The 72,089-nt window shown below is 36.5% G+C and overlaps 1 protein-coding gene and 1 non-coding gene across 2 annotated transcripts; one reads left to right on the top strand and one right to left on the bottom strand.

The window, feature by feature from the left end:
- Window positions 1-26,815: 26,815 nt before the first annotated feature.
- Window positions 26,816-27,304, bottom strand: LOC128286810 (uncharacterized). Its single transcript, XM_053024529.1, has one exon. The coding sequence runs from the start codon at window positions 27,302-27,304 to the stop codon at window positions 26,816-26,818; it is 489 nt and encodes a 162-aa protein (XP_052880489.1).
- A 1,102-nt stretch (window positions 27,305-28,406) lies between these two features.
- LOC128287451 (small nucleolar RNA R71) lies at window positions 28,407-28,513 on the top strand. Its single transcript, XR_008278151.1, has one exon. It is a non-coding gene; the product is annotated as a small nucleolar RNA R71 (small nucleolar RNA).
- The last annotated feature ends 43,576 nt before the right edge of the window (window positions 28,514-72,089 follow it).

Genomic DNA, 72,089 nt, shown 5'->3' with positions numbered 1-72,089 from the left:
TGATAAGATGAACGGAATAAATAAAAAGTAGTAGAGGTATGAATAAAGGTCATAATATCATAATACTGAATGAAAATGTCCTTGTCTTGATTGGACATTGAATGTTGATGAATGTTAATGATATACAATTTTTTATGAGGTAAAGGATTATAATGAAATGAACTTATCTATGTTAAATTGTTGGACCTGAATTATATGATTGTAATGATATGTACATGATGATGCACGAAATGAAAGTTGTGATTGTGATGCAAATATCTATGTTTGTTTGGCCTTATATAATGTCATGAGCATGAATTAATTTAATTAATTGAATGGATAAGTAAAGCTGTCTAGAAAACATAGAATGTATGCATAAGTATATTGTCTAAATGGGACAATAGGAAAATTGGTGTAAGCCAACATGAATGAATGACATGATTTTGATGATGTTACTATGATGATGGAAGTTGTGTCATATGTGTATGTATAAGAAAGTCGAGTCGAGGTCCTACAACCTCCCCTTACCAAAGTGGTACTTATAATGGAATTTCATGAGATTTGTATTGAATAAGTTTTCGTTGAGAACCCAAAGAGTTCAAAGGATAGAATACTTATAAGTATGATCCGAGATTGAAAATGAGCTGATAAGTAAAGTCGAGCCGTAAAGTATCGGATTGACGTAAAAATTATTGGAGTTATGCATCGTCCTAGTTAGAAAAGGAATTCTCCTTGGTAAATCGAATTACTCAAGTGCAAGGTCGAGAAAAGTGTAAATCAAATTTATTCAAATTGGCCTTTTTTAGTGAATGGTTTAATATAAAATTTGTGACGGCAGAACTAGTTGGGGAAATGATATTTCAAATGTGAATTATCCGAGTGTGACAGCTTATGACCGGACAGATTTAGCGCCTCTTTTGAGATGTTCTATGTGTTCACCCGTTCTCGTAAATATTTCTATGGCTATTGATCTTCTCAAGAAATTCTTGTTATATGGGAATGTCTTCTAATTTGGTGTTGGATGAAAGCATTGGTAGTCTGACCGGTTTATAATTTATATTGCTCTATTTCATCGGTATTCTATTTCATTTCGTCGATAAGAATTGATGAGAGAATTCATATGATATTATGATTCTGCTTTCTTCTACTTGATGCTTCATCCGATATATATGTATGGGAAGATATATTGATCTTGTTATATTTGATTTCAAAGGGATTAAATGATGTTTTCTTTTGGACTTTCTTTCTTTGAAGAATTATCGTATATTCTGTATTTTCTCTATGAATTTGGTTTTCGATTCTCGGCATAGTATCGTATCTTGGGTTTCTTTATCCCGGATCTCTTTATTCGGATTTCTTTATTCCGGTTTCTCTATCTTGGATTTCTTTATTCGATTTTCTTGTTATCTTTGTTCCATAATTTGTCAATTACGACTCATGTTCAAGTACGTTCTTCACTCGTGATAATCATGTCAAATATGACTATACTTCTAATTTGATCTTGGTAATGTGGTGATTTTAGTATTGGGATTTTTCTAATTTCGTAAGGATTTGACATCAAGAAAGGCATAGGTGATAAAAGCGCGAGTTTTAGTCGGTATGGTAAATTATTTATTTGAAAGATTTCATGTGACAATTATGTCGATTATTTTTCCCAAGTTTGATAATAGAATTTCATTTTGTACAGATCAAAGAGTAAATAGTTTGAACGAGAAGTCTATATTTATTAGAAAGAGTTGAATATTAGTTTAAGTCACTACGAATGATAAGGTTTCCATCTTGTGAAAGCTGAAAAGTTTATTACATGTTGACGAGTTCGGATAGATGAGAATATTGGTAATCAAGCGCCCGAACTAGACTAGTCTACATTGAGCAAAGACTTCGACTTTCAAGAATGTATTGTTGTATGAATTGTGATGTGTTTCAAGACGGTGAGGTAATGTGATAGTTTAGAGCATCCGATGTTACATAAAATCGAGTCGTTAAAGGGGTTAAAGCCGAGCATTGGGATCTATCAAAATTATCCTTGTCAATGTTGATATTGGGATGGAAATGAGAAGGATTATTCTTGAGGCCATATCAGAATTATTTCTATGGCGGAAAGAGGAAAATGTGATGTATCTTATTGTTAAATGTTTGGCGAGATCTATAAATCACATCTGTATTGAATGAATTCCTACTCATCAGATTCATGGAATTTCGTGTCTCTTTAATTGTCGGATTTCTTGGAATTCGGTCTCCATTAAATCAAGTTGAGATCCGTGTTTTATGTCATGATATCATGGGAAATTGAGAAGGGTTGAAAATTTAAGAACAGTTGAGAGTTGAGACTGTAAGCTTTTAGATCATATGAGAAATTGAAGAGATGTATTGGAGGTACAGTCTAAGTGCAAGTTCTTCGACACCGAATATGAGATTAAAAGTGAAGACCACTTTTTCGGTAAGATTTTGGGACGAAAATCCTCAAGGGGGAGAGTTGTAATATCCTGATTTTGGGCCTAGTCGGAATAGTGGTTTCGTGACCACAAAATCCGAGATAGAAATAATTATTTTATGATTATTTTAAGGTCTATGATATGATTGCATGATTGTGTGAAAATTTCGTGAAGAAATTTTATGCATAAAGTACTTAATTTGAAATTTGGGACTAAATTGAATAAATTGCAAAACTTGTGTTCTAGAAGTATTTTGCATAAAATTGAATTAGATTATTAATTAGAGGTCCTTAAAGAGTAATTTTACCAATTTCTAAGTCTATGGACAAAAATTGGACATGGATGGAATTTTGGAAAGTTTAGTAGTAAGGGCATTTTGGTCATTTAGGGTAAAATGAATTAAAATACAAAATTAAAAGCCAATTTTGCTCATCTTCAACCCCATGGCCGAATATAGCAAGGAGAAACCATGGCTAGGGCTTTTCAAGCTTCCAAGCTCGATTGTAAGTCCGTTCTAGCCTCGTTTTTAATGATTTTTACGTTTTTGGAGTCCCGATAGCTCGATTTAGCTTATGCTAGCAATAATTTAACCTAGGGTTTATATTTGGAAAAATACCCATAGTTGAAATTTGTGTATTTTGGTGTTTTATGATATAATGTGAGGTTTTAAATTATGTTAGACAACTTGTGCTACTCGGTTTTAAGTGAAAACGAGCAAAAGGGCTTAATCGGTAAAAATACCTAATAGTCATAAGTACATGTTAGAGTGAGAATTTGATGTTGCCATAGAAGGAAAAATGATCAGCATGTCATAAAACATAAGAAAATAGGCTGAATTTTAATTTACGAGCTTTGGGGCAAAAGTGTAAATATGCAAAAGTTTAGGGGCAAAATTGTAATTTTTCCAAAATATGATTTTGGGTCAATTTGAATAATGTGAGTCCTAATTAGACTATATTTTAAATGATAGAGCAAGGAAAACTGAAATTCGGGCTAAAATGGGGAAAATACCAAGTTGTGGACTAAATGGTAAAATAGCCATTTTCGCATACGAGGTAAGTTCATATGTAAATGTTGGTAACATAGTTATTATTTTAAATGTTTTAATGTTTTTTAAATGATATGATAATTATTATGAAATATTATACTTGTGATAATTGTTTGATAATATGTCAAATTATGTGATATACTTGGAAAATGTGAAATACTACCGAGTATCAGATCGGCATTCCGTAGAAGATGGTTGAGACACATGATTGGGAAAAAGGTCCGTTGAACCTCGTGAATGGATTAGGATACAAGTGACATGTCACTGGGATATTTGGGCATCCGAACTCGTTGAGTTGAGTCCGAGTTCACTTATGGATGCGAATGTCCGAACTCGTTGAGTTGAGTCCGAGTTCGTGAGATGTAACTAGGCATCCGAACTCGTTGAGTTGAGTCCGAGTTCACTTATGGATGCGAACGCCCGAGCTCGTTGAGTTGAGTCCGAGTTCACTTATGGGCGGGTTACATGGTAGCTTGGCTACATATGTGGCACTTATGTGCAAGTTATCCATGTATCCGAATTATATTCCGATGTGTTCAACGGGTAAAGTTCTACTCAAATGGAGGAATACTCAAGATGAAAGGGACGATTGGTAAGTGTTGTGAAATGGATACTTTGAACAGGTATGTACTTAACCCTCGGGTTGAAAACTCGATATAACAACAATATGGTAAGATGATAAATGAAAAGGTGATATGAATGTCTTGGTGATGATTATGCAAATGATGTTTTATGTTTGCTTATATGGTTATGTTACTTGCTATTTGCATGTGAGCTTACTAAGCATTTATGCTTACTCCTCCTTTTCATTCCTTGTAGTGTTGACAAGCCAGCTCGAAATCGGAAACGGTCGGAGGCACGCCACACTATCCGTATACCATCTTGACATAATGGCTTGTATATTTTGAGTATGGCATGTATAGCATTATAATCATTTTATATGTATGGTCTTATGATATGGTTATTGAGTGGTATGGAAATAGAATGCTTATAATGATTAGCCATTGGAATGGCTAATCATGATCATATTTGGTATTATGTATGTCAAATTGCTAGCTAATCCATGGAAACCATGAAATAGGTAAAATTTACCATAAAATAGATTCAGACAGCAGCAGTGACGTGAGATTAAAAAAATCACTAAAAATAGTAGAAATGGAATTAAATAATGAATAAGTTATGGAATCGAAGTTTGATGAGTCTATTTTCATATGGAATAAGCGAAACAGGTATATGAGCTATATTTTATGAGATGTTTAAATTTTTGTGAAACAGGGCTAGAGCGATTTCTGGATCCCCTGTTCTGACTTTGGAAATTCACCATAAATTTTACAAATATAATTAGAAATCACACTTTATATTTACAGATTCCTTATTGAGTCTAGTTTTATTAGAGACAAACGGTATAGTCATTGAAGCTCTGTATAGGGAGATATCTGATTCGTAATACACAGAGGTCAGAGTAGTTGAACCCTGAAACAGGGGAGACTTTAACTAATAAACTGTACTAATTGGCCCAACCAAAAATTCTAGAAAAAAATTAGTAGATATATATATGAGTCTAGTTTCAGGAAAAATTTACGGAATTGGATTTCGAGTTTCGTAACTCGAGATATGATTTTTAAAGCGACTGTGATGCAGTTAGCCAGCTTGTCTGGAAATTTTAAAATGAATTGTATGAGCTGTTTAATTAATGAATTAAGTCCGTTAACACCTTGTGTTCGACTCCAGAAACGGTCTCGGGTACGGGGTGTTACACATTACATTATAATCCCTTGTCTCATTTAAAGATATCATTGAAATTCATCAACATTCAATGTCCAATCAGGACAATGACATTTGTATCCATAACATGATATTGTAAACCTTTATTCATACCTTTATAGATTTCTTTTTATCACATTCTCTTAATCAAACAAATCAAGTACACAATATCATATGAACATCAAACAAGCATAGGTACTCATCATAACATGAACTTTCATCTCACATGTTATCACGTACATATCATGAACTTTTATTCATACATTTATGAATTTAAACTCATCATAACTGTAATTTACACAAATACCTTAGCTTCACATTGAACATGGTCGGTGTAGCTCAGTTGGAGAGTACCTTTGTCTAAACAAGATAGTTCTTATTCGTGTCGGGAGACATCACACTATCATAGATTGGTGGCATGTATAGCTAGACTCTTATACATGCTAGGATAGTCTGAGAATCGACTAAACCATAGCTCTGATACCACTAAATCTAACACCCCTTACTCCTATTTGACGCTGGGAAAGGGTTTGAGGCGTTACCGGACTTAAACGTACACAATTTCGTAAAATCAGGCCATAAAATTTCATTTAAATTAAAAACATTTAATCACATGTATAAAGTCCCTTACATGAGCTACTGAGGCTCTAAACATGCATTAAAAGCGGTTTGGGACTAAAAATTTAGAACTTTGGAAAGTTTTGGAAAAACTTAGAAAACTTTTCATGAAATAGGGTCACACACTCGTGTAGACACAGGGACACGCCCATGTGTCTTCAACACGCCCATGTCCTCAGGCCGTCTAACTCTTTGTTTATGACGTCAGCAAAACAAATTGAACCACACGGCCAGGCCACATGCTCGTGTGCTAGGCTATGTCCTTCGCATGGCTGAGACACATGGCTATGTCTCTACCCTTTTGGCTAGCACTTAGGCTATTTTCCAAGCCTTTTTGTTGCCTTAACCCTTCACATGCTTAAAAACTTCATAAACATATGCTATAATACCGATTTAATGATTACACATCCTTTATTAAGACTTAAAAATAGAATTTGCATGGCTACATACATGTGAATCACATACTCGTATAATACCAAGTCTAAACACATCCATTCATATTATTTTGGCTTTACCATTTTAATCACTATTATACTCTCATACCATGTTCAATAGCATACACTTAATCTCAAAAAAATCAACAAGCATACATATTATTATATCATCTTATCATAGCAATCAAGCCAAATCATATAAGCACTTCACAGGGCAATATCACATAACTTGGATAATTAGGCTTACCAGCCATGACCATCATAAGCCACATCTCATGGCTATATACAATGTACTAATATAAGCCAACATCTTGGCCAAATCATAAGAACACATATCAATAACTAAGTCTCTATACATGCCACTCACATAAAGATGTTTAAGATTCATCAATACCCAAAAAGTGATAGCTTGATATTGTGACGCTACCTCCGACGATCTCCAACCCCAAGCTAACCTGACAACACTAAAAGAAATGGAAAGGAGAGGGGTAAGCTTTATAGCTTAGTAAGTCCATATGAAAATAATGAGAAATGTATTAACATGCTTTTACCAAATTCTTATGACATGTTCTCTTTGTAACACAATCGAATTTACACATAATTTCACTATTTGCTCATATTCTAGTCAAGATGTCTACTCGAGTCATAGTCTCTAAAATATTTATAACTTGAGATACGGAACTCTAAATTCAGATCCGCTAATTTTACCTAAAACTAGTCTCATATATATTCTTACCATAAAATTTTCAGAATTTTTGGTCTAGCAAATAAGTACATTTTATTCATCAAATTTACCCCTGTTCTGCTGTTAGACAGCTTCGACCTTTCTTTACTAAAATTCATTTATCTCTTAGTACGCAATTCGGATAATGTTCTCGTCTATTTCTCTTGAAACTATATTCATCAAGAATTTATTCATATAAATTATAACCAATAATTATTTTTGTACAATTTTAAGTGATTTTCCAAAGTTAAGACAGGGGAGCCCCAAATCACTCTGACTCTGTCTCATAAAAATTCAAATATCTCATAATATAAAATTCTTTTGCTTACATCGTTTCCTCTATGTGAAACTAGACTCAATAAGATTTAATTTTATATTTTATTTAGTCTCTAATATGATTTTCAAAATTTTTGGTGGATTTTCAAAATCAGACTACTGCTGCTGTCCAAATCTGTTTTAGTGCAATATAATGATAACTATCATAAGTTCATTTTCAACTAATCATGAACTCACCATTTCATGGATTCCATGTTCAAGTGCACAATGTAAGTTAGCATGATATTGCAACAAAATTCATAATCATAATTCAAACATCTTAACTCACCGATGTCTCAACATTTCAAAGTCTCAATAATCATAAGCGTAGTGTACATACCAGTACCACTCGTAGTATAGTATACAACCATACCTTCCGTAACATGTCCTCCTCGGGACTTTTCTTACATCAACCACTGTATTACCCGTTGAACACTTGGAATACTATTGGATACGTGAAAATTCACACAGAAGTGTCACATATACAAACGTAGCCAAAGCTACCACATAACATGTAACGCTCACGAATGAGCTACTCACGGACTTGCTCATATAAGCTATCAGTCAAGGTGTAATTACACGGGCTGCTCACACAAACTGACAAGTATCTGACCAACTCAAGGATTACCTAGCCACCGATAGGACACACAAGACTATTGCCCGGAACCCAATTACATGTATTGCATCCATTATGAACTCAGAACAACTCAACGAGCTTGGATGCTCGCATCCATAATGAACTCGAACCAACTCAACGAGCTCGGATGCTTTACATATACTACAAACTTGGACCAAATCAACAAGTTCGAATTTCTCACATATATCACAAACTCGAACCAACTCAACGAGCTTGGATTTCTTAATTCCTAGTGACATGTCACTTGTATCCTAAACTATTCCTAGGGTTCAAATGGGATTTTTCGATACCACACCTTTATCGAACTTACTCAAAGTGTCGATCTCACTATCCATAGTACCAATTGCTCAATTGGCATAACAAGGCATAACTCAAATAGCAAATAAGCTTTTATAAATTTACATGACATATGTCACATATTTCATATATCACTTGTCATATATCATCATTTTCTTGCATTTCATGTAATATTCTTCCATGTCATATTTCCACATCACGTACACCATTCCATCAACTTTTTTAATGTATTCAATCATACAATTTATGCAATAATAGTAAAGAATTATAATTCAAACATAACATTGCATTATTATTATCATACGAACTTACCTCGAATCCAAGCACGGCTAATTATTTCATTTTAGTCCATAATCTCGTACCTTCCCGATTTAAGCCTGAATCTCAGTTTTCTTGATCTAACATTTCAAATATAGCTTATTTAGGACTTAGATTATACATATAGACCCAAAAATCATATTATGGAAAAATTATGTTTTTGCCCTTAAACTTTGTTATATTTACACTTTTGCCCCAAGGCTCGTAAAATGATTTTCATTAAATTTCTTTGTTTTTTAAGCCTAGTCGAATCATTTTCATAATATAGCAGTCCACAATGTCCACTAAATCACACTTTTATGACAAATTTTATAACTTTTACAATTTAGTCCTTTCAAGCATTTTCATCGAAACTCACTTAGTAAAAGTCATTTATTTAACACCTGACATTCATTTTCTACCATTATACATCAAAATACATGCATATCACTCATGGGTATATTTTTAAACATGAACCCTAGCTCAAAATAATGGTAGAAATAGGTAAATCGAGTTACCGAGACTTCATAAATGTAAAGAACATTAAAACGGGGTTCAGGATCACTTACAAATGAGCTTGGAAGCTTGAACCAAGCCCTAGACATGGATTTCATGCTAGAATCGACTGGTACATAAAGAAGATGGACAAATTTGGCTTATTTTGGCTTTTTAATTCTTTTAATTATTAGATTACCAAAATGCCCACAACTTAAAAATATTCTATTTCACCCATTTCATGTCTAATTACCATTTAAGGACCTCAAATTTAAAATTTCAAAACAATTTGACACCTCTAACATGTAGTACTCAACTTTTGCACTTTTTACAATTTAGTCCTTTTAACTAAATTGAGTGCCCAAACGTCAACATTTTCGAATGAAATTTTCATGAAATCATCCTATGAAATTGTAGACCATAAAAATATAATAAAAACAATTTTTCTTACAATGAATTTCTAGTCCTGAAACGACTATTCTGACTAGGCCCTAATTCGGGATGTTATAGACACGGGTTTGAAGAGGCTACGTGGGAACCCAAGGAGGCTATGAGAAAAAAGTACCCAAACCTATTTTTCAGTAAGATTTTTGGGGACGAAAATCCCTAAAGGGGGGAGAATTGTAACAACCCGATTAAGGGCCTAGTCAGAATAGTGGTTTCGGGAACACGAATCTGACGTAGTAAAACTTTTTTTATTACATTTTTATGGTTGAAAGTTTTATGGAATGATTTCGTGAAAATTTCTTTAAAAATTTTGACGTTTGGGCACTCAATTTGGTCAAAAGGACTAAATTGTAAAAAGTTTAAAAGTTGAGTTCTACATGCTAGAGGTGTATAATTGTTATGAAATTTTAAATTGAAGGTCCTTAGAAGGTAATTAGACCATTTTACTGTAAGTTGGACAAAAATATACATGATTTAAGAGAATTTTAGTGTTTTGAGAAAAGGGCATTTTGGTCATTTGGTAATTAAATAAATTAAAAAGCAAAAATCAAGCCAAAATTTAGTCCATCTTCTTCATGCTTGGATGAAAATTAGAAGAGAATCCATAGTTAAGGTTTGGCCACTTTCAAGCTCGATTATAAGTCTGTTCTTGCCCCGTTGTTAATGCTCTTTACATTTTTGAAGTCGTTATCACTCTGTCTATCTATTTCTACCATTAATTTGAGATATGATTGAGGTCTAGGGTTTGACCCATGTTACGTATATTTTTATTTTGATGTCCAATAGTAGATTATGCAAGTTTAATGTTAGATAAATAACTTTTTCTAGGTGATTTTTGGTGAAAATGTCAAAAGGACCAATTTGTAAAAAGATTTCAAAATGTGTGTAAAAGTGTGATTAAATGGAAAATATGGGCTATTATAAGTATGAAAGAGGTTCGACCAGGCTTGGGTCTTGATGAAATTGATTAGATTTCATTTTACGAGCCTAGGGATTAAAATGTAAATATGTTAAAGTTTTAGGCAAAAATGTAATTTTTCCATAATGTAATTTTTAGACTGAATTGAGTAATTTGAATAATAAATGAGTTAAATTTTCTATTATAGATCAAGAGAAACGAGGTTCAGACCTAGATCGGGAGAAAACAAAGCGTTTGACGAATAGGTCCATTTTTACTATTTTTGTATTGACGTAAATTCTTTTGTAAATATTGCATTGGTTTAATTATTTTTTAAATGCGCTGTTATTGTATGAATTATGGTTGACTCATGGACATATTCGACAAAGTTACAACAAGAGTGAAATCCCGGTTGAACATTAGGAGTAGCTAGGATACAAATGTCATGACATTAGGGTTACTAAGACTATGTGTAAGACCATATCTGGGATATAGAATTGATGTGAGATTTCGTGTAAGACCATAGCTAGGTTATTGGCATCGATACAAGATTACATGTAAGACTATATGTGAGATATGGCATTGGTATGGTACCGTGTGCACGAAACTCCTAAGTATCCTTTAGTATTCCAAGTGGTTCAACGGGTAATTTAATGAGTATGTCAAAGATGAATTGTGTGTAACTCCAATTTGAGATGACTTAGGTATGTACGAAAAACTCATACGTGATGAGCTCATTATGTGATAAACCTTCGGTAAGGTTATGACTGACTACGTTATGACTATAAGATCTTAAAAATATTTATGCCAATTATCACCATGTTAATTGTATGTTAAATGTTGGTTTACGGTGCCTATTATTTTCGTGGGAACTTACTAAGCTATATAGCTTACCCCCCTTTCTTTTCTCTTGTCTTATACTGTCACCAAGCCAGCTCGAGGATCAGAGATTATCGGAGATCCAGTCACACTATCAACTTAATATTTTGGGGTACAAATGATTTCAATATTTTGAGTTATAGCACGTATAGGGGTGTAACGCCCTAAAAATCCCGAAATCCAAAAATCTCGAAATCTTAAATTTTTCTTTTTGTGCTTAATAATTCTAGCTCAGTGCTAATTACGCAAAGGTAGGTCTTGGTCAAGGTTTGAGTTTGAATTAAAGGGTAAAAGAACTTATAAGTTAATTATTAAAAGAAACAAGGTTGGAAAATAGTTGGGCTTTTAAATAAAGATAGGAGAAAATAACAACAAAGAGCCTAGTAGAGGAGTGGCTAAGTGACGCCACTTAGAGTGTAGGGAGGTGGCGTTAATAGCTAGCAAGGAGGTACAAGGTTTGAATCCTAGCTTACTATTTTTAGAAGTTTAATTTTGACCTTCTAGAAGGATGGAAGTGGCGTGAAAGTGGACTCCAAGGGAAGTGTTCAAGAGAGAAAATTAAGGAAAGAATCAAGGGGTTATCAGAGAGAAAAACGAGGAGATGATAAAGGACAAGTGATAGAGTCGAATGGGGAATTGGGCATGGGAAAATTCAACTATAAGGCTTATAAATTGGTGTCGAATGCTGGGATATGAAGCTAATGACTGAATTTCCTTCAACCTTTCTTTTCTTTTTCTTTTTCCTTGTGCCGAATTCTATTCTTCCTCTACCTCATTGCTGACTTTTCTTATTTTTTCTTTGGAGTCGAATAACCCTCTTTTGCCATACAAAATCATAAAGCGCCGAACCTCTTTGGCCGAATACCCTTGGTGCAATCACTACTCCTTCAACTTCTGTCAAATCTAGTGTAAGTGTTGTTCTCCCAATCGGTTTCTCTGCTAAGTATCAAATATTGTCCCTCACTCTTTCAAATCAACTGTGGTAGGGAATTAGTATCGGATCTCGGATCTTAGCTCATTGCCAAATTGCCCTTTAGGTGTTGCGATTTTGGTAAGTATTCCCCATCCATTGGCTAAGGTTGGCCGAATAGCCATAGTAAGGTAAGGGGACTTGTGTTGGATACGAGTCACCTATTATTCTGGTGTTAATAGTTACGATTGGTGCAGATCTAAGAGTTGGTCGTGGTTAGTGAAGGGGTTGTTATGCTTATCGCGCAAGGTAAGGTTAAGGTGAGATTCCGGCTTTTGGTAAAGTATTCGATAAGTATGTGAGATTAATATTTGAGTGATATCAATTATAGGTTTGGGCTAAGGAAAATGCAGCACACTTGCCTACCAGGTGTGTACATAAATTGCACACACACAATGAACTGGCAAAAGCCAAAATACCGAAAAGTCGAAAGTTGGGCTACGGTAGTCACACGAGTGCACCAACACACGTGGAGAGGAAACCGATAGGTTGCCTGAGGCCCACGGACGATTTCGTGGACTTGGGTTGAGAATTGGACAAATAGGCCAAAATGGGCTAAATGGGCTTGATGGGCTGTTAGGCCTATAATATGCAAGGATTGACAAGTGATGCTATGTGTTACGAAATTTGTATGTGAGCATGAATATAATATTATTTGGGCCTAATGGGCCGTATGAATGTGAATTGGGGTTAATGGGCCATAAGAATATGAATTGGGCCAGATGGGCCATTTGAATAAGATTGGGCCTAGTGGGCCATATGCATGTATGTAGGGGTATTGGGCCTAGTATATGATGACTACATAAAAATTAATTAATTAATTGAGACTGTGGATAAGTCATAGGGTTAAGGTGTAGTAACGGGTATATGCATGTCTAGGATTGGATCTAGGGAGAGCTTGGTACTTAAGCGGTCTTAAAGACCCACCTCCTCTTCTCTGGGATCCTACTTGGTGCATAATATTCGTTCATCTTAGCTCGCGAGACTTGTTCATGGGCCAAGGTAAGTGAAAACCATAATTAAGGGAAAATTACCAAAATGCCTCTAAGGGCGAGAATGACCAGAATACCCCTATGTGTTGAATGTAAGTTTTATGGATGTGACATGCATACATATGACATTCTGCTTAGGTTGCATATAGGGTGGGAATTATGGAACGGAGGAAGTATATAAGAATTCGCATGGTTACTTGACAATCATGGATCCACCGACGACTTTTAAAACCCAATATGTAAATGAAGGTAGTCCCGCAACCGGGCTTGTGACAGCCCAAAATTGACCCTAGTCGGAATGTGGTTTCGGGACCGCAAAATCGAGGCATAAAAATAATTTAATGCTCATTTTGATGCTTATGATATGTGTTAATTCGTATGTGACATTTTTGATGTTTGATTTAGAGTTATAAATGTGAATTTCACTAGAAAGGACCTAGTAGAAAACTTTGAAAGTATGATGGGGAAATGTGTGATGACTAATTAAAGCATGCATGCAAAACAATGGCCTTGCATGTCAAATATCCCTCTTTTATAGGAGGTGGCGGCCATGACAAGGAGTATGGGCTAAACATGTCATGAAACATGTTTTGTTGGTGCATTAGGGAGAAACAATAAACAAATAAGTATGGGTAATAAAGAAAGAAAAAAATGTGTGTGAGTGAACCCCCATTGCCGTGCATTGAAGAAAAGAAAAGAAAAAATTTTGCTCATCCATTTCATTCTCTCTTGACCGAAAATACCCAAGAGGAAGGAAGGAATTTTTGCTTCATGTTTGGTTTGGAAGGGGATTAGGAAGAGATTTGGCTATACTTGCATCAAGATTAAGGTATGTTTGAGGTTGTGCCATGAGATTCATGCATGTTTTTAGTTGCTAGCTTGATGTTCTTATTAGCCCATGGTTCAAATCTTTGTTATATCATGGGGATGGTATTTGGCCAAGGTAGATTTTGTGTTAATGCCATTGCATGTTAAATATGAAGCTTGCTAATGGTATATGTGATGGTGGATTGATGGCTCTTGGACTTTCTTTTTAGTATTTTTGAGTAAGACATTAAGTTCTTTGCTTAATCATGACCAAAGTTATGGTGTTGTGATGTATTCGGTCATGGTATATCCATAAGTATGATTCATGCATGTTGCATGGTAGGTAAGATTTGAGCTTTGGATATGTGTTTATATTTGGATATAAACAACTTGAGATTCAGCCCTTGCACCTACATGAATATATGTTTGCACATGATGTATTGGTATGACATATATACTATTTTAAGGTGTATATTTGCTTGTGATGTTGTTTCGGTTATAAAGTAAACGAGAGATGTGTATTGAGCTACAATATGTAATGCGTTAGTTAGTAAAATATATGCTGTTTTTTTTTGTGTAGTATTAAGTGTAAAATTGGCCTCAACATAGACATGCATATTCGGCCAAATGAAGTAGATTGGTGTGCATGTATTCGGTTAGAGGCAACCATATTGAAGCCTTATCTTGGCTTAGATTATTGACTAAATGGGTAATAAGTGAGGATGGTTGCCGAATATACAAACATACATATGCATGTGTAATTGAATTATGAATGTTTAGCAAGATGGTTAAACTAGTTGATTTATTGATTAAGCTCAAGGAGTTAAAGAAGGAGAATCAAGCAAGGGAAAGACGAAGGTCATCGAATAGCCGACTTGGACTATTTTACCCAACACAAGGTAAGTCACTAAGCATATATTTTGTATTGATTTGAATAGACATAATGTCTATATAATTATGCCGAAAGGAATGATGAATTTATATACATGTATGTATGTGGTGATGGAAGTATTGAATGAAAGGAAAAGAGGTGAGATGTATTGAGTTGTTGATTTGGCACTAAGTGTGCGGGTATAAACATTTGTGATCATGAGAATGGCACTAAGTGTGCGGGTTTAAAACTTGTACAGCACTAAGTGTGCGAGTTTGATCATATAGCACTAAGTGTGCGAGTTGATTATATAGCACTAAGTGTGCGGACCCACTATATGCTTTTGAATCACTATTGACACTGAGTGTGCGACACTATTGAATTGATCACGGACAGCGGATCGGGTAAGTACCCTGAGTTCATGGCTAATAGGCGCTATGTTTATATTTGGGGTTGAGCTTGGTAAGTCTGAACCTATGTGACAATGTAAATTGAAGTCACGTACATAAGAATTATCGTGGAATGAGTGAAAGGTCATGTAGATGTATGATTGTGACGAAAACAAAATGGTGTATAGAAATGCTTCAAATATCCTATTGATTAGTATATGGAATGTGAATGTGTAACTTGGTATGTGGTTGAATCGAATGGTCTAAGGAACTATGGTATAGTTCGGTTTGAATGGAGTAATTAGCCTCGCTCCATTTTGTTTCCTTTTGCGATAATGTTATTAATGGTTGGTAGTGCATTGCTTATGACTTACTGAGTTATATACTCATTCGGTGTTTGCTTGTCACCAATTTTAGGTTTCTTGGACTCGACTTTTTGCGTATTCGGGACCGTCATCGAAGTCATCACACCGACTAGCGACTTTTTGGTATCTTCTTCTTAGATGGTCTAAGAGAACATTTCGGCATGTATAGGCTATTATGTTTTGTTTGAACTTGGTATGTAAAATTTTGAATAGCCATGCGAAAATGGCTTATAAATGTTTTGAGCATAATGTTATAATCATTTGGTATGTATATGCTCATTAAGAGGCACGGAAATGTTTGGCAATGACCAGCCATTAGAATGGGTCATCATGATTATATTTTGGACTATATATGAAAAAGGGTGGTTGAATCATAGAAACTATGTGTTAGAGAAAGTCTACCCTAGAAATAGATGCTGGCAGCAACAGTGATGTGGATGTGAAAAATCACTAAAAATAGTAGGAATGGAATTAAATAGTGAATAAATTATGTAAATGAACCTTGATGAATCTATATTCATGTGGAAGAAACGAAATAGTCATATGAGTTGTATGTTAAGAGATATTTGGGTTTTCGTGAAACAGGGCCAAAACGGTTTCTGGATTCCCTGTTCCGACTTTGAAAATTCATTATAAATTAACCCGAGACATTTAGAAATCATGCCATATATGTATAGATTCCTTTGTGAGTCTAGTTTCTATAGAAACAAACGACATCAGTATTGAAGCCCTGCACAGCGAGTTATTCGAGTTGCAATGCACAAAGGTCAGTGTAGTCGACCCCTGTAACATGGGAGACTTTAACTAATAAACTGTACTAATTGGCTTGACCAGAAATTCTAGAAAAAAATCTGTAGAGGGACATATGAGTCTAGTTTCAGGGAAAAATTACGAAACTGATTTTTGAGTTGTAGAACTCAAGTTATGATTTTTGAAGCGACTAGTACATAGATTGGCAGCTTGTCTGGGAAATTATCAATAAGTGGTTTGAAGTTTGTTAACACCTCGTGTCTGACTCCGGCGACGGTCTCGGGTTAGGGGTGTGACAGGGCTACCATTGGTGTGTGGGTTGGGTGGGTCGATATTTATATCCCCACATGGTGTGATGGGGGATGGAGCTAGTGTGTAGCGGATGGATAATTTGGATGGGATTGCATTGCATGTTTGATGATTTGTCTTTGAATGCTTGTTTTTCATCAAGGTTTGTACACACTGAGTTTGTGAAAACTCACCCCCTCTTTCATTTTATTTTCAGGTGATGCTCATTAAACAGTTCGATGTTTGGAGGGACTCTGGGTGGCCAGCTAGTAAGACAAATTTGGACTTCTTTTTCTTAAGCTTATAAGTTCTTATTTTATTAAGTATATTTCAGACAAGATTTTAATAAGGTTTTCATTATGCTATTATTACTTGAATTATTATTATTTTCATTGTTATTACGAGAAGTTGAACTTGGGATTCCTAAATTATAGTATGTTTTCTACGTTTCTGCAACTGAAAGGTGTGTTTATTTTTTTTTTAAGTTAAGTTAATTAAGGTTTCTTTTGTTTAAGAAGGTTTTCTGCTAAAATACTTCAATGTAATACGTCAGATTCAGCCATAGCATCTGGGCATAGCGTCTGGGCTGGGTTTGGGGTGTTACATTTAGTGGTATCAGAGCCCAGGTTGCAAAACTTAGGCAGTGAATTGGGCCTTATTACTTGGTTTGTTTTTGTGTTTTAAAAAAATATTTTTGATTGGATCACAATGTTTTGGAAAAATAGAAGTCTTGCTGAGCGGCACACTGAGTCTCCGACGTTGAAACAAGTAAGTACTTGTACTCTTAAATTTGTTCAAATTATTATACAGTAAACAGTTAGAGGGCTACTCTAGATGATATTGTTAGAATGGAACCAAAGCCCGCAAGAACTTGAAACTGTAGAGGATTTTTGAAAACAATATTCTCTTTAATTACTTCTATAAAACATCGAGTTAATTATTGAAACTAACTAAGACTTCATAAAATTTCTAATCCAGATAATACGCGAATCAACGATGAGTGCTAGAAGAGGTGCAAGGGGCTGTGGCCGAGGCCGCGTAGGGCTGAATCGTCAGCATCGGGCCATGTGCCCAATGTTGGAGTAAAAGAGGCTCCGACCTCACCTGTGGCTGGGAATGGACCGTATGATCAAGCCGCGGGAGAAGATGCATTGTCGCAGGCAATGCTGAGAATTTTGGAAAAGGTCGTTGGGCCCAATAATTGCAGTGAAAATCGGAGGTCCATTCTGGAGTGACTTCATTCGAATGGGGCTGAGATCTTTAAGGGTGTGGCTGGCGTGGCTCCCAATGTGGTGGAATATTGGTTGGAGGCCACTGAAAGGATAATGGAGGACCTGGACTGCTCACTTGAGCAAAAGTTGAAAGGAGCAGTGTCACTGCTTAAGGAAGAAGCCTAACAGTGGTGGCTGACAGTGAAAGAGGGCACCCAACCGGAGTGGGTCACTTGGGAGTTTTTCAAAGCTGCATTCTAAGGGAAGTATGTGGGTGCAAGCTATGTGGATGCTAGAAGGAAGGAGTTCCCTGAATTTGACCCAAGGGAACAAATCGATGTCGGAGTATGAGGCTGTGTTTTTACGCCTTAGTAGGTATGCGATAGTAATGGTGGCAACGGAGTATAAACGTTGCGTGAGGTTTGAGGATGGACTTAGAGATAGCCTCAGGGTACTAATAGCTCCACAAAGGGAGTGAGTTTTCTCGGAGTTGGAGGAGAAGGCAAAGATAGCAGAGGAGGTAAAGCGCACTAAGCACTTAAATCGGGCGAAAAAAAAGGGTAGGAATAATAGGGAGGCTGATACTCTTAGTGAATGACAGATGCCTAAGGCTAGGGCCAGAGTTAATGGGCCAAATAAAGCAGGGCCCCCTGCTATTAATCTAAGGGTGCCCCTTTGTGCTGATTGTAGGAAAGGTCATGTAAGCGAGTGTTGGAAGAGGACGGGAGCTTGTCTAGCTTGTGGATCTATGGAGTATAGGATCAGAAATTGCCCTAGAATGTCAGCTCAGGTGCCAGTCGTGGACCGAGGTGGTGTACAGCCACCAAAGGGTGATCAGCCCCCGCCGAGAGGCTGTGATCAGGCCAGAGGTGGAAATGGTTTGGGTCGTGGAGCACCAGGTAGAGTTGCTGGTCATGCTCAGGCGAGGCAGCCAACTTTGCTCTATGCAGCACGTCGTCAAGAGGATGGAAACGCTCCAGAGGCGAATAATGGTACGTACTTACCCAGAGTGTGCTATTTACTTAAGTTGGAATTAGAGTGCACAGTGGAAGTGTGGTGTGCTAGTCTATGTTAGTAGTTGGAAATTTCGAGGACGAAATTTCTTTTAAGGGGTAGAACTGTAACTCCCCAAAAATCCCGAAATCCAAAAATCCCGAAATCTTGAATTTTTCTTTTTGTGATTAATAATTCTGGTTAAGTGCTAATTACGCAAAGGTAGGTCTTGGTCAAGGTTTGAGTTTGAATTAAGGGGTAGAAGAAATTATAAGTTAATTATTAAAAGAATCACGGTTGCCAGGTAGTTGGGCTTTTAAATAAAGATAGGGGAAAATAGCAGCAAAGAGCCTAGTAGAGGAGTGGCTAAGTGACGCCACTTAGAGTGTAGGGAGGTGGCGTTAAGAGCTAGCAAAGAGGTCCAAGGTTCAAATCCTAGCTTAGTGTTTTTAAAAGTTTAATTTTGACCTTCTAGAATGATGGAAGTGGCGTGAAAGTGGACTCCAAGGGAAGTGTTCAGGAGAGAAAATTAAGGAAAGGATCAAGGGGTTATCAGAGAGAAAAAAGAGGAGATGAGAAGGGAGAAGTGATGGAGCCGAATGGGGAATTGGGCATGGGAAATTTGGTTATAAGGCTTATAAATAGGTGCCGAATGCTAGGGTATGAGGCTAATGACTGAATTTCCTTCACCTTGTTACCAGAAACTCTTTTCTCTAAAAGCCGAAAACCCTCTACTTTTCTTTTCTTTTTCTCCTTCCTTGTGTCGAATTCTATTCTTCCTCTACCTCATTGCTAACTTTTCTTATTTTTTCCTTAGAGTTTAATAACCCTCTTTTGTCATACAAAATCGTAAAGGGCTGAACCTCTTTGGCCGAATACCCTTGGTGCAATCACTACTCCTTCTACTTCGGTCAAATCTATTGTAAGTGTTGTTCTCCCAATCGATTTCTTTGCTAAGTATCAAATATTTTCCCTCACTCTTTCTAATCAACTATCGCAGGGAATTAGTATCGGATCTCGGATCTTAGCTTATTGCCGAATTGCCTCTTAAGTGTTGCAGTTTTGGTAAGTATTCCTCATCCATTGGCTAAGGTTGGCCAAATAGCCATAGTAAGGTAAGGGGACTTGTGTTGGATACGAGTCACCTATTATTCTGGTTTTAATAGTTACGATTGGTGCAGATCTAGGAGCTGATCGTGGTTAGTGAAGGGGCTATTATACTTATCGCGCAAGGTAAGGTTAAGGTGAGATTCCTACTTTTGGTAAAGTATTCGATAAGTATGTGAGATTAATCTTTGAGTGATATCGATTGTAGGTTTTGGCTAAGGAAATCACAGAACGCTTGCCTACCAGGTGTGCACATACACTGCACACACACAATGAATCGGCAAAGGCCAAAATGCCGAAAAGCTGAAAAGTTGAAATACCGAAAAGCTGCAAGTTGGGCTGCTATAGTCATACGAGTGCATGAACACTCGTGGAAAGGAAACCGATAGGTTGCCTGAGGCCCACGAACGATTCCATGGACTTGGGTTAAGAATTGGCCAAATGGCCAAAATAGGCTAAATGGGCCTGATGGGCTGTTGGGCCCATAGTACGCAAGGATTGATAAGTGATGCTATGTGTTAGGAAATTTGTATGTGAGCATGAATATAATATGATTTGGGCCTAATTGGCAATATGAATGTGAATTGGGCTTAGTGGGCCATAAGAATATGAACTGGGCCAGATGGGCCATTTGAATAAAATTGGGCCTAGTGGGCCATATGCATGTATGTAGGGGTATTGGGCCTAGTATATGATGACTACATAAAACTTAATTAATTAATTGAGACTGTGGACAAGTCATAGGGTTAAGGTGTGGCAACGGGTGTATGCATGTCTAGGATTGGATCTAGGGAGAGCTCAGTACTTAAGCGATCTTAATGACCCACCTCTTCTTCTCTGGAATCCTACCTGGTGCATAGTATTCGTTCATCTTAGCTCGCGGGACTTGTTCATGGGCCAAGGTAAGTGAAAACCGTAATTAAGGGAAAATTATCGAAATGCCCCTAAGGGCGAGAATGACCAGAATACCCCCAGGTGTTGAATGTAAGTTTTATGGATGTGACATGCATACATATGACATTCTGCTTAGGTTGCATATGGGGTGGGAATTATGGAACGGAGGAAGTATATGAGGATTCGCATGGTTGCTTGATAATCATGGATCCACCAACGACTTTTAAAGCCTAATATGTAAATGAAGGTAGTTCCGCAACCGGGCTACCATTGGTGTGTGGGCTAGGTGGGTCGATATTTATATCCCCACATAGTGTGATGGGGGATGGAGCTGGTGTGTAGCGAATGGATAATTTGGATTGGATTTCATTGCATGTTTGATGATTTGTCTTTGAATGCTTGTTTTTCATCGAGGGTTGTACACACTGAGTATGCGAAAAGTCACCCCTTCTTTAATTTTATTTTCAGGTGATGCTTATTAGACGGTTCGATGTTTTGAGGGACTCTGGGTGGCCAGCTAGCAAGACAAATTTGGACTTCTTTTTCTTAAGCTTATATGTTTTTTTTATTAAGTATGTTTCAGGCCAGATTGTAATAAGGTTTTCATTATGCTATTATTACTTGAATTATTATTATTTTCATTGTAATTACGAGAAGTTGAACTTGGGATCCCTAAATTATAATATGTTTTCTACTTTTCCGCAACTGAAAGGTGTGTTTATTTTTTTTAAGTTAAGTTAATTAAGGTTTCTTTTGTTTAAGAAGGGTTTTTGCTAAAACACTTCAATGTAACACGTCAGATTCGGCCATAGTGTCTGGGCCGAGTTTGGGGTGTTACAAGGGGCTTAGTCATTTTGTTATGTGTCATAATTGATTTGGCCAAATGTGTTGGCTTATGATGGTTGATAATTCATTTTGTAAATGGCCATTGAAATTGGCTAATATTAGTTTAAGTATATATGCTTATGATAATGTCTTTCATGGATGTGGGAAATTGTATGATTTGAGTTGAGATATATGTGATGTTTGTGTATGATAAATGATAGCATGTGAATGAGGTATTGATGCCTTGGTTGTGGCTGGTTTGATTGAATGTATATACTTGGAACGGTGTTATGTGTTGTTGTCTAGGTTGTGCATGGAAGGGTGACAAAATGGTTTGCTAAGTAGCCTTATTTTTGTCCACACAGGTAGACACACGGGCGTGTGTCTAGGCCGTGTGTGACACACGGCTTGCCCTATGCGTATGTGTTCAGCCATGTGTCCCCTGCATCTTAATTGTTGCAAAATAGAATGCTCGGTATTGAGCACACGGGCAGAGACACAGGCATGTGTTTCAGCCTGTGGATGACACGGCTTCAGGCACGGGCGTGTGCCCTGGTCATGTGTAGTCTGCACCTAATTTATGAAACATCATAATTTTTAAATCGACCACATGGCCTAGCACACGGGCGTGTGACTTGGCCGTGTGACTTCAATTTGTTCTTGGGTGACAAATAGAGAGTTACATGGGTTAGGGACACGGGCTTGTTTGACCACACGGCCTGCCCACACGGGCGCGTCCCAAGCTATACGAGTGTGTGGCTCCTAAAAACATGAAAAGTTTTCTGTGTTGTGAAGTTTTCTAAAGTTCTCGATTTAGTCCAGAATCACTTCCAATGTATGTTTTGGGCCTCGTAGGCTTGTTTTAGGGACGTCATGAATGTTTATGAAAAGTTTTAAATTTAGATGGAAATTTATGTCTCGTTTTTGTGTGATTGCTTGTGTATAAGTCCGTTAATGGCTCGTACCCTGTTTTAGCGTCGAATACGGGTAAGGGGTGTTACATGATTACACAGCAGATTTAATGCATTGTATGTATGATTATATTGGCAACATTGCATGGTGGATCCATTGGATATAGTTGGCATGCCATAGGATTTGTGATATTGTGAGCATATGGCTCTTGGTGGACTGATTTGTTTGGAGTAGATAAAGGAATGTTGAGCTTGAGTCTCCAGTCATTGGGTTATTTGAGGCGCTATAAGGGAGCGTGTGGCTTCAACCTACCCAATTCAAAATATTGTATTTGATTTGTGGGAGTTTAGAGATCTGCTTATCCAATGTATGATCACACGTTTACTTATTTACATGGATGTATTATGACAATATAATTGATTGATTATGCCAATATAATTTGAGTGTTTATGTGTTAAAATATGATTTTACATGCCATGGAAAAATTGGTTCTTAATTCTTGAAATAGCATGTGATGTTGTGGTGAACTGTTAACATGTTGTGACTAAAAATTTAATGCTTAATCGCTTTGATTTATGCATTATTGGGTGCAAATTACTCTATGTTTTTACTATCATTCACTGAGCTTTTTAAGCTCACAACCTCACATTTCATGCAAAGAATTTCCAGGTGTAAGGAGTCAAGAAGCGAGTGCAAGGGCGATCCAAGAATAAGGCTCGGTAGTGGCTTAAGAAATTTACCTTAGAGACTATATAGAGGCATTGTGATGCTTTTAGGACTAGTGTTATTTTACTTGTAATGAACATTGTACATTAAATTTTGGACTTTAATTTTGGTGATTTTATACTTGCTTTAATACATGATTTTATGTTTAATTGATGTTTGATTTATGGTATGTTGATAAGTGTTCGTACGGTAGTTGATAATATGGTTTATGAAGCATGTATTTTATATTAACAATGTTTAATTGAAGCTTACCATGGAGTGAATTGCTTGCGATTAAGGTATGTAGCTTGTGTGAATTAATTGGTGTTTGCTAAGCTTGTAATTGGGTGTTAAATTTTGATTAATTGTTGTATATTTGTTGTAAATAAAACAAGTTGGAGATGTGTTGATGTTTATGGTAATTAATTGTAGCTATTTCAAGTTTGATGGGTAAGCAAAATATGTAAAATAGGGAAATTAAAACAATTTTTTTGACAAAATAGGTGCAGTAGTTTGCACAAGGGCGTGTGGGCTTTTGGGGGTTTGATTTTTATTTTTGTAATCTAGTATTCTAATTTGCTTAATTTATATTTTAATCTTAAAACTTGATTAGATTAATTGAAGCCTTTAATGATAGGGAAACTTGGTAAGATTTTATGATTAAACTTGTAACTGCTATTATTTGGTAGAAACGCTCTTAATTTTTAATTTTGAAAATGTACTAAAAGTTTATAAAAGTTACGATTTAGTCCATAATAATAAAATTTGAATTAAACATAGTAAATGGACTCAAATTAAGTTGAAATTTTTAGTGCTTGCATAATTTTACTAAAAGAAGGTCGGTAACTATTTAGAAATCAGGATAGTTTTAACCTTAAGTGGTAAAATGACCAAAATATCTTTAGGTTTAAATACTTAGAAAAAGTATAAATATGGTTCATAAACTACTTCCGCATTAATAAATGATAATTAATTAGCCATAAATGAGGTGTTATAAGGTTGGGGTGTGTGTCGGGTGGTTGTTGGCTAAAGAGTTGCTTCGGTGGCTAATGTAAGCTTCGAATTCGGGTTGGTCCATCCCGATCGAGTTTGGGGTGTCACAGTCCACATCTACCAAGATATACTTGTTCCCATAGGAAGAAGGAAACATGCATAGAAAATCAATGCTCCATGCATCAAATAGTTCTATCTCTAAAATAATTGTCCAGGGCATCTTGTTCCTTCTTGATATGTTTCCAGTTATTTGGCATCGATCATAGTTTTTCACATAAGCATATGCATCTTTAAACAATGTAGGCAAAAAGAACCCAGCTTGTAAAATCTTTGTTGCTATACGTGAACCCCCAAAGTGTCCCCCATTCGAAGATGGATGGTAGTGGTACAAAATATCATCAATCTCACTTCCAGCTACGCACATCCTAATTATGTTATCTGCATATTTTTTTAAAAAATATGGATCCTTCCAGAAATAATACTGACTATCATGAAGGAATTTCTTCCTTTTTTGGTACGTCATTTCTCGAAGAATTATTCCGCATGCTAAATAATTGGAAAAATTAGCAAACCAAGGTGTTTCATAGATTTGACTTACCTCGAAGATATGCTCATCAAGAAAATTCTCACTAATTGGAACAAGTGAAGAAGTTACCTTATTTTGTTCTAGCCTCGACAGATGATCAACTACTTGATTTTCAACACCTTTTCTGTCTTGGATCTCAAGGTCAAATTCTTGGAGTAAGAGTATCCATTGAATTAGTCTCAGTTTAGCATCTTTCTTTATGAGTAAGTACTTAATAGTCGCATGATCGGTAAACAATGTAACTTTGGTACCTATAAGATATGAACAGAACTTGTCCAAAGCAAAAACTATAGCAAAGAGTTGTTTTTCAGTTACCGTATAATTGATCTAGGCTCCTATCAAAATTCTATTTGAATAGTAGATAGGATGAAAGACTTTGTTCCTTCTTTGACCCATCACAGTTCCAACAGTGAAATCGCTTGCATCACACATCAACTCAAAAGGTGAGTTCCAATCAGGTGTAACAATTATTGAGGCTGAAATTAATCGGCTTTTTAATTTCTCAAAAGCTTCTAAACATGCTTTGTTAAAATAAAAAAAAATATCTTTTTCTAAAAGCATACATAAAGGTTTAGAAATTTTTGAAAAATCCTTTATAAATCTATGATAAAAACAGACATGGCCTAAGAAACTTCTAACTCCTTTCACACTAATTGGGGCGGTAATCTTTCAATCACGTCTGCCTTTGCTTTATCCACTTCGACTCCCTTCTTGGAAATTTTGTGGCCTAAGACAATTCTCTCATTAACCATAAAATGGCACTTCTCCCAGTTAAGGACTGAGATTTGTCTCCTTACATCTTTTGAGTATCTTAGCCAAATTATTCAAGAAAATATCGTAAGTATTACCAAAAACAGAGAAATCATCCATGAAAACCTCAACATAATTTTCAACCATATTAGTGAAAATGGTCATCATACATCATTGAAATGTGACAGGTGCATTACATAAGTTGAAAGGCATTCGCCTAAAAGCAAATGTACCGTATGGACAGGTAAAAGTAGTTTTATATTGGTCTTTCGGGGTATAACTATTTGGTTGTATCCCAAATATCCATATAAAAAGTAATAAAATTCATTACTTGCTAATCGATCTAGCATTTGATCCATAAAAGGTAAAAGAAAATGATCATTACGAGTGGCTTTGTTCAACTTTCTATAGTCAATATAGATTCTCCAACCCGTGATAGTTCTCGTCAGGATTAACTCCTTTCGTTCATTTTTGTCGATCGTGATCCCACCTTTCTTCGGTAAACATTTCCCGAACTTACCCAAGAACTATCTGAGATGGGGTAAATAATTCCTACATCTAACCATTTGATTACCTCCTTCCATACCACTTATTTCACGATAAGGTTAAGTCTCATTTTCCCATAAATCTTAAATTTTCCTCCTTCCTCTAAAATAATTTTATGCATACAAAAGGAAGGACTTATACCTTGTATGTCAGCTATTGTCCAACCAAGTTGCCTTTTTAAACTTCTATAAAAGAGCAATCAATTGCTGCTCTTGATATTCTATCAAGTCCGCTAAAATAATCACAGGCAAAGTAGAAATATTATTGAGATAAACATATTTTAAATGAGACAAAAGTACCTTTAGTTTGAGTTTAGGTGGTTCCTCGATTTACAATTTGGGTTGTGAAAATTCTCGAACTTTCAACTCTAGCAGTTCAAACCGCGGTGGTTGAATATAACTCCTCGAATTCGCTTCCATCAAAGCCAAACCTTGATCACCTTTTTCATCTTCGAATGGTTCATACTCTAAAGCATTCTCCAATGGGTCTTCTTCAGAATTGTTTCTCGTAAAAACTAAGTTTCTAATCCATTACTGAACACTTTTCCATTTAATCGAGAAATCCATTTCCTTCAGAACATTAAACGATACGTTATTATCTTGAACTCGTATCATGAGTTAGCCTTTTTGCACATCTATCAACGTTCTTCCCGACTAGGAAATGTCTCCCGAGGATGCTCAAAACTTCTTTGTCTGCTTCAAAATCCAAAACAATGAAATCAGTAGGAAAAATGAATTTATCAACTCTTACCAAAACATCATTGATCTTTCCTTCAGGATATGCCAATGACTGATCTGCAAGTTGAAGGGTTACAGTAGTGGGTCTTACTTCACCTATTCCCAATAGCTTGAAAATAGATTTGGGCATCAAGTTGATGCTTGCTTCTAAGCCACACAAAGTTTTACTACAATATAATTCACCAATGTTGCAAGGTATTGTAAAGCTTCCAGTATCCTTTATTTTTGAAGGTAGCTTGTTCTGTAAACACGCACTACACTCCTTCGTCAAAGCGACAGTCTCATACTCACTAAGTTGTTTCTTCTTGGAAAAGATATCTTTCATAAACTTTACATAATTGGGCATTTGTTCTAAAGCCTCCACCAATGGGATGTTGATGTGTAATTGCTTTAAAACATCCAAGAACTTCTTAAATTGTACCTCTTGTCTCTACTTATTTTGCTGAAGTCTTTGAGGATATAGAACTCTAGGTTGATATGGATAACTTTTCTGAGGAGGTAAATATGCAAAAGTAGGTGTTTTCTTTCTAGAATTCACTAGTTTAGGGTTTACCTCATCAAATTTTTCAGCATATGATTTTTCTATTGTAGGAACTTCAACTATTGGTTAACTTTCCTCTTTTTTAGTAGGCTCATCTTTAACCACAACATTTTTAGGTTCCAAATCTTACCACTTTGTAATGCACTTTACCCAAATTTCTTGGATTTTATGTGTCGCTTGGCAAGGCTCCTTGCGGTTTACTATGAAGCTCAATAACTAACTGACCCATCTAGTTCTCCAGATTGTTTAGCGTTGTTGTTTGACTTTGGATGAATACGTCATTTTTCACCATATATGCCTTCAACAAGTCTTCCAAACTATTTGATAATTCAGCTTGGGGTGGTTTTAAGGCTTGTTGGTTAAACCTTTGAGTTTGGTTGGGTCTATGCTACATTTGGTTGTTGTTTGGTCCATTTCCTTGGTTACTCTAGGAAACATTTAGATGGTTCTGCCATGAAGGATTGTAGAATTGGGACTGTAGTCCTTATCCATTTCTATTTTGATATTGGTTCCTTACATAACAAACTGATTCAGGATTTGAAGAGTGAATCTCGAAAGAATAACCTTCCTTACTGTATACGTAAGAAACTACTTCATATTGACTTGGTGATTGAGCTGCAAAATTACTCAAACCATTAGTGCTAAAGTATTTTAGCATAGAAGAAATAGAAGATACCTGAGCAAAGAGTGAAGTTAGTGCGTCCACTTCATGCACTTCGGCTATACGTCTTCTTGAAACTGCCTGATTTATCGGCCATTAGTAAATGTTGCTTGCAATCATTTCAATGATCTCGTAAGCCTCGTTATAGACTTAAATAAAATCACACACTTCACAGAAGCATCCACCATTAATCTTGTATGTGCATTAATACCATTATAAAATGATTCCAATTGGATTCAATAAGGAATCCCATGATGAGGACACTTATGAAGTAATTCCTTGAATCTTTCCCATGCCTCATACAAAGATTCGTCATCCAATTTTTGGAAAGTTGTTATCTTATTACGCAACTTTGCGTTCTTACTTGGTGGAAAATATTTTACCAAAAACCTTTCTGCTAATTCTTGCCAAGTAGATATTGAACTTGGTGGCATTGGATTCAGCCATGCTCGTGCTCGATCTTACAATGAGTACAAAAATAGTTTTACCCTCAGTACATCTTCAGTCACGCCAGCTAACTTAAATGAATCACTCACCTCCATGAATAATCAAAGGTGTAAGTGTGGATCTTTTATGGGCATACCATTGAACTGGCCTACCGTTTGGAGCATTTGAAACATTACTGGTTTCAATTTGAATTGGGGTGCTGTAACGCGTAGGTTTGTGCAAGTGTACACAGTCGTTATCAAGTAATAAGTAAATATCAAGTTATCGTCTCCACAGAGATTGTATTTGTGCTAAGTCACTTAATTTGTAAAATTATATTAACAATTTGGTAAATAAAAACACAATTTAGTTGAGAAGTGATGGTTAAAATATATTAAACTAAATGCAATGATCCCTAATGTAAAGTAACCTAAGTATGCAAACTATATGAATGAAATAGATTTTAGAAAAATAAAACACAATTTGCAATAATTATGACATAAATAAAGTAGGACAATTTCTTTAATTAAGCTCAATTTATTATCAACATGCTTAATAATATTCGGAAAAACATTCCATGACAACTCGATCTTTCATGAGTTTGGAAACCACGTAAAGTCCTTTCGGAATCCTTTACCTAGTAAATACGCATTTTGCTGATCCTTATTTACTAAGGATTTCTTAGTATTCGTGTGAGGTAATAGGGATGTGTTAGGTTTGAAACAGTTTAATCACACAAATCTAAAAACTATGTAGATAACAGAGCCTGGTTAGGGTTGTTATGCAACCTTCAATTTAATCAGGTTAGGATCTAAATTGAGCATGTACATTTCAATTATGCGTCCACTAGCCGTTGTCTTGTTAGGATCGCTCAGCTAATTCAGGTGTATTTCAATCACGTATGAACGAAATACAAACTTGATTTTAATTGAAAACATGATCGATTGAGGCACAAACATTATAAGCATGAATCTAATAAATATTATTTAATCAAAGTAATCCTAGCTTAAATAAAATTCAGCTAACATTGTTGCAAACAAGAACAAAGAACACATAGCAAACATCGTTAAATTAAATTAAAGAAAATAAAGATTAAACCCAATTTAAAGTGGCTGTCACCCAAGACTCTGACTGACGAGGCTCATTCGTTCCTTTGCTACGCTCTTTTGCTGATGGCTCTCCAAGGTGGCTGACCAAGGGTTCTTTAAGACGCTTAAATGCTAAAATCTTTATGAAAAGATGATGATAGTCGTGGGGAGAAAAGAAGAATGCTAGGATAATGAATAAGGAATGAAGGATGAGTGATGAGTGATGAGGGATGAGTAGAAATGTGAGAATGAGGTCTTATTTATAGGAGAGAAGAGGGGGATAGTTTACTAAAAATAGGAGTTTTCATCTTTTGAAGCATCTTCCATGGGTGGCTGGCCATAAAGTGAAGAAGTTGAGCTGATTTTTTCTTGATTTTTGGTCAATTTGAGTGCCACAACAGCTCAAGACTAAGACTCAGTCAAGTGCAAATCTTCATGTAAATCTCTAATTTCTTCAACTCTTCAAGGACCTTGTGCAATTAAATCAAAAAGTGGTTTATGGAAAGCCATGTGCAGCTAAATTTTGTGTTGACTTGGTCCCCAATTTGGATGGTTTGGTAGTCCAGTAAAGCTATCACACCTGTCCAGAATAAATCAACAAGTTAGAGGACCAAAGAATAGAATTTATTCAATTTAATTAATTAATTTAAAACCCAAATTATTAATAAAATATTTAAAATGAATTATTAAATATATTTTTATATTTCATTATTTAATTTAATCATGCATGGCCCACTTTATGTCTTAAAAATATAATATATTCAAATTAATATAAAATAAGCCATTTATTTCATGAAAACTATATAATAAAGCATAAAATCACATTTTAATAATTTCGATGTCTTAATTTCATATTTTCACATATTTCATTAATTTATTAAACAATTACTTAGTTATAAAAACAATTTTAAGTAAAAGGTGATAAATGACATAGGAAAAATCCTATATATTTTTCCGTTTACACACCCCTAAACTTAAACCATTGCTCGTCCCGAGTAATGTTCATTCACAGCAAAAGGTCTTGCTAAGGCAAAATTGCTAATTGTGTAAGTAGAATCAATCTTTGTCTCATAATCATGCATTAACAACTTCATGCTCATCAACAAGTAATTCATATGCAAACATTCCTTAAGATAATACTAAGCTTCAAAATATGCCAACATGAAACATAGTTTCCATGTATGTCATAGTCATAGATAACATTCTTCATTCAACATAATTTCTTATCAATCAAGCAAACAATCACAAGGCTTATTTATGATCTTCATATGTTTAACTTAGGACTTCCTCTCCACTAATGTAGGTGACATAATCATCAAATCAATAGGTCTTTTATAAGGTTGTAGTGAGGCTCGGTTAAAGGTAGGGATTTTAAGAGATGGGATACTTTGGTTTAAAAATCTTAACCTTTAACTTTGTCTTGGTTTTCTCGTAAAACAACCTTTTTCTTTAAGTAAACCTTTGGAGTACCCCAAACTTATTTTGAACTCAAGTTCATACAGTTTTCCTTTTTGGAGACTGAGCAAACCTTTCTTCGCTTTTTTTTTTAAGCATGAACACATACACCTTTATGAAAACTTCCTTAAATGTTGATTACCAAGACAACTTTAGTTAAGATAGGTGCACAAAATTTGGATAACTTTAAAATATGGTAATGTGGCTTATAATGTAGGTTCATTGCAATAAACAGGCTTTTAAGCTCAAAATTTCAGTTTCAAGGATCAAATATCATAGGGTTGGCTTGAAAAGGCTCAAACGGTCCAAAGAAATAGTGCCTATATCATTTTAGATTTTTATGTCCCCTAAGATTCCGCCTCAAGAAAGCTACTAAGTCAATTCTAAAAATATAAACCTTCATGCATGTCTAATATCAAAAGAAACTAAGTTTTCATGGCAAACATTACTAAGGCTAAGATCATACAAGCATTCCATTATTCATGATAACATACTTTAACTCAAATAAAATCATCATTCATACTTGCATACAAACTATCTTATTAAAAAAATTATCTCTAAACATTCATTTATTACAACATACTTATGAAAGAAATGATTGAAACATACTTGGAAAAAAATTTTAAAGTTTGAGCAATTTATTTGCCTTACCCCTTCTTTAAAAAGAAGCAATGTCCTCATTGCAAGAACAAAGTAATGAATGAAAACTGAACACCAAGTAGGGTTGTAAAGAAAGAGAGGTGAGTCATTAAGACTACTTAAATACCAAGTCTTTCCTAATAACCCAATCCTAGACATGTTGATTCCCATTACCACATCATTTAGTCTTTTTCTTTCTAAAGAAGTGTTAAGCTTATTCATGCTTGCTATGTTTTATTCTGTAGAAATTAAATCCTAATTACGAAGAAATAAATTCCTAAAGACCTAAAAATAAATAAATAAGACAATAGTCCCCTCTTTTATTTTCTTGACTTATTCCCCTTGTCTTTTTCAGCTCAATCTCAGCTTGTATCGTCAGTATCTTCCGTCCATGTCTCAAATATAGCATTTGGGAACTCAAGAACAAAAGTGTTAGAGATATTCTTAAAAGAATTTTGAATTGATTCATCTCTAATTTTTGCATATTTCCAGTAAGTTTGTTGTTGATTGTGCATGAACTTGCACATATCCATCAAAATTGACAACTCTTATTTCCTTGAAGTACTTGCAGAAGTTGGCATAGGAGTTGCAGATTCAGGTTCGATACTTAGCTTGACTGGTTCTTCTTCTGGCTCAACCCTTGGTTTAGGGTTTTCAAATCCTTCAACTAGTTTAGGACTTTTTGGTTCCTTATCAGATTCTTCCTCTTCAGTGTCTTTAACTGAATTAGCTTCGGTCTCAGTTTCATCTATTGACTCCTCAGTATCTGGCTCAATTGGCTCTTCTTGCTCCCCTTGATTCAACTCATGCACCCTCTCTACTAATATTTCAAGATCGTAATTTGTAATGCTTCCTTGAACATATCACCTCTTCATATTTGCTTGTGTTTTAATAGGGGCCCTTAAGCAAAGTGAAGTGATTAATGATGGGAAATAAGCACTTCCTGCCTTTTTTTTTGGCACAATCGTGAATCTCCTTGAGGATAGTTTCCCAACATTAATGGGCTTTTCTATCAAGATTGCATATAACAAGAGCATCCATTCCATCGAGATGGTGGAACTATGTAAGATAGTCATAAAACTGTAACGAACAAAATAAAACCACACCTTTGCTACTAGTTTTAGGTATTCCCTTTGGCAAGAATGGCTCCCATATTTTCTTATAATCCATTGGAATCCCGGAGTTGTCACAACATCGAGCACTTGTTGAAGAAAATCCCAGTTGATATTGTCCATCAAAAGGTAGTACTTATCTTCTTCAACATCAAGTAAGTTAAACAAATCATTGACGGACTTAGAAGTAAAAGGTACCTTTTTCTTTCGAATGGTGACTTTAGTAGCATCTTGTGTCATCAAACTTGCATAGAATTATCGAACTAATTCATCATCGAGAAGTGAACGAGCATCACAAAATCGTTCCCACTTGAGAGCATTGGTTATCTTTCTAATTGGCACAAGAACAACCATCAAATCATTACTGTTCAAGTTAAAGCCTTTTTCCGGCATCATAGGTTGATGCTTGAAAATTGAATCAAATCTCTCTTTCACTTCTTCATCGATAAAAATCGGGTTTTCAGGAGTAGTCTTTGATGATCTAGTTCTTTTTCGAGACATGGTATCTTTTCCCGAAAATTTCAGCAAAATTTTTGCTCAAAGGAGGAAAAGAGAAATCAGCAAGGTGGTAAAGACTTGCTATGGCAAAAATTGTGCAACGGTAAGGATGGTGCGGCGGCAACGACAGCGTACAATAGAAACAGTGGTGTACGGCGGCAACAATGACGATGTGTGGATACAAAGTTGGGGCTTTGGCAATCTTCTTGCGGCGATAATAGGTGATTTCGACAAAAAAGGAAGAGAACTAGGGCTTCCTTCGAGATTTGAGGTTGATAGCATAAAAGAGAGATTTAGAGATTTTTAGGGTGTAAGCAAATTGCTTTGAGGGATATGAAAAATAGTAGAATGAAGAGCGGTTTATATAGGAAAAATTAGGGCAACATGTAGCAAAAATTTAGCTACATTAGGGTTACTTGGGCAGCAAGCAATGGGAGTGGCGCCAAGGTATGGATTTTTCCCTTTTTTTTTTGGCTATCTTGGGCCTCAAACTCAAACTGTCTTGTCTCAAGAAAAAAACTGATTAGTACTTGGGCAAAATTTGACCCCCTTTATTAATATAAAAATTTAAATTTAAAAAAAAAATGGAACTTAAAAATTTTAAATCTTAATTAGAAAATTTCTTCTTAACAAATTACATTAAATTAATTCCCAGGAAAGGTTAGAGGGGTCATAGCAGTCCCGCTTAAGGTCCAATCTCCTTAGACAGAATTAACTAAATGTACTAAATTAAGAAAATAAATTTTAACTATTTATTTATTTACAAAAGAAATTCATGAAAAATCAAGGGTCTATTAATTTGAACGAGGATTCAACTCGCTCAACTTTACCATTCCAATAATGTTTGAGACGTTGACCACTAACTTTAAATGTACCTTCGTGATTGTCGTATAATTCAACAACTCCATAAGGATACACTTGGTAGATGGTATAACGTCCTTTCCATCGAGATTTAAGCTTCCCAGGAAATAACTTCAACCTTGAATTAAACAACAAAACCTTCTGACCTTCTTTAAACTCACGAGGTTGTATATGACTATCATGCCATCTTTTTTATCTTTCTTTACACATTTTGGAATTCTCATAGGAAAACAACCTCAACTCTTCCAACTCATCCAGTTGTAACATCCTTCTCTCACTGGCTTGCTTAAGATCAAAGTTCAATTACTTCAAAGCCCAGTGGGCTCTATTCTCCAACTCTAATGGCAAACGACATGCCCTTCCAAATACTAACCGATAAGGAGTCATTCCTAACGGTGTCTTAAATGCTATTCGATAGGCCCATAATGCATCATCAAGCCTTCGAGACCAATCTTTTCTGCTAGGGCATACTACCTTTTCAAGGATACCTTTGATTTCACGGTTCACTCTCTCAACTTGCCCATTGGACTGGGGGTGATAGGCAGTAGCAATATTGTGCTTCACATCATATTTTTCAAGCAACCACTTAAGCCATTTGTTCACAAAGTAAGAACCTTCATCACTAATAATAGCTCTTGGTGTCCCAAATCGTGTAAACAAAAGATTATGTAGGAATCGCATGACTACCTTAGCATCATTTGTAGGGTATGCTTCAGCTTCAACCCACTTGGATACATAGTCCACAACAACTAAGATGTATTTCTTCCTATATGAAGAAGGAAATGGGCCTAAGAAGTCAATGCCCCAGATGTCGAATATGCAACACCCCTTACCCATGTCCGACACTGGAACAGGGTACGAGGCATTACCAGATTTAATCGTTCATAAACATGCAAAAATCGGGCTACAAAATTTCATTCGTATCAAAACTTTTCATACACATGCATAATGTCCCATTCATGGAGCTACGAAGCCCTAAACATGCATTGAAAGTAGTTAGGGACTAAATCGAGAACCTTAGAAAGTTTTGGGAAAACTTAGAAAATTTTTCCATGACACAAGGTCACACGCTCGTAGGCCTTCGACACTCCCATGGGCCTTCGACTCGCCCGCGTCCTTAGGCCGTGTAACTCACTGGCTATGACATTAGCGAAAAATTTGAAACACATGGCCAAGCCATACACCCGTGTGCTACGCTGCGTCCCCCACATAGTTGTGACACACAGTCGTGTCTCAGGCCGTGTGACCAACACTTAGGCTATTTTCCAATCCTTCAAGTTACCCTTAATCCTTCACATCTTTATTTCCATATTACACAATTAATTCATGGCCATAACCATTTAGATTTGGTCATAAAACATTCATCATGCACATATGTCTTAATACCAATCATGCATGCCTTACAAGCATCATCACATCACAAGCACTAGAACTTAGCATGGATAGATAGATTTACAAACCATAATCACTATGAGCCACACTTCATGGCCATATATAACATAAAAACTAAGTCCCTATACATGCCACTCACACGAAATTGCTTAAGATATATGGGTCGATACTTCAAAGGAGATGGCTTGATAGTGTGATGCTGCCTCCGACATTCTCCAACCCCGAGCTAACCTGTCAACACTGAAGAAAAGGAAAGGAAGGGAGTAAGCTTTATATCTTAGTAAGACCGTATGAAAATAATAAGCAATTTATCAACTTGCTTCTCAAGGTAATACAACCATATTTGTGTTTTTATTTATGTTCAGGTCAAATTATATTCTCAAGTCACAGTCATTAAATTATTTATATCTTCAGCTATGGAACTCTAAATTAAGTTCCACTAATTTTTCCTGAATCTAGACTCACATATATTCTTACCATAAAATTTTCAGAATTTTTGATCTAGCCAATAACTACAGTTTATTCTTTCAAGTCACCCCTATTTCGCTATCTAACAGTTCTGACCCCTCTTAACTAAAAATTATTTATATCCTCATACAGGATTCAGATGATGTTCTCTTTTGTCTCTTTTGAAGATAGATTCATTAAGGATTCTAAGCATATAAATTATAACCCTTAATTATTTTTGTACAATTTTTTAATGATTATCCCAAATCAAAATAGGGGATTTCAAAATCATTCTAACTCTGTCTCACAACAATTCAAATATCTCATAACATGGACTTCTTTTGCTTACGCCGTTTCTTTTATATGAAACTAGACTCAATAAGATTTAATTTCTTATTTTATTTAGCCACTAATTCAATTTCCACAATTTTTCGTGGATTTTCAAAGCCGGACTGCTACTGTCCAAAACTATTTCAATGCTAATTTTACCTCTTTATAATTATCTTTAAATAGGCTTTTATGCCAATTAAAATCTCTTTCTATATTTATTAGCCACAAGGTGAAGGGGTAAACATATCATGTCCCAATTTAATTTGACCTAAAAGCCTCATACATAATCATCAATCAAATTTACGACATAATTTCCCACCATAGGTATCGACCTAATATTTACAAGGTCGTCACAAAGCAATTCTCATCAGTATGACTTACTCATTTACATTCTTACCAAAAGTCCAATATGTATCGAGCTCATCAGTCATGAATTTTTAGTACATACCTATACCCTTTCAATATGATCATAAACATAGCTTACTCATTTCCATAGCTAGAACTTACTCGTATCATTCTTACCATTAGGGCAACGTAACGAGACTCATATCTCATGAGTTCGAATAAGATCCTGTACCACTCACAACATGATTATATCATTCCATATCATTATCATGAGCCTTAAAATAACCCATGAACCTTTTTGGAATACTAATGGATATCCGATAAGCCTCACACAAGAGGGTGAATTGTCAATGCCATGTCACAGACATGGTCTTATACTGGCTCACATGTTGAGGCTGATGCCATGTCCCAGACATGGTTTTACACTAGCCCTCATATAGTGGCCGACGCCATGTCACAGACATGGTCTTACACTGGCTCACAATCAATGTCGATGCAATGTTTGACATGGTCCTACACTGGCTCTCATAATCAACGCCGATGCCACGTACAACATGGTCTTACACTGGTTCTCATATGGTGGCCGATGCCATGTTCAACATGGTCTTACACTGGCTCACAGTCAACGCTGATGCCATGTCCAACATGGTCTTACACTAGCTATCATAACATAGCCAATGCCATGTTCCCAACATGGTCTTACACTGGCATACGAAATGTGGCCAATGCCATGTCCAAGACATGGTTTTACACTAGCTCACATGTCACCACAAATGTTATGGCATGGATATCCAATCTATTCCTCGGTTCAATCGGGACTCTACTACATTAAATTTCATCATGCATTTTCAATCATATTACGCAAAATTAATCATTCAACACATAAAAATGATAAAGTTACCTTACTTATGTACAACTTATACGTTTCAAGGGAATATCATATTCCATCTAATTTCCAATGTATTCAATCATCACATAAATGTTGCTAACATTTGGCAACACTTTCTCATACTCAATATCATCAACATATAATTTAATACAATCATAGCAAGATAGATTTCAAGTATATTAACAATAACATGGATAACATGCTTATTTAGTCACATGAAGTTACCTTGAATGAAATTCCGGCTAATTATTCCATTTTAGTCCATCACCTCGTACCTTTTGATTTAAGCCCGAATCTCAATTTTCTTGATCTAAAATAATAAAATCCACCACTTTAATCATCATATTAACCAATACATTTCTTAATTTATACTTTGGAAAAATGACTATTTTGCCCCTAGACTTTCACAAAATTTATGATTTTGCCCCTAGGCTTGTAAAATAATTTTTATCAAATTTTCTCACTAACCAAGCCTAGCCAAATTCTTTTTATACTAGAAGCAACCCAAAAGTTCAATTTTTACTCACACATATCACTCATTTTATAAACTTTACAAAATGGTTCATTTGAGGTGTTTTCACGAAAAGCTTTTCACAAAAGTTGTTTATTAAACAACCAAAATTCATTTTCTTTCACAAAGTTTCAGCAAATATTACAAATGATCTCATGGAAAAACCCTATCGTTTCAACCATTTTGAAAAAATAGTCCCCTCATTAGCTAGCTCATGCTACAAGGATCCAAAAAATGCAAAAATCATCAAGAAAGACTATCTAAATCACTTACTTGCAAGGAATATAAGTGGCTGATATTTTTGACCTTTCAAAACCCCCTATTTGCTGGTATTTTCGGTGGAGAAGAAGATGAGAAAAAGATGATGTCATTCTCTCTTTATTTTATTTTATTTCTAGCCAATTTAGTTACCAAAACTCACCTAACTTTGACAACTTTCTTCTTTTTGTCTCTATGGCCAGCAACCACTAATTTAAAGGCCTATTTTCACTTTAAAGACCTCTAATTATGGTTCTCTAGCTATTTAACACATTTGGCTAGCAAAACAAAACTTTTGCCCTTTATGCGATTTAGTCTTTTTTCTCAATTAAGCTCACAAACACTAAAATTAATTCACCAAAATTTTCATGCACTTATATAATCATGCTATGACACATAAAATAATATTAAAAATAATTTCTCAGACTTCAGATTTGTGGTTTCATAACCATTGTTCCGACTAGGCCTAAAATCAGGCTGTTACAATTCTCACCCTTTAGGGATTTTCGTCCTCGAAAATCTAATTGGAAAAGAGATTAAGGTATCCTTCTCGTAGTTTCCCCTATCTTGACAAAGAGTCCTCTTCGAGGGGATACTTCCATGATCAGTCTGTCATCGATCTCTATTCAAACATCTTAAATTTTCAAACCCATATATCACTTGTTAGTCTAAAGTTGCTTTCAACTTTCACGAATCACTTTCAGCCCCCTCTTTTTTTTTCAGAATTACAAATCAATCCCATCTCGAAGTATTAATAATAATAGAAATCCGAATTTGCAGTTATCTCACATTGTACTTGTTTAGTTGCCCCTTACCATCACATTCTGATAGTTCTCAGTCTTACAAAGAATACATCACTTTAGCTTTACATTTTAGCTAAATTTAGACTCCCATCAAACAAGAATGATCATGTAGCCAACACTCACAAAATGAACAAAGGTTTTCCATTCAATTGTCTGTAACATTGGTGCTCCAGATTCTTGGTATCAAGGAGCATGTGACTTTATTCGTCGAACAAACGAAGTAATCAATTTCTCAACACCGGCACACTAGCAGTCAACTCTAAGTCACTCATCTAGCAACTCTTTTACTGAGACTTTAACTAATCGAAAGCATAAACTATCACTTTACATTCTTATTTTAGAACACATTCCAATTCGTTCGATAGTGCATCACTTACAAATCACTAATTCTCTAATCAATTTAAACAAAACTCAAAACTAGCGCTTCGATTAATAACACTTTCAACTATTATTTTTTTATTTTACTAATATGTAACAGACCAGCTCATTCAAATGAAAACAATTGAGTCGATTTCAAATACCAAATAATAGTATATCAAAATATTATTTTCTTCATGTTATTGACTAAATCAAACATACAATCTTTAACAAATCCTTTAGCATTCTAATCGAAACCTTCACGACTGTATTTTCTCAAGGAAGACAAAATATCCTAATTGAATTCACTGACTTCAATCAGACTTTCTTGAGGAAAAAAAAAGAATGATTTCATAGAGTTTGAGCCTGAACTTTCACTGTTTTTACCCTTGCCGAGGTCAATTCTTTTCACGAAAAAGTAGAGGAATTCTAATATCAGAAGCATTACATTCTCATGATCGAATCAGAATTACACCTATAACAAACATAGCTATCACAAGCCAACGAATACACATACTAGAAGTTTGAGAACCTAACTCATAAGAAAAACAATAAGGGTCTTGATGATTCCTCAGAGAAAACTAGAAGAAATCAACGCTCACATGTTCTGAAATCAATTGTAATAGGGGTAATATATATATTCCAAATATACGAGTACAAAGCAAAACAACTTTTAGTAGAAATAGAAGAGTAGTCTCATATAATTTTTCATCATCCACTCGTATTTCAACATAATAGAATAAAACTATACAAAGAAAGATGAAACATGCGGGTCATCAATTGACCTGACCAATAGTGCTTCCATCTAACCTTTTAATCAGCTAGCGTTCTCATGCGATAAGAATTTTATTAGAAACAAATGATCACATATATCTCTGAGGATGAATGAAGATATAAATTACTCAAGAGAGATAATTGTAATCTTTTCAATCACAACTATCATACTCAGACATCTTTATGATTCAAATTTCCTTTCTCTAACTAATTCTATCGTCACGAATCCAATATTACCCCATTCACCAATGGAAATTAATTCGAAAGAAATTCCAACAAATACACACTTTAATCATCATACCTGAAGGAGTTGATTAGTCGAGATTAATTTGCCAAATGGTCTTTAAAATAATCTGACACCTTTTTTCGAAACTGTATTCATTTGCCAAACTATTTTCAACTCTGGTCACTTATTAGTGAATCTACTACCGAACCCTTTAATCTCTCACTTGTGAGCACTTTCAACACAATTCTCGTGAAATTTCATTGCAAATTACCATATTAGTAAGGGGATGAGGTCGTAAGGCCTCAAACTTGACTCTCATAAATACACATATGTCTTAGTATTCAGCACTAATGTAATACCATCGTAATCACATAGTTCATTCCAAAAAATTAACACACTTATTTATTATACAAATGTTTTCTATCATCCATAATTTCAAATAATGAAATTACTTATTCGAGCTCAATATTAATATCTAATTAAATTCCAACACTTAGCCTCCATTTTTCTTATCGACATTCGTCAAATTAGAGAACGGCTTACGGGTTTTGAGCACATCGTTTACTTGATGCCATAGTCCAACTACGGTCTTACACAAAATCAAAATGCCATAGCGTAGCTATGGTCTTACATGTCATACTTTGTCATGGTCCAACCATGGTCTTATCCATCAATTCCTCAATGAACGATCGTACTCATTTCCTTCATTCTCCTCAATTTGATCTTCCAATTCAATTTTTATACTATTATAATATTCATGGTTCAATAGCAAAGACATAAAACAAAACATCATATTATCTCTAATTTAACAATTAAACATAAAATTCTACCATATTAACATACTTATTACAATTATTCAAGCAAGCGTACATAAACACACATTCCGTCTATTTGAGTAAATTTGCTTACCATATTCACTTAATCAAATATGTTGAGCACATAATATGATATACATGCCAAGCCAACACGAATGGGCTTATCACCATATAAACTTTCATTTTCTTCTACGTTTCTACATTTTTCAACTCATAGTTATCTCACTCCGTACATTCAGACATACATATCATGAACTTCTATTCATACCTTTCTGAGTTTTGTCTCATCATAACTTCACTTTATTTGAATACTTTAGCATCACTATCTACGCGTTCAAGTGTAGCTCGGTTAGAGAGTACCTTTATCTAAACAAGATAGTTCCCATTTGCGTCGGGAGAAATCACACTATCACAAATTTGTGGCATGTATAGCTAGACTCTTAAACGTACTAGGTTAGTCCAAGAACTGACTAAACCATAGCTCTGATACAACTAAATGTAACACCCCTTACCCATGTATGATGTCGGAACAGGGTACGAGGCATTACCGGACTTAATCGTTCACAAACATACAAAAATAGGGCTATAAAATTTCATTCATATCAAAACTTTTCATACACATGCATACTGTCCCTAAACATGCATTGCAAGTAGTTAGCGACTAAATCGAGAACCTTAGAATGTTTTGGGAAACTTAGAAACTTTTTCCATGACACAAGGTCACACTCCCGTGTGGACACAAGGTCACACCCGTAGGCCTTTGACACGCCCGTGTCCTCAGGCCATGTAACTCTCTAGCTATGACGTCAGCGAATAATTTGAAACACATGGCCAAGCCACACGCTCGTGTCCTCAGGCCATGTAACTCTCTGGCTATGATGTCAACGAATAATTTGAAACACATGGCCAAGCCACATGCCTGTATGCTAAGGCTGTGTCTTAGCCCGTGTGACCAACACTTAGGCTATTTTCCAATCCCTTAAGTTACCCTTAATCTTTCACATCTTTATTTCCATATTACACAATTAATTCATGGCCATAACCATTAAGATTTGGTCATAAAACATTCATCATGCACATATGTCTTAATACCAATCATGCATGCCTTACAAGCATCATCACATCACAAGCACTAAAACTTAGCATGGATAGATAGATTTACAAACCATAATCACTATGAGCCACACCTCATGGCCATATATAACTCAATGTAAGGCAATACCTTTGGCTAATCATAATAACGGCTAACATAAAAACTAAGTCATTTTACATGCCACTCACACGAAAACGCTTAACATATATGGGTCAATACTTCAAAGGCGATAGCTTGATAGTGTGATGCTGCCTCCGACGATCTCCAACCCCGAGCTAACCTGTTAACACTAAAGAAAAGGAAAGGAAGGGAGTAAGCTTTATAGCCTAATAAGACCGTATGATAATATTAAACGATTTATCAACTTGCTTCTTAAGGTAATACAACCATATTTGTACTTTTATTTATGTTCAGGTCAAGCTATTTTCTCGAGTCATAGTCATTAAATCATTTATATCTGGGGCTAAGGAACTCCAAATTAAGTTCCACTAATTTTCCCTAAAACTAGACTCAAATATATTCTTACCATAAAATTTTAAGAATTTTTTATCTAGCCAATAAGTACAGTTTATTCTTTAAAATCACCCCTATTTTGCTGTCTGACAATTTCAACCCCTTTTCACTAAAAATTGTTTATATCCTCATACGGGATTCAGATAATGTTCCCCTTTGTCTCTGTTGAAAATAGATTCATTAAGAGCTCTAAGAAAATAAATTATAACCCTTAATTATTTTTGTACAATTTATAATTATTTTCCCAATTCAGAATAGGGGATTTCAAAATCATTCTGTAACACCCCGTACCCGAGTCCGTTACCGGAATCGGACACAAGGTGCACACAGACTTAACTATTTTCACAGTCCATTTAGAAATTTCCAGACTAGCTGGTCACTGCATCACTGTCGCCTTAAAAATCATATCTTGAGTTTCAAAGCTCGAAAATTAGTTTCGTAATTTTTCCCTGTAACTAGACTCATATGTCCATCTACATATTTTTTTCTAGAATTTTTTCTCAAGCCAATTATTACAGTTTATTAGTTAAAGTCTCCCCTATTCCAGGGTTCGACTACACTGACCTTCGTGCGTTACAAATTGTATATCTCCTTGTACAGGGCTTTAATACTGATGCCGTTTGTTTCTATAGAAACTAGACTCAGAGAGGAATCTATACATATATGGAATGACTCCTAATTATCTCTAGTTAATTTACAATGAATTTCCAAAGTCGGAACAGGGGATCCAGAAACTGTTCTGGCCCTGTTTCACGAGAACTTTAATATCTCTTAACATATAACTCATATGACCGTTTCGTTTCTTCCATATGAAAGTAGATTCATCAAAGTTAATTTAAATTATTTATTCACTATTTAATACCATTACTACTATTTTTAGTGATTTTTCACATCCACATCACTGCTGCTGTCAGCATCTGCCTTTAAGGTAGGCTTTACCTATTTCATGATTTCCATGATTCAATTGGCCCTTTTTGCATACATAGCACAAAGTGTGATCATGATTAACCATTCCAATGGCTAATCGTTTCAAAACAATTCCATACCTCATAATGATCAACATACAAACGATTATGGTACTATGCTAAAACGATATAAGCCATTTTCGCATGGCTATCCAAGTTTACACAAAACCGAAAGGTACATGACCTTCAACAAAAGGGTAGTCCTATACATGCCATTTCAAAGTTCAACCAAAATTGTACCAAAATGGGGGCTTTGATAGTGTGGGAGACTTCGACTTCCAAAATCTCGAGTCCAATAACCGACGAGCCAAAATCTATAAACAAAGAAACAGAGAAAGCGGAGTAAGCAATTTATGCTTAGTAAGTTTGAGCAAGAAATTCCAGCACAACAAAAGCATAGCATTCATAAAGCTAACGGATAATTTCATATGCACAAATTCTCAATATCCTACTCATTTCACATTCCAACCCCTATGTTCATACATAAGGGATCATCTTAGCCAAATACCGGAAACTCATTACTCGATCGAGCGAATATTATTCAAGGAATCAACTAATTCAAGCACATACGAACATACCTCATTGCTGGAATTTTTCAAGCGTATTAACTGAAAATTTTACAGCAAGATCGCTCATTCTCGAATCACGCACCTTCGAATTTAACCGGATATAACGACTCGCTCAAATGCCTTCGGACGAAGCACGGTTATAGTGACTTCGCACGAATGCCTTCTGGACTTAACCCGGGTTTAGTAACTTGCACAAATGCCTTCGGCTTAGCCCGATTTATTAACTCGCATACGAATGCCTTCGGATCCTAGTCCGGATATAGTCACTTATCACAAAGCCTTCGGACTTAGCCCGGACATCATTCAATAACCGAGCACAATTATCAATAAATTATGACACATTCAGTATTTCATTTTCATTAGCAAAACTCAAACACAAGGCACTTTTCACACTTGCAATTTCGGCTCAATAGCCACACACAAAAGCATGATTTTAATTTGCTTTAAACATGATCTAATCAATTCAGAATTTAAGCTCTATTACTCAAGAACTTACCTAGGATGTCGTCGAACGATTTCAATGGCTATTTGACCACTTTTTCCTTCCCTTTCTCGGATCTAGTTCCCCTTTGCTCTTGAGCTTAATCTTGATGCAAGTATAGCCAAACCTCTTCCTAATCCTCTTCCAAACCAAGCATGAAGCAAAATTCCTCCTTCCCTCTAGTATTTTCGGTCAAGAGAGAATGAAAATGGATGAACAAATTTTTCTTTTCTCTTCCTCAATACACTGACAATGGGGCATGCATGAGACCATTTTTTCTTTTTCCATTTCTTTATTACCCATGCTCATTAATTTATTTTTTCACCCATGATTCACCAACAAAACATGTCTATGACATGTTTTGCCCATATTTCTTTGTCATGGCCGCCATCACTTGTAAAAAGAGGGTATTTGACATGCAAGGCCATTGTTTTGCATGCATACTTTAATTAGTCATCACACATTCCCCATCATACTTTCAAAGTTTTCTACTAGGTCCTTTCTAGTGAAATTCACATTTATAACTCTAAATTAAAGCATCAAAATGTCACACATGAGTTAACATATTATAGGCATCAAAATAAATATCAAATTATTTTTATGCCTCGGTTTTTGTGGTCCTGAAACCACATTCCGACTAGGGTCGTTTTAAGGTCGTCACAACTCTCCCCACTTAAGAAATTTTCGTCCCGAAAATCTTACCGTAAATAGATTTGGGTATCGCTCTTTCATAGAGTTCTCGGGTTCCCAAGTAGCTTCTTCTATTCCGTGTTTGAGCCATAATACTTTCACTAGCGGAACCCTTTTGTTTCGCAACTCTTTTACTTCACGAGCTAGGATACGAATCGGTTCTTCTTCATAACTCATATTGGCTTGAATTTCAACCTCGATGGACTAATTACGTGGGACGGATCAGATCTATAGCGTCGAAGCATTGAAACATGGAAGACGTTGTGAATCTTTTCGAGTTCGGGGCAAAATCAAACGATACATGAATCGGGCCAACTCGTTCAGAGATTTCAGACGCCCAATGAATCTCGGCTCAACTTGCCCTTACGGCTGAATCGAGTATCTTTTTCCAAGGCGAAACTTTAAGAAACACTTTATCTCCCACGATACTCAATGTCCTTTCGTTTCAAATCCGCGTCACGATTTCGACGATCTGTGGCCGCCTTCGGACTTTCACGGATTACCTTTACCTTCGCTCAGCATCTTTAATCAAATCCACTCAAAAATTTTGTTTTCACCGAGCTCGGTCCAAAACAATGGTGTACGGCATTTACGCCAGATAAAGCCTCGTAAGGCGCCATCTTAATACTTGATTGAAAACTATTGTTGTGCGAATTCAATCAAAGGTAGATACCGTTCCTATGAACCATCAATTCGAGGATGCAACATCTCAACATATCCTCAAGTATCTCGAATTATCCGCCGGATTGACCATCGGTTTGAGGGTGAAAGGCGGTCTTTGAAATGCAACTTGGTACCCAAAGCTTCTTGCAATTTCTTCCAAAATCGCGAGGTGAACCTCGAATCTCTATCCAACACAACAGAAATCGGTACCCCGTGTAATCTCACAATCTGAGAAACGTACAATTCAGCTAGTTTATCCAATGAAAAATCCATACGCACAGGGATAAAGTGTGACAGCCCTAAAGTGACCCTAGTCGGAAAGCGGTTTCGGGACCGCTAAACCGAGTCACCAAATTATTTGGATGTGATATTTATGGTCTAAAATATGTGAATATGAATGTGTGAAAATCTTAAGCTTCGATTTAGTAAATTGCATGTGAATTTAGTCAAAAGGACTTGTGTGACACTTTTGAAATGTGATAGGCTAGTCTACAAGGATCTAATAGTGCATGTAAACAAAAAGGAGGACTTGCATGTCAAATTCCCCCTTTTTAATTGCTAGTGGCTGGCCATGACAAAGGATGATGGGCAAAACATGTCATAGACATGTTTTGTTGGTGCATCATGGGTGGAAAAATAAATTAAAGAGCATGGACAAAGAAAGAAAAAAAAATGGTCTCATCCATGCTCCCCCCTCCCCTTGCCGTGAATGGAAGAAAGAAAACAAAGAAGAAAAAAAAAATGTTCATCCTTTGATTCATCTTTTGGCCGAAAATTTGAAGGAAAAAAAGGAAGAAGGGAGTGAAGCATTCGGCTATCCTAGGTCACTATTAAGCTCAAGAGCCTAGAGGATCAAAGTCGGATAAGGGAAAAGAGGAAGTAAACGAATAGCTGTGGATATCTAGTCGTCGACCACTTTTGAGGTAAGTTTTAAGCGATAAATTGTTGAGTAAATTCAATCATAATAGGGCATAATGAGTTGATTTGATAAGATATGATGTGGCCATGATATGTCTTAAACCCAAATGGTAAGTTCATAAGTGTTTGGACTTGGAAATTTAAGAGCAAATTGTAATAAATTGCTTGGACAGCAGCAGTAAGGTGATTTTAGAAAATCACTATAAATTGTTGGTGTGGAATTATAGGCTGAATAAAATATGTAATCAAAGCTTAGTTGGTCTATTTTCTTATAAAAGAGACCGTGGAAACAAAGAAATTTCCTATAAAGAGATATTTAATGTTGTGCGGGATGTTGTCGGAATGATTCCAAAATCCCTGTTCTGTTTTTGGAAAATCATTATAATTCGTACAAAAATAGTTATGAGATAAGATTTATATGCTTAGACTCCTTAATGAGTCTAGTTTCAAATGGAGTCAAATAGAACACATTATGAATTCTGTACAATGAAAAATTTGATTCGTAGTGAAGAGTGGTCAGATTAGTCAAACAGTGAAACAGGGAAACTTTAAGAAAAATCTGGTATTGATTGGCCAAACCTAAAATTCTGAAATTTTATGGGTGGAAGATACATGAGTCTACATTCGGGAAAATTAACGGCAATTGATTTTGAGTTTTGTAGCTCCAGTTATAAACAACTTAGTGACTGTTGGTCAGAAAAACTGCTTGTAGTGAATATGTGATTTTGTTGTAAACTTTGATGAAACTATTTGAGTTGCTTATAAGCTATTGCTGAAATTGATGTACAAGAAAATATGAAATATGTATGATATACATATATGTGTGATAAGGCCGAATGGCCAATGCGATGAATGTGAAAGTGTATGTATATGTGATAAGGCCTAATGGCCGATGTGATGAATGTGAAAGTGGATGTATATGTGATGAGGCCTAATGGCCGATGTGGTGAATGTGAAAGTGTATGTATATGTGATAAGGCCTAATGGCCGATGTGATGAATGTGAAAGTGGATGTATATGTGATGAGGCCTAATGGCCGATGTGATGAATGTGTATATGTGATGAGGCCTAATGGCCGATGTGATGAATGTGAAAGTGTATGTATATGTGATGAGGCCGAATGGCCGATGCGATGAATGTGAAAGTGTATGTATATGTGATGAGGCCGAATGGCCGATGTGATGAATGTGAAAGTGGATGTATATGTGATGAGGCCTAATGGCCAATGTGGTGAATGTGAAAGTGTATGTATATGTGATAAGGCCTAATGGCCGATGTGATGAATGTGAAAGTGGATGTATATGTGATGAGGCCTAATGGCCGATGTGATGAATGTGTATATGTGATGAGGCCTAATGGCCGATGTGATGAATGTGAAAGTGTATGTATATGTGATGAGGCCTAATGGCCGATGTGGTGAATGTGAAAGTGTATGTATATGTGATGAGGCCTAATGGCCGATGTGGTGAATGTGAAAGTGTATGTATATGTGATAAGGCCTAATGGCCGATGTGGTGAATGTGAAAGTGTATGTATATGTCATAAGGCCTAATGGCTAATGTAAAATATATGTGTGATATGCATATGTGGTAAAGCCGAATGGCTAATGTGAATGTTGTAACATGTGATTAAATGTACATGAAACTTGGAATATGTTCAGGGTGAGACCCGATGACTATGTGTGGAGATTATGACCGGGTAAGACCCGATGACTACGTGTGGAGATTATGTCCGGGTAAGACTTCTTTTATAAGAATTGCTTATAAAAATACGCAATGCTGAAAGGTTAAACAGTATGTACTCCAAGCTTATATGTGAGCTTGATTTAAACTAAACCATAAGGTAGTTATGTGATGTATACGAGAGCAATCTATGAGACTATTCCTATGATTATGATGAGATGTGCATATTTGGATAAAGGGGTGGTATGCCCAAGGAAGAGTGAAATAAAATATGAACAACTATGTTATAACTTGATTGTTATCTGTTGACACTGCTTGAAACTTACTAAGCATTGTAATGCTTACTCCGTACTTTGTTTCCTCTGCTTTATAGATCTCATTTGGAAGCTACAGTGCTCGGGATTGTCAAGAACTAGTCACACTATCACTATCCACTGTTTGGTACTGCTATGTTTTGGAATATCTTATGGCATGTATAGAATAGACTAGTAGTGAGAGGATATCTTGGTTAATGTATAGGACTACCCTTTTGGTGTAGGTCATGTACCTTCGGTTTTGTGTAAATTCGGATAGCCATGCGAAAATGGCTTAGATATACTTTGATCATAGCATTATAATCGTTGTATGTTGTTTGTCAAGAGGTATGGAAATGTTGGTAACGGTTAGCCATGGGAATGGTCATTCATGATCACTTTTGGTATATGTATGACAAACTCTAGTTGATCCATGGAGGACCATGAAATAGGTAAAGTTTACCTTAAAAATAGATGCTGGTAGCAGCAGTGACGTGAATGTGAAAAATCACTAAAAATAGTATAAAGGGAATTAAATAGTGAATAAATTATGTAGTCGAACCTTGATGAATCTATTTTCGTAGGAAAGTAACGAAACGATCATATGAACAGTATGTTAAGAGATATTTAAGTTTTCGTGAGACAGGGCCAGAACAGTTTCTAGATTCCCTGTTCCGAATTTGGAAATTCATTGTAAATTAACCAGAGATAATTAGGAGTCATTCCATATATGTATAGATTCCTATTTGAGTCTAGTTTCTATAGAAACAAACGGCATCAGTATTGAAGCCCTGTACAGGGAGATATCCAATTCGTAACACACGAAGGTCAGTGTAGTCGATCCCTGCAACAGGGGAGAATTTAACTAATAAACTGTACTAATTGGCCAGACCAATAATTCTAGAAAAAAATTTGTAGATGCATATATGAGTCTAGTTTTAGGGAAAAATTACGAAACTGGTTTTCGAGTTTTAGAACTCAAGATATGATTTTTAAAGTGATAGTGACGCAGTTAGCTAACTGCCTGGAAAATTTTTAAAATGGACTGTGAAAGTGAATGGTTTAAGCCGTTAACCCCTCATGTCCGATTCCGCGAGGGACTCGGTGCACGGGTGTTACAATTTTATTGGTATCGAGCTACGGTTTAGTCGATTCTAGGACTAACGTAGCACGCGTGAGTCTATTTATACATGCCATAAAGTGATAAAATGATAGTGTGATGATTTTTGACTATTAAAATGTGGTTGCTGTATTGTAATGAATCCTGATCCCGATCGAGTTGTAGCAAGCTTCTGACTATGAGAATTTGTGATATAACTTCACTTAGATACACCTAACTTATTAAGTTGATCAGGTACGTATCATGTACTCGTATTTGAATTTCGATTTGGATTGAACTAAGGGTATAAGCGATGCAATGTTGAAAGAGTTTTATGACTATAAATGTGATTTTTGTATGTGGCTATGGAACTGGAAGTTGAGTGGTCGATAAGCATGTTGTGTTTGTATTCAAGTAATGTAAATGATATACAAATGTGTATTGCTATATGTGTATATGTACATGAGAATTGAGAGTGATGTATCCGGACTAAGTTCCGAAGAGCATTCGTGCTAGTGATGTATTCGGGCTAGGCCCCGAAGAGCAATCATACTAGTGACGTTGTATTCGGGCCTTCGTACCTAGTAGGCTTCGTGCCGGTAATTTGAGCAAAGTTTAAGTGTTCATTTCTATACGAATTCAAACTTAAATGAGATGATATGTTTAAAAGTGTACATATATGATGTTTTATAGACTTGGTTAAGTCCTTTCAATGGGTAATAACGAATGAATATGGGCATTACGTGTGCGAATGATTGAGGCACTATGTGTGCGAGATCAGTAATCGAGGCACTATGTGTGCGAGATCAATAATCGAGGCACTATGTGTGCGAGATCGTGATCGAGGCACTATGTGTGCGAGATCGATGATTGAGGCACCGTGTGTGCGAGTTTTCAACGAGCACTAAGTGTGTGAAATGAGACTCATGTAAGACCTCGTCAGGGCGAAGGCATTGATTTGAGATAATGTGTAAGACCATGCAGGACATGGCATCGGCTCGAGATGTGAGCATATGTAAGACCATATCTAGGATATGGCATTGTAAGAGCTATATGTGCTTGAATTAGTTGAGCCCTTACAAGTAAGTATTCGCTCGGTTGATAAACGAGCTACCGCCTTTGGCTAAATTGATCTTTGTGTATGAACATAAGGGTTGGTAATGTGAAGTAAGTTCTTGAGTGAATAGAGCTTAAATTATGATTTGATTAGATCATGTTTTAAGCAAATCGAAATCACGCTCTTGGTGTGTGGCTATTGAGCGAAATTGTAAATATGATGAGTGTCTTGTGTTTGAGCTTTGGTAATGAGAATGTACTAAGAATGTGTATTGATTTGTTGATATATGTGCTTGGTTATTCGAATGGTATCCGCTAAGTCCCAAGGCTTTTGTGCTAAGTTACTAAATCCGGGCTAATTCAGAAGGCAATTGTGCGAATAACTATAACCGGGCTATGTCCCGAGGACAATCGGCGAGTCGCTATATCCGGTTAAATCCAGAAGGTACGTGATTCGGAAATGAGCAATCTTGCTGTAAAAATTTCAGTTAATACGCTTGCAAAAATTCCAGCAATGAGGTATGTTCGTATGTGCTGAATGAATTAAATGTTCAGGTGTGTAGAAGTTGAATATTGAGATACGACGGAGTTATAAAGGATATTTATTGGGATGTTTGAGTATATGTGTATTTTCGGCCAGGTTACAGCTTATACATGGATGAAAATGTGGGCTACAAATATGTGGGTTGATGATGTGAATTATACATGTTAGTATGTGCTTGATATGTGTTTGAAATGCAATTGTGAATTAAATTAAGTGATTATTGCTTATGAAATCAAGGAAATGAGATATATGTGCATACTTGTAGAAATGTTTATGTATTTGTTTTGAGATAAGAAAATGATTTTATAGATCGATGTGAAATCAATAATGAATTACAATTGCTATCGATGAGCTAATGTTTATATGAATATAATTCAATAAGAGGACGTTATTCTAAACTATGCATCGGTAGAAATTTTCGGGGACGAAAATTTCTTAAGTGGGGGAGAGTTGTGACAGCCCTAAAGTGACCCTAGTCGGAAAGCGGTTTCGGGACCGCTAAACCGAGTCACCAAATTATTTGGATGTGATATTTATGGTCTAAAATATGTGAATATGAATGTGTGAAAATCTTAAGCTTCGATTTAGTAAATTGCATGTGAATTTAGTCAAAAGGACTTGTGTGACACTTTTGAAATGTGATAGGCTAATCTACAAGGATCTAATAGTGCATGTAAACAAAAAGGAGGACTTGCATGTCAAATTCCCCCTTTTTAATTGCTAGTGGCTGGCCATGACAAAGGATGATGGGCAAAACATGTCATAGACATGTTTTGTTGGTGCATCATGGGTGGAAAAATAAATTAAAGAGCATGGGCAAAGAAAGAAAAAAAAAATGGTCTCATCCATGCTCCCCCTCCCTTGCCGTGAATGGAAGAAAGAAAACAAAGAAGAAAAAAAAAATGTTCATCCTTTGATTCATCTTTTGGCCGAAAATTTGAAGGAAAAAAAGGAAGAAGGGAGTGAAGCATTCAGCTATCCTAGGTCACTATTAAGCTCAAGAGCCTAGAGGATCAAAGTCGGATAAGGGAAAAGAGGAAGTAAACGAATAGCCGTGGATATCTAGTCGTCGACCACTTTCGAGGTAAGTTTTAAGCGATAAATCGTTGAGTAAATTCAATCATAATAGGGCATAATGAGTTGATTTGATAAGATATGATGTGGCCATGATATGTCTTAAACCCAAATGGTAAGTTCATAAGTGTTTGGACTTGGAAATTTAAGAGCAAATTGTAATAAATTGCTTGGACAGCAGCAGTAAGGTGATTTTAGAAAATCACTATAAATTGTTGGTGTGGAATTATAGGCTGAATAAAATATGTAATCAAAGCTTAGTTGGTCTAGTTTCTTATAAAAGAGACCGTGGAAGCAAAGAAATTTCGTATAAAGAGATATTTAATGTTGTGCGGGACAGTGTCGGAATGACTCCGAAATCCCCTGTTCTGTTTTTGAAAAATCATTATAATTCGTACAAAAATAGTTATGAGATAAGATTTATATGCTTAGACTCCTTAATGAGTCTAGTTTCAAATGGAGTCAAATAGAACACATTATGAATTCTGTACAATGAAAATTTTGATTCGTAGTGAAGAGTGGTCAGATTAGTCAAACAGTGAAACAGGGGAAACTTTAAGAAAAATCTGGTATTGATTGGCCAAACCTAAAATTCTGAAAATTTTATGGGTGGAAGATACATGAGTCTACATTCGGGGAAAATTAACGGCAATTGATTTTGAGTTTTTTAGCTCTAGTTATAAACAACTTAGTGACTGTTGGTCAAAAAACTGCTTGTAGTGAATATGTGATTTTGTTGTAAACTTTGATGAAACTATTTGAGTTGCTTATAAGCTATTGCTGAAATTGATGTACAAGAAAATATGAAATATGTATGATATACATATATGTGTGATAAGGCCGAATGGCCAATGCGATGAATGTGAAAGTGTATGTATATGTGATAAGGCCTAATGGCCGATGTGATGAATGTGAAAGTGGATGTATATGTGATGAGGCCTAATGGCCGATGTGGTGAATGTGAAAGTGTATGTATATGTGATAAGGCCTAATGGCCGATGTGATGAATGTGAAAGTGGATGTATATGTGATGAGGCCTAATGGCCGATGTGATGAATGTGTATATGTGATGAGGCCTAATGGCCGATGTGATGAATGTGAAAGTGTATGTATATGTGATGAGGCCGAATGGCCAATGCGATGAATGTGAAAGTGTATGTATATGTGATAAGGCCTAATGGCCGATGTGATGAATGTGAAAGTGGATGTATATGTGATGAGGCCTAATGGCCGATGTGGTGAATGTGAAAGTGTATGTATATGTGATAAGGCCTAATGGCCGATGTGATGAATGTGAAAGTGGATGAGTATGTGATGAGGCCTAATGGCCGATGTGATGAATGTGTATATGTGATGAGGCCTAATGGCCGATGTGATGAATGTGAAAGTGTATGTACATGTGATGAGGCCTAATGGCTGATGTGGTGAATGTGAAAGTGTATGTATATGTGATGAGGCCTAATGGCCGATGTGGTGAATGTGAAAGTGTATGTATATGTGATAAGGCCTAATGGCCGATGTGGTGAATGTGAAAGTGTATGTATATGTGATAAGGCCTAATGGCTAATGTAAAATATATGTGTGATATGCATATGTGGTAAAGCCGAATGGCTAATGTGAATGTTGTAACATGTGATTAAATGTACATGAAACTTGGAATATGTTCAGGGTGAGACCCGATGACTACGTGTGGAGATTATGACCGGGTAAGACCCGATGACTACGTGTGGAGATTATGTGCAGGTAAGACTTCTTTTATAAGAATTGCTTATAAAAATACGCAATGCGAAAGGTTAAACAGTATGTACTCCAAGCTTATATGTGAGCTTGATTTAAACTAAACCATAAGGTAGTTATGTGATGTATATGAGAGCAATCTATGAGACTATTCCTATGATTATGATGAGATGTGCATATTTGGATAAAGGGTGGTATGCCCAAGGAAGAGTGAAATAAAAATACGAACAACTATGTTATAACTTGATTGTTATCTGTTGACACTGCTTGAAACTTACTAAGCATTGTAATGCTTACTCCGTACTTTGTTTCCTCTGCTTTATAGATCTCATTTGGAAGCTACAGTGCTCGGGGATCGTCAACAACTAGTCACACTATCACTATCCACCGCTTGGTACTGCTATGTTTTGGAATATCTTATGGCATGTATAGAATAGACTAGTAGTGAGAGGATATCTTGGTTAATGTATAGGACTACCCTTTTGGTGTAGGTCATGTACCCTTCGGTTTTGTGTAAATTCGGATAGCCATGCGAAAATGGCTTAGATATACTTTGATCATAGCATTATAATCGTTGTATGTTGTTTGTCAAGAGGTATGGAAATGTTGGTAACGGTTAGCCATGGGAATGGTCATTCATGATCACTTTTGGTATATGTATGACAAACTCTAGTTGATCCATGGAGGACCATGAAATAGGTAAAGTTTACCTTAAAAATAGATGCTGGTAGCAGCAGTGACGTGAATGTGAAAAATCACTAAAAATAGTAGAAAGGGAATTAAATAGTGAATAAATTATGTAGTCGAACCTTGATGAATCTATTTTCGTAGGAAAGTAACGAAACGATCATATGAACAGTATTTTAAGAGATATTTAAGTTTTCGTGAGACAGGGCCAGAACAGTTTCTGGATTCCCTGTTCCGACTTTGGAAATTCATTGTAAATTAACCAGAGATAATTAGGAGTCATTCCATATATGTATAGATTCCTCTTTGAGTCTAGTTTCTATAGAAACAAACGGCATCAGTATTGAAGCCCTGTACAGGGAGATATCCAATTCGTAACGCATGAAGGTCAGTGTAGTCGATCCCTGCAACAGGGGAGAATTTAACTAATAAACTGTACTAATTGGCCTGACCAATAATTCTAGAAAAAAATTTGTAGATGCATATATGAGTCTAGTTTTAGGGAAAAATTATGAAACTGGTTTTCGAGTTTTAGAACTCAAGATATGATTTTTAAAGTGATAGTGATGCAGTTAGCTAACTGCGTGGAAAATTTTTAAAATGGACTGTGAAAGTGAATGGTTTAAGCCGTTAACCCCTCGTGTCCGATTCCGGCAGCGGACTCGGGTACGGGGTGTTACATAAAGTGAGCCGACTTAGTCAGTCTATCAACAACAACCCAAATCGCATCCTTCTTACTTGCTGACAATGGCAGTCCAGACACAAAGTCCATTGTGACTCGATCCCATTTCCACTCGGGTATTGTAATCGGCTGAAGTAATCCTGAAGGCACTTGATGTTCCGCTTTCACTTGTTGACATATTAAACATCTCGAAACAAAGTCGGAGATGTCTCGTTTCATACCATGCCACCAAAATTGACGTTTCAAATCGTTGTACATCTTCGTACTCCCCGGGTGGATTGCCATTCGGCTACAATGGGCTTCGTTCAGAATTATCGAAATAAGTTCCGAATTCTTTGGAACACACAGATGACTTCTGAACCTCAAACAATCGTCATCATCAATTTGAAACTCTGATTCCTTGTTCGGAACACACTCAGCCCGTTTTGCAACCAACTCATCGTCGACTTTCTGAGCTTCACGAATTTGATGAGTCAATAATGGTTTGGCCTTTAATTCGGCTACTAACACATTGTCGGGTAGAATAGACAAGTGTACATTCATTGCTCGTAAAGCAAACAGTGATTTCCGGCTCAAGGCGTCCGCAACCACATTAGCCTTTCCCGGGTGATAATCAATGACAAGCTCATAATCTTTTAACAACTCGAGCCAACGTCTTTGTCGCAGATTTAAGTCTCTTTGAGTCATCAAATATTTGAGACTTTTGTGATCCGAATACACATGGCACTTCTCACCAAATAAGTAATGTCGCCATATCTTTAAGGCGAATACGATGGCAGCCAATTCGAGATCATGGGTCAGATAATTTTTCTTATGTGGCTTTAATTGTCTCGACGCATAGGCCACAACTCGACCTTCTTGCAGCAATACGCAACCTAACCCAAGTAGGGAGGCGTCACTATAGATGACAAACTCTTTGCCAGATTCGGGCTGCACTAGTACTGGAGCTTCCGTCAAATGAGTTTTCAATTGGTTGAAACTTTTCGACACTTTTCCGTCCATTCAAACTTGACATCTTTACAAGCGGTTTACGTCATGGGTGTGGCTATCATCGAGAATCCTTTTACAAACCGTCGGTAGTAACCGCAAGTCCCAAAAGCTCGAACCTCGGTAATATTTCTGAGGCTTCCAGCTAAGTATGGCTGAAATTTTACTCGGGTCGACTCGAATACCCGATGCAGATACCACATGGCCCAAGAAGCTAACCTCGCTTAACCAAAACTCACACTTGCTGAACTTAGCATATAGCTGCTTATCCCGTAAAATTTGCAACACTAATCTCAGGTGCTCCGCATGTTCGGTCTCATCTCTTGAATAGACCAAGATGTCGTCAATGAACACAACTACGAACCGATCCAAATACGGTCTGAAGATCCGATTCATCAAATCCATAAATACCGCAGGGGCATTAGTGAGCCCAAACGGCATCACTACGAACTTGTAGTGACCATATCTTGTTCTGAAGGCAGTTTTGGGTATATCCGAATCTCGGATTCGCAACTGATAATAGCCCGATCTCAAATCTATTTTTGAGAACACTAAGGCTCCTTCAGTTGATCGAACAAATCATCGTCTGCTGATAACGGATATTTGTTCTTTATTGTCACCTTATTAAGTCGACGATAGTCGATGCACAACCTCATGGTTCCGTCTTTCTTTTCACAAACAACACCGGTGCACCCCAAGGTGAAAAACTCGGGCGAGCAAAACCTCTATCCACCAACTCTTGCAATCGAGCTTTCAACTCCTTTAATTCCGTTGGTGCCATATGATCTGGCTTATCGAAATCGGTGTGGTCCTGTACAAGCTCAATACCAAACTCTATCTCCGAACAGTGGCAAACCCGTAATTCTTCGGAAAAACATCCGGTAATCACAAACCACCGCATAGATTCGGGTTTTATTTCTAACTCCTTATCATCAAGTACATACGCAAGGTATGCTTCGCACCCCTTTCTTACATATTTTTGGGCCAACATTGATGATATTACAGCTGGCAACCCCTTTAAGTCCGTAGACTCAACTCGGATCATCTCGTTATTTGCGCACCTCAAATCAATAGTCTTGCTTTTGCAATTCACAACCGCATCATGCACGGTCAACCAATCCAACCCAAGAATAACATCAAATTCATCGAATGGAAAAAGCATCAAGTCCGCCAGAAAACAAGAACCCCGAATTACTAGGGGACATTTCTTACACACTTTGTCGACCAGCACGTAACGACCCAAGGGATTTGACACCTGAATTACGAACTCAGTAGACTCAATAGGTAAACTCTTACCGGATGCTAAGGTTTCGCATATATAAGAATGAGTAGAACCAGGGTCAATCAAAGCAATCACATTAGTATCAAAGAGAGTGAAAGTACCGGCAATAACATCTGGAGATGAAGCATCCTCGCGTGCGCGTATAGCATAAGCCCTAGTAGGAGCGCGAGCCTTGGATCTGGTCGTAACATCTCTAGATCCTCTCTGACCACCACTAGCATTGCCCGTATTTCTAGACGGTCTACCTCGAGTAGTGGTAGCACCCGGTTTCCCACTCTGATCTACATTCTGTTCAGACAACCTCGGGCAATCTTTAATGAAGTGGTCAACTGATCCGCACTTGTAACAGGAGCGGTCACAGAATCTACAACTTCCAGAATGCCATTTGCCACAATCACGCACTCGCCTCTCTCGACGATCATTTCCACCATCACGATCGAAGTGACTCGTGTGGTCACGGGGGTCGATCGCGATCTCGCCTAAAAAGCCCAAAGTGTCTCTAGACCGCCTAAGCCATCTCTAAATTTCTTTGATGATGTGGGAAGGGCTTCCCAAGACCTCTTACGAAACTCCCTTGCTCCCACTTCACTTTTCTTTTCTCCATCTTGAGCTCCTCGGCTTTGCACGCCGCTCGACAAGGGCCACAAACTCTCGATTTCCAAAATGCCAACATACGACTTTATATCATCATTCAACCCATCTTCAGCGTTTACACATCACGACTTCGAAGAAATGCATTCCGCAGCGTCTGCCCGAGCCTCACAAATTTTCGTTCATAGTCGAACCGACATGGAACCTTGTTTAAGTTCGAGAAATTCCTTCCGTTTTGATCCATAAATCTCGATGATATACTTTTTCGAAATTCAGTTTGGAAAAACTCCCAAGTTACTTGCTCTCGGTACAATTGTAGTCGAGTACACCACCAATAGTAGGCGTAATCACGTAGCAAGGAGATAGTACACTTTAGGCATTCATCGGTGTACAAGATAGCTCATCGAGTGCGGATAGTGTTGTCCAACCAAAATTCAGCTTGCTCGGCATCGCCGCTATCCGTAGCTTTAAATTCAGTAGCCCCATGTTTTCGGATTCATCAACGAGGGCTTATTCGACCTTATTTGGTCGATTCATCGGAGGCATTGTAGGTGCGGGGTCGATTAGTCGGGAATGGAGGTTGTGGAGCAGTAGTGTTAGTTCGAATGTATTGGTTGAACCAATCATTCATCACGCTATAGAAAGCTTGCCTAGCCTCATCATTCGGATTGCTAGCAACAGTTGAGAGTCCGCCGGTGTCCCTTGTCTTGGGCAGCGCCACACTCTCCACATCATCGCCTATTGCTCGGTTGGGATCGGATCCATTACTATAATTAAACACAAATTCAAACGTCAAATCACCACACTATCAATTAATCACATAATGGCATGTATAGCTAGACCCAAACGTATTACGGTAGTCCTAGAATCGACTAAACCATAGCTCGATACCAATAAATTGTAACACCACATGCACTCCGAGTCCGCTATCGAATCGGACACAAGGTGCACACAGACTTAACTATTTTCACAGTCCATTTAGAAATTTCCAGACTAGCTTGTCACTGCGTCACTGTCGCCTTAAAAATCATATCTTGAGTTTCAAAGCTCGAAAATTAGTTTCGTAATTGTTTCCTGAAACTAGACTCATATGTCCATCTACAAATTTCTTTCTAGAATTTTTGGTCGAGCAAATTAGTACATTTTATTAGTTAAAGTCTCCCCTATTCCAGGGTTCGACTACACTGACCATTGTGCGTTACAAATTGGATATATCCTTGTACAGGGATTTAATACTGATTTCGTTTGTTTCTATAGAAACTAGACTCAGAGAGGAATCTATACATATATGGCATGACTCCTAATTATCTCTGGTTAATTTACAATGAATTTCCAAAGTCGGAACAGGGGATCCAGAAACCGTTCTGGCCCTGTTTCACGAGAACTTTAATATCTGTTAACATATAACTCATATGACCATTTCGTTTCTTCCATATGAAATTAGATTCATCAAAGTTAATTTAAATAATTTATTCACTATTTAATACCATTCCTACTATTTTTAGTGATTTTCACATCCACATCACTGCTGTGTCAAGATCGCCTTTAAGGTAGGCTTTACCTATTTCATGATTTCCATGATTCAATTGGCCCTTTTTGCATACATAGCACAAAGTGTGATCATGATTAACCATTCCAATGGCTAATCGTTTCAAAACAATTCCATACCTCGTAATGATCAACATACAAACGATTATGGTACTATGCTAAAAACTTATATAAGCCATTTTCGCATGGCTATCCAAGTTTACACAAAACCGAAAGGTACATGACCTTCAACAAAAGGGTAGTCCTATACATGCCATTTCAAAGTTCAACCAAAATTTTACCAAAATGGGGGCTTTGATAGTGTGGGAGACTTCGACTTCCAAAAATCCCGAGTCCGATAACTGACGAGCCAAAATCTATAAACAAAGAAACAGAGAAAACGGAGTAAGCAATTTATGCTTAGTAAGTTTGAGCAAGAAATTCCAGCACAACAAAAGCATAGCATTCATAAAGCTAACGGATAATTTCATATGCACAAATTCTCAATATCCTACTCATTTCACATTCCAACCCCTATGTTCATACATAAGGGATCATCTTAGCCAAATACCGGAAACTCATTACTCGACTGAGCGAATATTATTCGAAGGGAATCAACTAATTCAAGCACATACGAACATACCTCATTGCTGGAATTTTTCAAGCGTATTAACTGAAAATTTTACAGCAAGATCGCTCATTCTCGAATCACGTACCTTCGAAATTTAACCGGATATAACGACTCGCTCAAATGCCTTCGGGACGAAGCCCGGTTATAGTGACTCGCACGAATGCCTTTGGGACTTAACTCGGGTTTAGTGACTTGCACAAATGCCTTCGGGCTTAGCCCGGATTTATTAACTCGCACGAATGCCTTCGGATCCTAGTCCGGATATAGTCACTTAGCACAAAGCCTTCGGGACTTAGCCCGGACATCATTCGAATAACCGAGCACAATTATCAATAAATTATGACACATTCGTATTTCAATTTCATTAGCAAAACTTAAACACAAGGCACTTTTCACACTTGCAATTTCAGATCAATAGCCACACACAAAGAGCATGCTTTTAATTTGCTTTAAACATGATCTAATCAATTCAGAATTTAAGCTCTATTACTCAAGAACTTACCTAGGATGTCGTCGAACGATTTCAATGGCTATTCGACCACTTTTTCCTTCCCTTTCTCGGATCTAGTTCCCCTTTGCTCTTGAGCTTAATCTTGATGCAAGAATAGCCAAACCTCTTCCTAATCCTCTTCCAAACCAAGCATGAAGCAAAATTCCTCCCTTCCCCTCTAGTATTTTCGGTCAAGAGAGAATGAAAAATGGATGAACAATTTTTTTCTTTTCTCTTCCTCAATACACGGCAATGGGGCATGCATGAGACCATTTTTTCTTTTTCCATTTCTTTATTACCCATGCTCATTAATTTATTTTTTTCACCCATGATTCACCAACAAAACATGTCTATGACATGTTTTGCCCATATTTCTTTGTCATGGCCGGCCATCACTTGTAAAAAGAGGGGTATTTGACATGCAAGGCCATTGTTTTGCATGCATGCTTTAATTAGTCATCACACATTCCCCCATCATACTTTCAAAGTTTTCTACTAGGTCCTTTCTAGTCAAATTCACATTTATAACTCTAAATTAAAGCATCAAAAATGTCACATATGAGTTAACACATATTATAGGCATCAAAATAAATATCAAATTGTTTTTATGCCTCGATTTTTGTGGTCCCGAAACCACATTCCGACTAGGGTCGTTTTAAGGCTGTCATACATTCTAACTCTATCTCACAACAATTCTAATATCTCATAACATGGACTTCTTTTTCTTACACCGTTTCTTTTATATGAAACTAGACTCAATAAGATTTAATTATGTATTTTATTCAGCCACCAATTTGATTTCCACAATTTTTTGTGGATTTTCAAAGTCGGACTACTGCTACCCGAAGATGGTTCAATGCTAATTTTACCTCTTCATAATTATCTTTAAATAGGCTTTTATGCCAATCAAATTCTTTTTCCATATTCATTAGGCCATAAGGTGAAGGGGTAAACATATCATGTCCCAATTTAATTTGACCTAAAAGCCTCATATATAATCATCAACCAAATTTACGACATCATTACCCACCATAGGTATCGACCTAATATTTATAAGGTCGTCACAAAGCCACTCTCATAAGTATGACTTACTCGTTTACATTCTTACCAAAAGTCCAATATGCATCGAGCTCATCACTCATGAATTTTTAGTACAGACCTGTACCTTTTCAACATGATCATAAACATAGCTTACCCATTTTCATAGCTAGAACTTACTCGTATCATTCTTACCATTAGGGCAACATAACTAGACTCATATCTCATGAGTTCGGATAATAGCCTGTACCACTCACAACATAATTATATCCTTCCATATCATTATCATGAGCCTTAAAATAACCTGTGAACCCTTTTGGAATACTAATGGATATCCGATAAGCCTCACACAAGAGGGTGAATTGTCAATGCCATGTCTCAGACATGGTCTTACACTAGCTCACATGTTGAGGCTGATGCCATGTCCCAGACATGGTCTTACACTAGCTCTCGTCTCAATGCCGAGGCCATGTCCAACGTGGTCTTACATTGGCTCTCATATGGTGGCCGACGCCGATGCCATGTCCAACATGGTCTTACACTGGCTCTCATAACATGGTCGATGCCATGTTCCAAACATGGTCTTACACTAGCATACAAAATGTGGCCGATGCCATGTCCCAGACATGGTCTTACACTAGCTCACATGTCACCCAAAATGTTATGGCATGGATATCCAATCTATTCCTCGGTTCAATCGGGACTCTACTACATTAAATTTCATCATGCATTTTCAATCATATTACGCAAAATTACTCATTCAACACATAAAAAAGATAAATTTATCTTACTTACGAAAAACTTACACGTTTCAATGGAATATCTTATTCCATCCAATTTCCAATGTATTCAATCATCACATAAATGTTATTAACATTTGGCATCACTTTCTCATACTCAAATCGTCAACATATAATTTAATACAATCATAGCAAGATAGATTTTAAGTATATTAACAATAACATGATTAACATGCTTGTTTAGTCACACGGACTTACCTCAAATGAAATTTCGACTAATTATTCCATTTTAGTCCATAACCTCGTACCTTCCAATTTAAGCCCGAATCTTGATTTTCTTGATCTATATAATAAAACCCACTACTTTAATCATCATATTAACTAATACATTTCATAATTTATACTTTGGAAAAATAATTATTTTACCCCTAAACTTTCACAAAATTTATGATTTTGCCCCTAGGCTCGTAAAACGATTTTTTTCAAATTTTCTCACTAACCAAGCCTAGCCGAATTCTTTTTATACTAGAAGCAGCCCAAAATTTCAATTCTTTCTCACACTTATCGCTCATTTTATAAACTTTATAGAATGGTTCATTTGAGGTGTTTTCATGAAAATCCTTTCACAAAAGTTGTTTATTAAACAACCAAGATTTATTTTCTTTCACAAAGTTTCAGTAAATATTACAAATGCTCTCATGGAAAAACCCTAGACTTTCAACCATTTTGCAAAATAGTCCCCTCATTAGCTAGCTCATGCTACAAGAGTCCTAAAAATGCAAAATCATCAAGAAAGGCTATCTAAATCTCTTACTTGCAAGGGATATATGTGCCTGATAATTTTGAGCTTGAAAAACCCCGTATTCGCTGGCATTTTTTGGTGGAGAAGATGAGAAAAAGATGATAACATTCTCTTTTTATTTTATTTTTTTCTAGTCAATTTAGTCACCAAAACCCACCTAACTTTGACAACTTTCTTCTTTTTGTCTCTATGGCCAGCCACCACTAATTTAAAGGCCTATTTGCACTTTAAAAACCCCCAATTATGGTTCTCTAGCTATTTAACACATTTGGCTAGCAAAACAAAACTTTTGTCCCTTATGCAATTTAGTCCATTTTCTCAATTAAGCTCACAAACACTAAAATTAATTCACCAAAATTTTCATGCACTTATGTAATCATGCTATGACACATAAAATAATATTAAAAATAATTTCTCAGACCTTGGATTTGTGGTTCTGTAACCACTGTTCTGACTAGGCCCAAAATCAGGCTATTACAGAATAATTCAATCTCCAAAATATTTGTCAAGGGCATCTGTAACAGACCTAATTTGACCCTAGTCGGAATGTGGTTTCGGGACCACAAAACCGAGTCATAAAAATTTACTTTAATTTTAATTGCATATATTTGATGTGTAATAGTGTGTGTATGGAAAATTAATGTTTTAATTTATTCTTAGGAATGTGAATTTTCTTGAAAGGACTTAGTTGAGAAACTTAGAAGATGATAGGTAAATTGTAAAGATCAAATAACAACAAGGTGAGAAAACTTGGGTTTGCATGTCAAATTGCCCAAAACTCAAGTAGTGGCAGGCCAAGCAAGGATGGTTCTTCCACTAAGTTGAATTTTTAATGTAATGCTTTTATTAGTAAATGGTTAAAATAAATTAAAGAAAGGAAAGATGAATAAAATAAGAAAGCAAGAGAAAGTCTTCATCCTCTTTATTTTTCAAGTGCCGTGAGCTAGGAGAAATAAGGGAGAAATGTTCTAAGACATTCGGCCATCCTAAGGGGGTTGATTAAGGTAGGATTCATGTTAGTTTTGTTAAAATTTTGTGAAAATCTAGTAGTAGCCAATGTCTTATTATATCCCATATGTTAATTTTCTACCTAAATAGGTAATTAAATGGCATACTGTTAGGGAGAGGTAAATGCTAAGAGTATGGTGCTTTTGATGTTGTGAATGGAAATAGTAGAAAGGTGAAAGAAAATTTAGGTAGAAATGTAGTTATATGTGGATTTATATGATGTTACAAATAGATGTGAAGCTATGCTAGATTAGGAAAAATTCGGTCAAGTGTTCATGAGAGGAAAATATGTGTTTAAAAGAATAAAATGATATTAATTGATAGTATATGTATTCGCCATCTAATTAAGTGTATAGGTGATGTTAAATCTAATTTTTGCACATTCGGCTATATAAGTATGCCCATTTGTGATATTACCTTTGATTGTATAAAATCGACTAAAATGAGTAATTAGTAAGGGTGGTTGCCTAATATACAAATATGTATATATGTATGTGTAATTGGATTATTGATAGTAAGGTGATATTATATGGTTATTAGCCGAATGGCTCAAAAGCATAAGGTAGAAAGATAAAAATTTACCATGTGTTTCTTATGATATGAAATCATTAATATTTAGCAAGACAGTTAAACTAGTTTAACTTATTCGATTAAGCTAAAGAAGTTAAAGGAGGGGAATCAAGCAAGGGCAAAGCAAAGAACATCGAGTAGCCGAGTTGGAACCGTTTTACCCAACACAAGGTAAGTCCTTAAGCATTTTTGTAAGGTTGATTAGTTTGTATATAAATAATACTAGTGAATCATAAAAGAATTCCTTTTGATGAGTATTATTTTGGAGTGATTTTCCTATTTATTAATGTGACCATATGTGCTATTTGAATTAAGTAAATTGCCTTATCATAATGAGTTAACATATGGCACTATGTGTGCAGAATTAAGTGGCACTATGTGTGCTGATTTGGATGTTGAAGCGTGAGAGAAAATCCAATGCACTGAGTGTGCGGTTCACTATGGCACTATGTGTGCGAGTGTGACGAGCACTATGTGTGCAAATTCGGTTGATAATATAAAATGTGCATGAAAGAACGAAGTGGTAGAACTAGTAACTAAAATATCAAACTTTAGACATGTGCTGAGTAGGTATAAATTTATCTAGTGCATCATGATTCCATGCTTTGAGGAATCGGGTCTAAATCAATTGGGTTGTTTTGGTATTTGATTTGATTGTAGGACTTGGCATGAGATTGAATAGAAATTCTAAGAAATTATAGCATAGTTCGGTATGGTTGGAGTAGCTGATTTTGCATTATTTACTTTCTCTTATGATCTTTTATAAATGGACGGTATGTAAGGCTTATGACTTACTGAGTTATATACTCATTTGGTGTGTTTGTTTGTTACTTATTTAGGTTTCTTTGACCCATTTTGTGTGCTCGGGACCATCGTCGAAGTCATCACACCAGCTTGCAACTTTTTGGTACCCTATTCTTAGTTGGTCTAAGAGAACATGTCGGCATGTATAGGCTATTATGTTTTGTTTGAACATTAATATGTAAACTTTTAGCCATTGGAATATGGTTTAAATGCTAAGTTTGGATTTGGCCTTATGGGTGCTTAGTTGTAAGATTCAGTAAGTTTGGCCTTGATAATTCGGTTTTGAGTGAGTAATAGTCTAAGTCTATTTGATTATTATGCCGTATGCCATGGCTGATCATTTTCGGTGTTACACTTATGATATGGTTATTGAGTAGTATGGAAATTCTTGGTAATGACTAGCCATTGGAATGGCTAATCAAGATCATATTTGGTGTTATGTATGCCAAATTACTAGCTAATCCATGGAAACCATGAAATAGGTAAATTTTACCATAAAATAGATTCAGACAGCAGTAGTGATGTGAATTTTAAAAATCATTAAAAATAGTAGAAATGGAATTAAATAATGAATAAATTATGGAATCGAAGCTTGATGAGTCTATTTTCATATGGAAGAAGCCAAACAGGTATATGAGCTATATTTTATGAGATGTTTAAATTTTTGTGAAACAGGGCCAGAGCGATTTCTGGATCCCCTGTTCTGACTTTGGAAATTCACCATAAATTTTACAAAAAGAATTAGAAGTCATGCTTTATATGTACAGATTCATTATTGAGTCTAGTTTTATTAGAGACAAACGGAATAGGCATTGAAGCCTTGTACATGTAGATATATAATTCGTAATGCATAGAGGTCAGAGTAGTCAAACCCTGATACAGGGGAAACTTTAACTAATAAACTGTACTAATTGGCATGACCAAAAATTATACAAAAATTTTTGCTAGATAAATATATGAGTCTTGTTTCAGGTAAAATTTACGGAATTGGATTTCGAGTTTCGTAACTCGAGATATAATTTTTAAAGCGACTGTGATGCAATTAGCCATCTTGTCTAGAAAATTTTAAAATGAATTGTATGAGCTATTTAAGTAATGAATTAAGCCCGTTAACACCTTGTGTTCGACTCCGGCAACTGTCTTGGGTACGGGGTGTTACATTGTATTGGTATCAGAGCTATTGTTTAGTCGGTTCTAGGACTACCATAGCGCGTATGAGTCTAGCTATACATGGCTTAATGTTAGTATTTGATAGTGTGATGACTTCTAACGGTCGAAATTATTGTTTTGATTAGTAAATGGAACCCAATCTAGAGAGAACCTTAGCGGATGACGTTGAAAGTGTAGTGGCTGCTCCTGCGCAAGGGACACCGCCTGTTGAACCTCAATCATCCGCGAATAATCAAGATGATGGGGCAAAACAAGCCTTCTTTACGATGATGAATGAGTGGGTCGCACAATATGCCCGAACTAACCCGGCTGCTCAACCATTTCCGAATTTAAATAATTCGCCTCAGGTGCCTATAATACCACCAGATACTGATCCTGTAAGGCCGAGTAAACCTCCTGTGGATTTAATTAGGAAGCGCGGGGCCGAGGAATTTCGAGCCATAGCTACTGATGATGCTGAAAGGGCTGAGTTGGCTTGATAACACCATCCGGGTTTTTGATGAGCTGTCTTGCACACCTGATGAGTATTTAAAGTGTGCCATATCTTTGTTACGAGACTCAGCCTACTATTGGTGGAGAACCTTGATTACTATAGTCCCGAAGGAACGAGTTACTTGGGATTTCTTCCAGACGGAATTTCGAAAGAAGTATATTAGTCAACGATTTATGGATCAAAAGTGTAAAGAATTCTTGGAGCTCAAACAAGGTCATTTGACATTATCTGAATACGAACGTGAGTTTGTAAGACTCAGTCGATATGCTTGGGAGTGTGTAGCTGATGAAGTCGCCATGTGTAAAAGATTCGAAGAAGGATTGAATGAAGATTTAAAGCTACTAGTGGGTATTTTAGAGATAAAAGAATTTGTAACACTAGTTGAATGAGCTTGCAAGGCAGAAGAACTTGGAAAAGAGAAAAAGAAGGCTGAATTTGAAGCTAGAGACTTACGTAAAAGATTGGCGGGTAAAACTTCATTCTCGGCTGTAAAGAAGTTTAAGGAAGATACTAATAAATCGAAGATGACTGCAGGGATTTCTATTAGAGAGCGACCATCAACGGACTTTCGAGCTACTTCGGTTGCTAGTGTGGGTAACAATCGCCAAGAAAAACCTGAATGTCCACAATGTGGAAGACGACACGTAGGTGAATGTTGGGGTAAGTCTACTAACAGGGCCTGTTACAGATGCGGTTCGAAGGATCACTTCATTAGAGATTGCAAGGAACTCGATGAGAAAAATAAGATGCAAGGTGCAAGACCTAGTGGAACAACGACTAGAGGTAGACCACCGAGAATTTTAGGAGGTAGGGGTGGTAGTCAGAGAGGGACTTCTGATACGGCTGTTCGATCTGAGACTTGTGCTCCTGCTAGAGCTTATGCCATCAGCACACGAGAGGAGGCATCCTCCCCTGATGTTGTCACTGGTACTTTCACTCTCTTTAATACTGATGTGATTGCATTGATTGACCCTGGCTCTACTCATTCACATGTATGTGAGACTTTAGCATCCAGTAAGACTCTACCAGTTGAGTCTACTGAGTTCGTAATTCGAGTGTCAAATCCCTTGGGTCAATATGTACTTGTTGACAAAGTGTGTAAGAAATGTCCTCGATAATCCGAGATTCTGCTTTCCTACCGATTTGATGCTTTTACCGTTTGATGAATTTGATGTTATTCTCGGTATGGATTGGTTGACTGTGCATGATGCAGTGGTGAATTGCAAAAGAAAGACCATTGATTTGAGGTGTGCAAATAATGAGATAGTCCGAGTTGAGTCTACTGACTTGAACGGAGTGCCAGAAATAATATCCTCGATGATTGCTCAGAGATATATGAGAAAGGGGAGTGCATCATATCTTGCGTACGTACTTGATCACAAAGAGTTGGAAAAGAAACTTGAAACTGTACCGGTGGTTCGTGAGTATCCAGATGTTTTTCCTGAGGAGTTACTGGGATTACCACCCGTTCGAGAAATAGAATTTGGCATCGAACTTGTACCTGGGACTACACCAATTTCGATAGCACCATACCGTATGGCACTAACCGAATTAAAGGAATTGAAAGCACAGTTGCAAGAGTTGACAGATAGAGGTTTCGCTCGACCGAGTTTTTCACCATGGGGTGCACCAGTATTGTTTGTGAAAAAGAAGGATGGAACCATGAGGTTGTGCATCGACTATCGTTAGTTGAATAAAGTGACAATAAAGAATAAATATCTATTACCGCGTATTGATGATTTGCTTGATCAATTGAAGGGAGCCTCAGTGTTTTCAAAGATAGATTTGAGATCGGGTTATTATCAGCTGCGAGTTTGAGACTCAGATTTACCTAAAACTGCTTTCAGGACGAGATACGGTCACTACGAGTTTTTAGTGATGCCGTTTGGGCTCACTAATGCCCCTACGGTATTTATGGATTTGATGAACCGAATTTTCAGGCAGTATTTGGACCGGTTTGTAGTTGCGTTTATAGATGACATCTTAATTTATTCACATGATGAAACTGCACACGCTGAGCACCTGAGATTAGTGTTACAGATTTTACGAGATAAGCAGTTGTATGCTAAGTTCAGTAAATATGAGTTCTGGTTGAGAGAAGTTAGCTTTTTAGGGCATGTAGTATCTGCATCGGGAATTCGAGTTGAACCGAGCAAAATTTTAGCCATACTTGATTGGAAACCCCCGAGAAATGTTACTGAAGTTCGAAGCTTTTTGGGGCTTGCTGGTTACTATAGACGGTTTGTAAAGGGTTTCACGATGATAGCCACACCAATAACGAGGCTACTTCAGAAAGATGTTAGGTTTGAATGGTCAGAAAAATGTCAGAAAAGTTTCGATTAGTTGAAAACTTATTTGACTGAAGCTCCAGTGCTTGTACAGCCTGAATCCGGTAAAGAGTTTGTCATTTACAGTGATGCATCTTTGATTGGGCTGGGTTGTGTGTTGATGCAAGAAGGCCGAGTAGTAGCTTACGCGTCGAGCCAATTGAAACTACATGAGAAAAACTATCTAACCCATGATCTTGAATTAGCTGCCATTGTGTTCGCTTTGAAAATTTGGCGACACTACTTCTTTGGAGAGAGGTGTCATATATATTCGGATCATAAAAGCCTCAAATACTTGATGACTCAAAGAGATTTGAATCTGCGGCAAAGACGTTGGCTCGAGTTGTTGAAAGATTATGAGCTTGTCATCGACTATCACCTGGGAAAGGCTAACGTGGTTGCCGATGCCTTAAGTCGCAAATCACTGTTTATTTTGCGAGCAATGAATGTACACCTGTCCGTTTCACCCGATAATGTGTTGGTAGCAGAATTAAAGGCCAAACCATTATTGATTCATCAATTACGTGAATCCCAGAAAGTTGATGATGAATTGGTTGCTAGACGAGTTGAATGTGTTTCAAATGTGGAATCAGAGTTTACAATTGATGATGACGATTGTTTGAGGTTCAGAAGTCGACTGTGTGTTCCAAGAAATTTAGAATTTATTTCTTTGATTTTAAGCGAGGCTTATAGTAGCCGCATGTCAATCCATCCTGGTAGTACGAAAATGTACAACGATTTGAAACGTCAGTTTTGGTGGCCTGGTATAAAACGAGACATTTCTGACTTTGTTTCGAAGTGTTTGATATGTCAACAAGTGAAAGCGGAACATCAAGTGCCTTCAGGGTTACTTCAGCCGATTATGATACCCGAATGGAAATGGGATCGAGTCACGATGGATTTTGTATCTGGGTTGCCATTGTCGTCAAGTAAGAAAGATGCGATCTGGGTGGTTGTTGATAGACTGACAAAATCGGCTCATTTTATTCCTGTACGTACGGATTATTCCCTTGACAAGCTAGCTAAAATGTAAGTTTCTCAGATTGTAAGGTTACATGGAGTACCTATTTCTATTGTGTCGGATAGAGATCCGAGATTTACATCGCGATTTTGGTTAAAATTGTAAGAAGCATTGGGTACCAGGTTGCATTTTAGCACCGCTTTTCATCCCCAGACCGATGGTCAATCTGAACGGGTAATTCTGATACTCGAGGATATGTTGAGATGTTGCATCCTTGAGTTTACTGGCTCATGGGAACGGTATTTACCTTTGATTGAATTCGCTTACAACAACAGTTTTCAATCAAGCATTAAGATGGCACTTTACGAGGCTTTGTATGGTCGTAAATGCCGTACACCGTTGTTTTGGACCGAACTTAGTGAAAGTAAAATCTTCGGGGTTGATTTGATTAGGGATGCTGAGCAGAAAGTTCAAGTAATTCGTGAAAGTTTGAAAGCCGCTTCGGATCGTCAAAAGTCATATGCAGATTTAAAAAG

This window comes from Gossypium arboreum, chromosome 13, assembly GCF_025698485.1.
Source record: "Gossypium arboreum isolate Shixiya-1 chromosome 13, ASM2569848v2, whole genome shotgun sequence".
Taxonomy (NCBI): Eukaryota; Viridiplantae; Streptophyta; class Magnoliopsida; order Malvales; family Malvaceae; genus Gossypium; species Gossypium arboreum.
This window is presented reverse-complemented; position numbering and strand designations above follow the sequence as displayed.

Bases quoted from the DNA above. Each gene is read 5' to 3' on its own strand.
- LOC128286810 (XM_053024529.1), bottom strand. From the start codon at position 27,304: ATGCCCAATTATGTAAAGTTTATGAAAGATATCTTTTCCAAGAAGAAA.